Raw genomic sequence first — 71,011 nt, 5'->3', positions numbered from 1 at the left:
GAAAATCTAGCAATAAGCATAGAAAGAAAGAAAGAAATGCATAACTGGCTGCAGAAGTAGGATATTCCAGCGAAAGGGCCAGTGCATCTAAGCATACAGATTAAACATTTTCCATATACAATGCATCTCTAGAGGTAGCATGAGATTGTAATAGTAACACACTACACAGGCTCTCTCTACTACAGCCAGAGAGATCTCACCATTCTGGAGGGGAGACAACTCCTGGCTGCTCTTCTGCCGGGGGGGTGACAACAGCACAGCTGGCTGGAAGATGTGAGACGGCAAGCTTCTACCAGCTCCCACATCACCTGAAGCACCTGACCTCTGGAGAAACTTGAAAGGAAGTTCTTCCTGTGGGAATTTCAGCATACTCTCCCTGTTGCCTGTATCAGCCCTAGGCTCAAAATAGCTCAAATCAGGTTTTTCTAAAGAAAGAGACAAAGCAGACAGAGAATTAAAAAAAAAAAAAAGAAAACAAAGAAAAAAATTGTTTTTAGTACAATAGGGAAAATTCTCAATAACAACTCTTATGTTTGGGTATCTAAGAAGACAGACTAGAGTCTGTTTCACACACACAGCTAACTTCCTTCTGATCCTCAGGTACAGAACTCTTTCACTGGAACATAACACAATTTTTTACTGGCTCTAAGATCAAGAAGAGCTCTTATACGTAGCCTCACAATTTCAGGATACTAGTAAGAGATCTGTTTGTAGCCCATGCACAAGACTTACAGATGGGTATTTTCGTGAGCTGCATTTCATAATATTCCCTTGAGAAAAGCAAACCTACACACTTGTCATAATGAAGCTATATTATAAATTTGATGGCAACAATGGTGGAGTGTAAAAGAATTCAAAGCTTTTTTTTAAGCTCTCTGATGATCTTTTTATGATTTAATTCAAATCAGTGATCTCTTCAGTAAAAAATAACCACCATAGTTATTCTTCTGTATTTAACCACAACTAGCTTGTGTCTACATTGCCATCTCTTTTGAACATACCAGGGAGGCACAAAATGAATAGCATGAAATCAAAGTTGTGGCTAGCTGTGAGACCACAATAATTTTGATGTGCTTCCATCCATTGCTCTATCAGTGCTATCTTTGAATTCTCTCTTCACAGTTTTGTTCAGGACATTTGTTCCCAAAAGAGAAGTTAGTGGAAAATTAAGCAGAACATACCTGATCCCAAAATGCAAGAGAAAAAAAGCACCTTTCAAAGGCAAAGAGCTAGAAGAGGCTGTTCATGTAAGATACTGCTCGTGGTTCACACAACTGACTGAACTTAAAACCTGCCAGCCGCTATTCAATGACGGTTGCAAGAAATGAGAAACATCTTCCTGCCCTCTTTCACTGCACAGAGCTGCATTTCCAAAGCATCTTCCTCACATGCTATTTGTCACTGTGATATGGCCCCCAGTGTTCTCTCAGCCACTCTTGTCTCTCCAGAGAAGTCCTATGTTAACTTACACATGGTTTCTGTGCTAAAACTAGCAAATGTTTCACATCCAATCAGATGCCTTAAGGGTAGAAGAGATCTCCTTCTGAGGGAGGAAGAAATATTTTTGTAACTTTAGGAAGCTTTCCCCTCAGGAAGATGCCTTTTCTTGAGAAGAGATACCAAGAAAAAAAATATTTGCAAATTCTAGTTTTGCAGAACTGTTGTATAGGAAGGTAGAGTTTTTTGCTTGTTTGTTTTTGAGGGGTGCTTTTCCAATTGGGTTTTATATTTTGGGGTGGGATCTTTTATTTGTTTTACAAAGCCTGGGTAAATCGCAAAAAAAAGCACAATCTGGTATGTGGCTTCTTCCTGAGAACCCCAGAGAAACAGCCAGAAATAAAGTTTTTGACCATGAAAATGTCCATAAACCAAATATTTAACTAAGGAATACAAAAGCTCCATGGATTCTTGGGATTCACAAGGAGTTACTGACCTTGAGAGTAAAAATGATGCATTTAAGCAATCAATCGGGGAAAACAGTTGGGAGAACACTCCACAGCAAAAGAATGTAAAATTACACAGTGAAACATGTTTGTTTAGTTTGGCCATCAATACTACTGGCTTAGCATAGCCTGCGTCTATTTTATATGTCACTCAACTGGTCATTTACCTCTGATATAAAGTCACAAATATCAAGAAACTGACTTTTGCCTGGCTAGTTAATGTGCCTCAGCAGCTGCTGTTTCTGATCAGCAGCGACCTCCAGTGTCTTATGGAAGAACCAGTCTTGTACTGTCAGGCTGCTTTAGCAACAGAAAGCTGGGATCCTGATTCAGTCAGATTTGGGTTTTCTTTGAGGATCCTCAGAATAATTCTGACTTTGTAAACCATCTTAATGGCTGAAGGCTACTACTCCCCTCTTTTTGTTCGTGTTTTGGTTTGGTTTTCTTTGTTTGTTTGTTTGTTTGTTTGTTTGTTTGGAGGTTTTGTTTGTTTATTTGTTTTTAAAATGTAACAGATTATGTATCACTTAAAGCTCAAGCCCAGGACTTGGCTAAATGGTTAATCTTGAAGTCCTGATCCAGACAGAAGGATGCCAGTGAGGAAGGAATACAACCTATAATATTGTTAAAAAATAATCTGTAGCAAATTGCTTGTGCTCACAGCAGAACTCATGGCATCTGAATTTCCAGAAGTGAGATTCATGCTCGCACATGAAGTATTTATTCAAGCAGGCATCTATTAAATACTGAATTTTCCACTACAGGGATAAACTAGCCACAACTCCCATTTCATCCTTTACACATGCATGCACACACCTTGGCTGTTCACTGGACCTTTGCTTGCAATTCCAAAATGGTTTAGACTTCGATCTCTTCTGGGTTCAGCCAAAGGCAGGCCTTTAAATGCTTGTGTGAGAGAGATCAGCTGTTCATCTGTTACCATCCTGTATTCCTGAAGCTTCTTCTAAAGGATGAAGGAAAAACAAAAGATAAAGACACACAAATCTGCATTCCAGTAACAGGATTTACGTTATATATCAAAGGCAGCTCTGAGAGGAATTTGGTCTCTTAATACCACTGCATCGATTTCTTGAGATTCCAATGAAGTATTAAATACTGGTGCCTCCATGTTTCTCATTTTTTTTCTCTCCTGCCTCAAATAAATCCATTTTTCCTTTTTTCTAACTTATCACCCTACTTCCTCTCTGACACAGCTTTATCGCTTCATTCCCAGTTGTAACCATTGAACAAATCTACCTCCACTGCAAACTGAAAAAAATACAAATGTAGTATTTTATCTAGTCTACTCTGTTGCTCCTGTAGTGTTAACAGCATAGAAGCATGGAGGCAGATGCTTAAACCTTTAGATTAATAAAGCAAAGCTCAGTTTAATGGAACCAGCATTTCTCTTAGGCTTTAAAGTTAAATATCATACAGGAAGATAAAACGTTGACTTTCCAAACATTCCTCCTCTCCCCCTGCCATACCTGCTATTATCATTCTCAGACTCCTCATTCAATTTTATAATTTTCTTTCTGTTCATTGTTAAAATCTCCTGAACACATGACAATGCACCTCAGCACACAACTCAGTATTCTTTGTCATCTTGAGGCAGATGGGGGCTCAGTACCTGTATAATAGTGTTTTCTTCCCTCACTAGAAGTACTTCTGCAGTCAGAGCATCAATCAGTTCTCTATGTTCATTCAACATCTGCTCATGCTGCTGTCTCATCAGCTCTTTCTCACGCAGCTGCATTTCACTCTAAAGAGGGGTAGAAAGTTAAAAAACTACTATAAGCAACACAGATTCATATTTGGAAACAGGAACGGATCCGTATCACATCACACAGCTCTTCCTCTTTTTGCTAAACTGACTCCATTACTTTCACAACAAAATCCAGTTTTCAGGGTTTGAGAACTGTCAGGGAGATTACTGTTCCTTCTTTGTTACTCCAGACACTGTAGGAATATCCTTGTTCTTCCGCCTTTACAACTTTTACAGGCTGTAACTACAAGCATTGTCTCTATGCACAGATAGCATTTTGTAAGACACTGAATCCCCATGGAGTAATCAAATAACTCCAGGTGTGCTGATGCTTGCCATTATCTTGTGCTACTTGTGCCTATTCTTTAGTTTTCTTAATTCACTAATGAAGACAAATTTGGCTAAATAAAGTAGAAAGTAGTTGCTTTCTAACGTTTTCCCTCAGCGAGACAAAACGTTCTAGAGGGTTTCATTTATATTATTTTTTAAAGAAGACAAAAAGGTTTATTTGTGAAGTGATCTACTTGAGCATGAGGCAAAAGATCTTACTGTAAGGATCCTCTTGCCCTCAAAAGATGTAATCAATCTATTATTTTAAGTTAGACCACTGCAGTACCCAGGCTTCCTGTACAAGACACAAGAGCTGGTTCCACCTCTAATGGGTATATGGAACACACAACTGTCACTTTTTGGACCACTGTAGCTAAAAGAGTGGAAGCTACAAAGTCACATAAATGCATCAGAATTAGAAGATTAAGCTCTTCTCCAGAAGGTTGGCTGCATTTATTCAAAGGAACCCCTGAACAAGAGAACTAAATCCCATCTCCAAAACACAAGAAAGCATGAAAAGCAATTGGGGTACTCTTTTCTGCTGCACAGTCAAAATTAGAGCAGGATCTGCCCATAACATACTGTAGATTATTTTCTATTTGTATTGGGACCAGAAGTAAAAAACCACCAAGGAAGAAGTGTTAAGACACAACAGCTCTGCAGGCACATAAAGTGAATGAATAAATAATTTTGAGAATGAACCAGATACTGTCACTAGACACAAAGGCAGATACACCTCCTCTAAGCACCGAGACAAGGCATCCATTTTCTGGTTCTCTTCTGCCTAGAGAGAACAGCTTTTCTGTATTGATCAAAGTGAAGCAGGCTGGCACAGAAAATGAAAAAAAACGTATGCAGTCCTAGCTTTTTAGAAACCAAAGACAACACAAAATAAGAACTTTAACCCCAGTAGCACTCATAGAATTGTTTAGGTTGGAAAACAGCTTCAAGATCATAAAGTACAACCGTTGACCAAGCACTGCCAAGCACGAAGCCCATTGATGCTGTAGGATGGATCCAATGCTCTGGATAAGCTATTGAATCTACTAATCCTATGTTGCACTAACCTAGTCTTGGAAGAAAAGCTTTAAAGCAGATATGTGTCTTACATTTATGCATGGGGAGAGTGTCAGGATTAATATCTACATACATTCATTCCTACTATCAGGTAGGATTTGGGTCTGGTATACCCTGAAAGAAGTATCATCATTCCAGCCCATTGCCAGCTGCACTTCCAATCACGTAAGCTTTATTTTAACACTGCATCAGAACACACAGAAGCAGAGACAGAGAATGTTGCACCACAGATTAATGTAGTAGGCATATACCCTAACTTTTTGCCCTGTGAGTTTGGCAAAGAAATAGCAGAATGGGGAAAAAAAATTCTAACATTTGGTAGATGGCATTGAAAATTAATTTAGGAATCAAGTCAGGTTCATCCACTTCTCTTTAAAAATTTTATATAGCTTGGCAAACATTTCCGAAGTTTCTTTTTTCCCTTCTCTCTAGCCTCTTCTATATTCACCAGCTTCTTCTTGTAGGAGTGGATCTTTTGAATCGCTTATTGATACAACTTTCATAAAAGATTCAATAATTCAAGTTTCTCTTCCTACTTTTTATACATACTTTTGAGAATAAATTAAGCAACATCCTTTACTGTAATTCTTCTGCATTCAGCTTTTCCGCAGCAAAGCTGGAAAATATCTTTTTCTCCTCAGAAGAGGAAGGAAATCTTTCTAGAGGCTTCAAAACCTCTTAAAGACTGGTTGTTCACCTGAAATCAGAGCCTTTTAAAATATCCGCTGCAAAGTCATTTTCTTGAAATGCATTGCCAGCTATAATTCAGGCATTGGAACTTTGGTAACTCTCCCGGCAAGGCAAGACAGATGGTCCACACGAGCACTTGTTTTTTTCCTACCATCAGAGGGACCAGCTTTTAGGAAATACTCAGACCAACTGTGATTCTTCACAGCAAATTCTGAAGTCCTAATTGTAATTAAAGCAGAAAAGTCACTGAACGGTAGGGATGCACGATGTCTATCTCAAGCAACCCTGAATATGCATAACCACACTTTGTATCTTGAGCAACTTCTGCATATTTCTACTGGTGAATTTAGATAGTACATCTAAAAAAGTTGCAAACAATTCTGCAAGCAACAATCAGCTCCTGGAAGAAAGGAATGATGATACATCTATTAAAGTAAAAACAACATCATAGAGGTGCTCAGTAAAAATTTGGAATACAAATAAGAGTTAGCATGCATCTTTCAAAATAAGTAGTCTCCTTAAACACTCAGACTCCTTGGCCTCCAGTCTGAACAGAACAAAAGCTCTTAAGATACAATGAATGTTACATTCATAAAGCAGAAATTAAGAAAGAAAAAAAAAAAAAAACGACAATGAAAACCTGGAAGGGTTTCAGAGGAAGCCTGAGGGTAAAGAATAACTCATTTCTGTGGAACATACATTAAAGACAATCTAAATAGGGCTATAATCGTGATTATATTTGCAACGTTAATTTGATGCTATTAAATTGATGTTTTGCCAATAAATGGAAAATATTCTATTGGAAGTCCAGAAGATTCTTCCCTGCAACTGTAAAAGAAGCAAATTTAATACCCTGCTTTGGTATTACAACTTTAATAGAGAACATGCATTCTTAACTTCTTTTAAAACATAAAATCTTCTCAGCCAAAGTCCATCTTCTGATGCTCATGGCTTTTCACTCTTGAATTGATTATGGACCATTTGTTTCTGACACGAGTCTTAAACTAAATTTTTCCATCTAGATTAATTATAGGCTAATATTAGGAATGAAGCTGCACCTTGAATCCTGTGTTCAGTTTTGGGCCCCTCATCATAAGAAGGACGTTGAGGTGCTGGAGAGAGTTCAGAGGAGGGCGACGAAGCTGGTGAGGGGTCTGGAGCACAAGTCTGATGAGGAGCAGCTGAGTGAACTGGGGCTGTTTAGCCTGGAGGAGGCTCAGGGGAGACCTTATCGCTGTCTACAACTACCTGAAAGGAGGCTGTAGCATGGAGGGTGTTGGTCTCGTCTCCCAAGTAGCAACTGATAGGACGAGAGGAAATGGCCTCAAGTTGAGCCAGGGGATGTTTAGATTGGATATTAGGAAAAACCTCTTCACAAAAAGGGTAGTCAGGCATTGGAACAGGCTGCCCAGGGAAGTGGTGAAGTCACCATCCCTGAAGGTGTTTAAAAGGCATTTAGACAAGGTTCTTAGGGTCATGGTTTAGTGCTAGAGTTAGGTTATGGTTGCACTCGATGATTCTGATGGTCTTTTCCAACCGAAATGATTCTATTAATAATATAGCCGGACAAAACCCCCCCAAATTTTAAAATAAGTTGGTTTTTTCCTCCTTGTTCATTATATACTCTGAAAAGGAACCAAAATAGAACAGTTCCACATCCATTAGTTTTCTGTTGCCTTTGCTATGAAATGGAGCATAGGGATTTAGATAACATATTCTGCTGTATCTATTAAGAGTACAGAAACTGTCATAATCTGCTTCAAAATTTCACACAGGCCCAATGAAACTGTGAGCCACATCTACTACATCTTTAATAGCTCAGGACAAGAGATTATAAACCACACTTTTTTCCTTTTTTTTTTTTTTTTTAAAAAAAAAAAAAAAGTTATACAGGCTGTCTTGTTTATGGAATTCCACTGATCCGCAGCTGTGCACTGCAATAATGAGCACTTCAGGTCATTCTTGTAGAAGTTGAAATTGAAGTTGCTGCTATGGATAGGAATGCTAAGGAATGCCCCAAAGAAAATTTGGGATTTGGGTCCACTGCTCTAGTAACAATAGCATTGCCTTTAGAAGGCAAAGGTAGAAAATGAATTTGTAAACCAGGCTGTAGTTAATATCCTGCTACAACTCCAAACATATTTAAATTAGAAATTTCAATTGCTATTTTCTACTAATAGCCACTAAAAGACATTCACTGCAGTCAACTCTTCCCTTTTCATTAAGGATACCCATTTCTAGCAAACTAACAGCTTTAATTCTTAATTACATAAAATCCAAATAATAAAGAATGATAATCAGACTTCAAAGTAAACTGATTGGGAGCCAGGAAAGACCAATGTTCACATTTATAAAGTAACTTTATAGCCTTTTTCTCTCACTCTAAAGAAGCAATTCAAAGTCTTCTCACCTCTTTGAGATAGCGCATCAATCGACAGAGAGCATTCACCAGTGACACGGTAAACCCGCTGAGGCCTTCACTTCTCTCAGTTTTTTGAACCTCACGGCCTGTACATCGCTCGTATTCCTCCAATTCATGTTCCACTTCATGTATCATGTGGTTGAGAACATCTAGGCTGGATATGTTGCTGCTTCGAAGATCAATGGCAATTGAATTAGCTGGAGAATCATCTCTCCTCTGTCTTGCAGAGTTCTCTGCAGCTTGTTTTCTTTTCACTGAGAGGGGTGAAAAAAAAGTCATTGGAATTTCATCTTGTACAGAAAGCTTTGCAATATCAGTTAAATTATGTTGTTTATTGAAGTAAATCAAAGGAGAGGCCCTCTCTCGCCCTGAGCTAAAATGGACCATCAAAGAATAGCCCCAGACTTTCCAGTTATTTTCAGACCATCAAAACCCACATTTTCTGCCACCATTTTACTGCCTTTCAAGTATGATTGCTTGGTGCTTTTATCTTAGATACCTGTTTATGTTTTCCTATTTCTCAGTTAAAAGCATGGAAATGGTTTGCCAGTGAACAGTCCATGAAAAATATCCGTTTCTTTCAGGTCTCATATTTAGTGAGCAACTCTTTTACAACAATCCTTTCACATTAGAGTTTGTATCTAATGTCAGTTCCCACATACAAATGCGTGTAGAATATGGGGACCAAAACACCTCATGATTCTGTGCAGCATAGAATAGAAAGGTATATCAGAAATAGAAAAGCCCTGCACAGGAGAGAACTCCACGGCTAGCAAGGTAACAGGCAGCATCAAATGGACACATTTATGGTTCCCAGATTCCTACGAACTTTGCCAAGGAACATGCAGAATATAGGGGAATATACCACACAAGGGGCTATGGAATGTCCATCCTTAGAGATGCTCAAAACTTGGCTGGACAAGGCTTCCCCTAATCAAACTTTGGAGTTAGCCCTGTGATGACTTCCAAAGATCCCTTTCAACCTGCATTTTCTCACAATATTAAGGACCTTGGTCAAAGGGAGGTATGCTGTATTCAAAAATACTGAACTTTTTGCTGCGATATGCTTTTGTTTCCTTGAGTTTGGGTTCAGCACTTGTCTCACAGTGTAAGTGGAGTCTATAGTCTCTCCTTCGTCTTCATTCTGAAGTCTTGAATGGATTCTCTTGACTACATCGGTAGCATTGAGGGCTGATTTAAACACAAAACAAAATGCAAAATAAACACATGAAATATTTCAGTTATGTTCTTAATAGTAATATGTTATAAACTGATTCCATTAGAAGAGCTGGCTTTTTAGTCTGGAAATTTATCTGAGCCAAATTAGCACATCTCTGTCTCTCACCCCCACCCAGAACAGGAATTCCAGACAGGACCCTGTGAATGGCCTAACAACCCCTGAAAGGCTGTGATTTGGCAAGTCCAACCTGAACGATCCAATGATGGAGAAACAGTTGTTGGAGTCAAAGGCACATTTGATTCTTGTGATAAAGTAGTTTTTCTCATATCCTTTTCAGCCCACAACTGGGAATTCACCAAGGAATTTTCTTCTCTCAATAACCGAAGTAGCCTACATTCAAAACAAGCATAACAGTGAATTGTAATAGGATAATAGCATGATTCTAAATCAACTGTACAGTCTAGGAAGAGCATGTCAAAATATCTATAACTGCTCAGGTGAGTTCCCTGCTTGCATTCAGTTGCGATCTGAGTGTTACAACAAGGGTTTTCCCTAGAATTCTGAGGTGAGGAAAGGAGTAGGAGAACAGAAAAGGTAACTTAACTGCACTCTTGCAACACCCTTTTAACTCTATTTTCAGTATTAAGAAGGTGGAAATCTGAATGGATATATTTGTACTGACCTATCAGAATTTATGCTGGATTTGAAATGCAGAGAGTCATGGTGTCCATCTTCTGATTGATAAATTGATAATGCTTCCTCTTCTACTTCATTAAGAGCCTTTTTAGGAGACATTAAAGAAAACAAAAGGGGCTTCAGAGCACTTTCAATTTATCTTTGGAATGGAGATCAATTTTCTGAAATTGTTTCAAGAAAAAAAATCCAAAATATTTGTTTCAGTCTCTACTTCCAAAACAAAATTTAAAAAAAATACAAAGAAAGAAAGGAAGCACAACCCCCTGCGGGAACAGCTTTGGGGGGCTTTAGTGCCTAAGAAACACTAATACTGACAATTGTCTCTGAAAATAACACAGCTAGTGATTAATTCAATATCCAGTATTTCATGTGGATCATTTATATTATGTAAGAAAGACCACGCGTGCTATAGGATAAAAAAGCTTTAAAGACTCTACCAAAACAAAGATATAGCAGGCAGAAAAATTGAAAAAGCCACATAATAACAGCATTTCTAACATTTCAGCCATTTGACATCACAACCTAAACAACGTTGTAATGAGATCTGCTATACTCTGTGTGTAAAATGCAACCAGAACAAAATACAGTACTATGTACCAGATTCATAGCAAAACTTAAGCAAAAAAAAATTGAAATTAGGGCTCCTCAGGTTTATGTGCTTCTGGGTAGGCTTCACCAGATAGCCTTTGACTATGCTTTTCATAGGTACATGAGGAAAATAAAATCTCACAAAAGCTCAGCACACAACTATCAGTACACGTCTTTTAAAAATGTAAGCCTATCCTGCAGCATGCATCCAGTGATACAGCTTATAAAGACATTAGAGTTAACTCTTCACATTAAAAAAACCCAAAAAACAAATACCACATTAAAATACAAGAGCAGTACTACAACTCAAACTGCAGATATTTGTGCAAGACAGTAGGAAACAGGATTAGAGAACCATGAGAATATGACACCACTACTTTCACACCCACAGCCCTCCTGTTCTTCATCAGTGATCTGATTTCTGGGAGTATCATATTGCCTGTTCTCAAATCAAAGTGAGCATTCCTGGTACAACTCATGTTATAAAAAGAAAACAGAACACAAAGCCAATCTAACTGAAATTTTGAACAAATGTAAATTATTTTTAAACTTTTTAAACAATTCTAAATAATTTTAAAAGAATGTGAAGTACTAAAAGTTAAATTTGTACGACTAATCAAGGCCGTGGAGTTAACTGGGGGAAATTTACATGTGTGTTATAGAAATAAATTGGAGCCCAACTGGCTATGTCCCCATGTATGCAGACAAAATTAGAAAATCAGAGGCATATTTTGATATGTAGCAATTAGTTAAGTAACACAAGAGTTGTTTTCTTTGTCTGTAATTACTTTGCTCTCTTGCTGATAATTCCAGAATTTAAAAGGGAGAGCATGGTAATATGAGACCATCTATGAGACATGTTTGTTTTTCATATTCCAATGTTAAGAAACAAACAAAAAAAATAATGATTCCCAGAGTCTCACAGAACAAACTAACATACATAGAAAATGGTGTTAAATGGAGGTGATCAACATGGTATATAAAACACAAAAGACAGGTTTGTCTGCTTGGAAACTCTACCTTTGAATAATCTTACTTTGTGCAAACAAAAAAGCCACAGGATATGCATGGAACAGAACACAGACTACCTGGGAATCCATGACAGTGTCACTAAGGATTGAAAGCTGATTGGGATGATCACATTTTTGTACAATGGGTCCTTGAGAGGATTCTGGGTCACAGTTAGGAGCCACTGTTACATTAGGGAAACCTAGAGGAATTGGACAAAACATGGAAGAACAGATGACTCGGTCTGTAGTATGTTGCGAGAACTTTGTACCAAAAATGAAGTCCTTGTACTTTGCACAAAAAGGTTCACAAGAACGAACAGTGCTTTAAACAACTGCCGAAGGCCAATCATAGTTACTGCAATACATTCAGCCATGTACCAGGCTTTTGTCCTCACCTGTGTAAATACACTTGTGCAGAAGCAGCATGTAGGATGAAACAGTCATTATATACAAAACAGAACGGCAGCTTACAGAGAAAAGAACCTAAGCTTAAGATTTCACATGCAGACAGCCAGTCCTGCCCTCCAGCAGCATAAGGATCCACAAATCAGGATAAGAACAGGAGACGCCTTGTTCATGAATTGCTAATAAATTTTCAACAATATCCAAGAGCAAGCAGTCAACCCTTGTAGCAATGAGAATCAAAACCTCGAACTGGTGCTCTGTATAGGCCAGTAGCTTGGCTGTGGAAATGGTGAGTGTCAGATGTTTCACAGTAAGAGATACAAAATTCCAAAATGTACTGATACAGGAGAAAAACTGGCCAAGACTCACACTCCCCTGCCATGGGAGGTGTTATCCTCCTTTGTGTTTCATCCAACATGAACAGGGTCAATCGTACTATGTTAGACAATGAGATTAAAACAGTTGAAAAGAGTACTTTGCAAAGTGAGACTAAGAAAAGCGAGAAGATTATCTGAAATGTACTAGCACATATAAATGAGATGGTCTACCTGTTCGTGTGCGAGGAGCATTCCCAAACAAGTTTCTTGCCACAGCCATAACCTGATCAGATTGTTTCAATACATCTTGCAAATGGTATTGATCAGACAGAATCTGAAAGTATAGCGTATAAGGAAATATTTCACACCGAGCAGACCAATTTTTCCTTTGTTTTTTTGGCATTGTTCTTCAAAACAGTTAGCAAGAGAACAACCAACAAGACAATGTTTGCAAAGTTGGTACTGTGCAATTAGATCCTAATTAAGATAGATCAGAAAACCATACTTCATTCTGAGTGATTAGAATTCACCTTGTTTTTCTGAAAAATTAAACAGTTATTACTACTAGAGCCCTCATCAGCACTGACTCTTTCTTTTTGGAATCAATCCTCTCACTCCCTCCTCCTTCTCCCAGCTGGACACAAACAAGAAGCTGGGTGTTTATGATACACTCATCAAAATGAAGACATATATCTGGCAATTAAAAAAAAAAACCAGTATGCATCCTCAAATAATTTGATCTCAGTGTTGTTGAGTCAAAGAACACTTATCTATATCTGATAGACACTCAAAAACTGCACTACTTGATTAGATCCAAACCAGTTCAGGCAGACTTGTTTCATTCAGCTTGACTATTGAAAATCCTACCTAAAAATTAAGACACGTACTGTCATAAAACTTTCAACAGATATAAACACAGCTGACTACATCTGGCATCAGAAGGAATCTCCACACATTTCTCTCAAGGCACAGCTCCTGTATCCAAGGTCTTTCTCCCCCAGTATTTGAAGTCCATCCCTGGCACCATGACAGCTGCCTCCTAAGGAGAGAGGTCATGGGGTGCAAAGCAAGAGGCTTTCAGCTACTGTGAGCTGAACGGAGCTGACTGGGGACGTGGCTCCATGGGCAGAATGTATCTCAAAACTCCTCTCTGACTTGTGGCTCCATTCACAAAGCTGGAAATGGCAAACTAGTAAAATTATATCCCACAATCTGGGAGGAAGGTAGTTAAACACCTGGGAGGAGACCAGATATGTAACTGACCTCCACTTAATCATGGTTAATCAAATTTAGCCAGAAGCACTGCAAGTACTTTAGAAGATCCCACAGAAAAGACTGACTCGTGTATGCCCTCCTACTCAAAATTTGAACAATTTTTGCTTCCCCAGGAATAATAAGAGTGGTTGGTCTCTAGCAGTTTCAGAGCACTATATGGTGTTATCTCCATAGTGTTTATTTCAGTGTTCATTGAAAAGTTTGCTGGTTTATATTCAGGTTCACTGAAAATTCTACACAGTGGCATTTCACCTGTTTCCCCACGTCCCCTATTTTACTGTCCTTTGTTATACCAAAAAGTTTCCCCATATACCTAGTTTCCATGTCTTTCTAGTCTTTTGAGCCTGAATTACACTGCATTATATTATGCGTTTTCTCTTAACCAATTCAGCAAATCAGTGAATATTCATCTTTCATCTCACACATCTGCTTTTCCAAATCACTATTCAGTTTTCACACTTGACACTAACAAAATCTAGTCTTTCCATTTAGCCATCTGATGTCAAAACAATGCAGGTTTTTAGACAAAATCATGCCAGTTCTGCAGAAGGGAAAAAAAAAAAAAGTTTACCTGTCCCAAAACACAATTCCTTTCCCTAACACAATTAAAACTGAAGTGATATGTTTAATCAGACAAAAATTATTCTGATTAATTTGTTTTTATCCTCCCTACTAGATCTCTTCCAGTTTTAGCAGCTTCCTAAGATTCACCCTCCTGCTGAACATGTTACAAACATTTTTAGAGCATTGCTCCCAAAGTAGATTAGCTTGCATTTGCTTGTAATCAGTAGAAAACAAAGTGCTATCAGCTTCCAACCACTCTCGGCCCACTTACGTGCCCTCAACAAATTCACTAATTGCTGTACCTCATTCCAGTTTAGTATCACCTATGGATTATTAAAATTAATCTTCCCTCCTGTTTCAGATTGTTACTACAGATAATTAAACAGACTAATACTAAAACCTCCCCACTACGATAATTCACTCACCACCTACCCTTCAGTGCAACACATTAACATTACTTTAAAAATAAGTTGTTATAGGACCAATCAGTGTGGTACCTGCACATTCTCAATCCACAGTTACAGAGATGAACACATATTATTTTTTCATTCAGATTTTTAGGCAAACCAATCCCCAAAAGATTAAATTTTTGCTCATCCATTTTACAACTTTTGCTCTCTTTGTTTTCAACCTACAACTACAACAAGAAACACACTGGAAGCAGCATCTTCCTAGTTTTTGTTCCTGAGTATTCTGCAGTTGAGTAGGATTCAAGGGTCTTAGGAAGCTACACTCTCACAGCAGCAAAGAAGGAAAAAAGATACCAAGATAACAGAGCCTGTTAGGAAATACAGACTGTCTTAGCCTATGTCCAGACCTGATCTTATTCAATTATTGTGCAGGTACAATGGAGAGGCTTGCATAAGCACGATAGAGCGGGATTACTGTGCAAGTTGGTATACTGCTTATATAGAACTTGCTTAGCATAACTCACTTAGCGTAAGTAACTAAATTTGCTGCAGACTTAGGCTGCAAACTCTGATCTTTCAGCTAGACATGTTGATCTTTTTACCTAGTTAAGCAAAGGAGGGCCCTCAGAGTCAGTTCAAGCCACAAGAAAAAGAAGCTACAATTATCAGCAGAAGCTGCATCCCTAGAGATAAACAAAGGAACAGCATGTCTAGAGATGAGAAACAGTGAGAACTTACTGAAGTTTTTGGCTGTTGCTGTTTTCAGCTTTTCAGGGGCAGGTGCAAATAGCAGCCGAGAGGGAGAACAGACAGGCCAGCACCTAGACTGACATCCAGTCTGGTCAATGAGAGACAACCAACCACCCGCAGAGATAAGAAACAGTATGCCTGACAAAAATAAAGGTACCTAAAGAAGAACAGTGAGACTCCAAACTTAATATTACAGTTGGCCCAAATGGGGGCATGAGAGGTGGGGAACTCAGATTGTAAAGGTAGAATTGCCCAGGGATTTCTTTGTCCAGGGTACCTCTGGAGGCACCCAGCTCAAGCTGCTCTCTACCACTGTACCTTTAAAAAAAATTACTTAGTGGAATTTTTGGAATTCATGCCTGAGACTCTGTTTCGGGAAAGCCAGGGTGAAAAAACTTCTTTAAGAGCACGATACCATTAACACAAAAATTCTATTGTGATTGCAGAGAAACAAGTGTCAAATAGGAAACAAGATGGTGATCTTCAATTCTGAGTACTTTAATTTCTGTCTATGCTTGAATGTTCTCAGAGATCAGAAAAAGACTTATGAAAATTTACAACACACAAAAAAGAGAAGGGGCCTGTGATGGTTAATCCACTGCACATTTACAGGACTACTAAATCATGCTTATTTTAACTGCAAGGTGAACATTGTTCATCCTCATTCTTTACCAACAATTCTCAGTTTGTCCAAGTGCTGATGAGGCCTGAAAGCTCAGGGCTATGATTTGAGATTAGTTTTCAAAGCAAGGAGTCACCTGCCATGTGAAACAAAAGGATGTCTATCACCAAAATCCCTTTTCAGACAGTGACAGCTACTGTCTTTGTTAACTTAGGTTTGCTGCTACAGTTCAATATTCAAAAGCAAATTAAACAATATTGATATTTTCACTCAGAGTGCTTCTGAATGCCTAGAGAACAAACACTTCAATTCCCAGATGATAAGCTTGTCTGCTAGCAGCCATAGCCCCTCAACCTTTGTTGTGTCCATTTTCCTTCCAGAAAAGCTCTTAGTTACCAATTTCTTGCCTCATCCTTTCTGCCTCTATGACTCTGCATTTTCTCTGTTTAAATAAGCAATGGCAGATAAGGATGTCCCTCCCAGAAAGATAAATGTTCACACTTCCATCAAAGAAAAACATTACGCAGGAGGGGGAAAAGGCAAGACAGCAATCACAAAAAATACACATTCTTTTCATAACACACAGTGTAACTCTGCAAACAGTTCCTGTTCAGATGCAAAGAGGTCTGCAGAATTACAGAAGGCACAGCCAGGCAACAAAGGTGAAATGTGCAACTGTATAGATCGGTTAATATGTTATACAGTCTATTTCAATCATTGCACTCACTGCACATAGAGGAGGGACAGTGTACAAAGCCAAATTGTCCAACAAGAGCAAATGTTGACCTATGTGCAAAAGATGTTTTCCACTACTGCTGCAAATCATCTGCAGCAGGCTGAAAGTGCAGATTTAGCTCTCACCTCACGCATCAGACTCAATTTCCTTTTCTCCACTGAATCAGCAGCTAGTTGGTTTTGCTTCTTCCAATTTCTTTTCAGTGCTTTCTCTTGCAGTTCCAGATGTGCCAGTGCTTTGTTTTTTGATTTGTGTATTTCATGGCGACGCAGCTTCATAAATGTGAAAGAAACCATTTCAAAATCAGAGGACAATCTAAAGCAAAATTTGCAGAGTAACACTAACAAGCTCTTCTTTATTTTTTTCATTAATGCACTGAATATTATTTATGCTAACTTCATAGTAGTACAAATGACAGCCTCACAAACATCCAGAACTGCAATATGGCATAAGTACCAGCCAAATTAAAGTAGCTCAAAAGGTGAATGGGGGAAGTCTCATAGTTTCCATCTCTCCTACACACTCAGTAATAGTTTTCTCAACTGTAAAAGGAGGAAAAAGCAAACACTACCACCTATTATATGCATACAAAGACATAACGCATTTTCCTGATTTAACACGAAGGACAATCATCAGAGATATTTTCTCTCTTCTTCTAACAATGAAATGTATATATATTCAGTTTAAGTAGAAATAAAATGCGTGAGGTGCTTGCTAAAGTGTCTGGAAGCTTATCAAGCCAACCACTTATAGAATCAAGTCCCTTTCTGCTACTGTGCCCATCTGTCTTGATGAAACTGTCAAAATTTATAAGCAACAACAGTTCATGTTGCCTATTTCATCCTGGTAATCTGTACTACCAAGGAAAGTGAAATGGAAGTCACATATTTTGTAATGAACAGGTCATTCAGTATAAAGAAATGATGTTAAATTGTTCAAATGAAAATTAAGTACCTTCAGAATTGGAAAGAATCCTAAAATAAAGCAAGTCGTTCAGTCTTTCCAGCAGAGATGAGACTTAACTTCACCTGCTCCAGTGAGCTTTTATGTATTTATGTTTTTATGCTTTTATGACAGTATACACTTTACTGAAATAAAAACTATTGCTACTGCTTCCCAATGGAAACAGAAAACTGAAAAACACCAACTGGTAGAGCTGTAGATGCATGATATCATAAACAAAGAGCTAACACTAAAGAGCCAATATTTTCAGAGGCTTAAAAAGGGAAAATAAACACTGGCGGAAAATAGCCCCATAAGTACAGTAAACACTTATGCCAGGTAAACAGTTAAACCTTCTTGCTATAGGGAAGGAACAGTGATTGCTATTACACTTACAATATCCTCAGGAGTTGCGCGGTGGACTGTCAAATCATGGACTGTGCTCTGCGGACAGGAACCAGCGAACAAGTCAAAAGCCAGAACAACGGGTGAACTGGATTTTTTTCAAGTTTCATTTGAAAAACCCTCTAAACTACAACATAATTAGCATACAATTATACAATGATGCATTATCAATGGCATTGTAAAGCATGCCACCCTCAGTGAGCTGGGCAATCCGCAAAAATACCCTTATCAGGACTGTACGTGCTCTTCAGCCTAAAGCGTCGGCTGCCAGCAGGGAGGCCTGTCCTCAGGCAGGGTTATATATACATCTAACACCTATAGGTATCTAACCTAACCTCAAGCAAGGTTATATAAAAAGCTGGGAGGCCTAACCAAGGAAGTGAGAGGCGTCATGCCCACGCACACGCAACTGCCCCATACAGCACCCCCTCCTCACACAAATCCCCACACAAATGGGGTCTCTCCAAACGTGAGCCCCACAGAGAGAGCGGTGACCTCTCAAAGCTCCCCCCGGCCGGCACGTCCGTGGGCACGGGGCTCCCCGGCCCTTCCCCAGCTGGTAACAGGCCCCAGTGTCACCCAGCCGGAGCAGCCCCACCGCCGGTCCCGCCCGGCCGCCCGCAAGCCTGAGGAGGAGCGGGAAGAGCCGCCGAGGCCGGAGCAGGCCCGGCGCGGCACCGGGGAGGGGGAAGCACTTACGTCCCAGTCCCGCTTCACCGCCGACGGCTTCCTGGGGCCTTTTCTGCCGGTGCCGCGGGGCCGGGCTCCGCGCAGCAGCGACATCGCCGGGCCCGCCGCGCGGAGAGGGCGGGAAGGGCGCCCCGGCAGAGCTTCGAGCAGGCCGCGCACACCTCCGCCTGCCGTTGCCATGGGGACGAAGCTGTTTCCACACCCCCCCCCCCCCCTTTTTTTTCCCTTCCCTTTCCTTTCCTTCTTTCTCCCCGCCCTAAGGGGAGGAGCGCGGCAACGGCTCTGTCCACCCCGCGCACCCCCAAACACCGCCGCCCCCCGCGGGGAATCCTGGCTCCCCCCGCGGGGAATCCTGGCTCCCCCCGCCCGAAGCGGCGTCCCTGTTAACGTCCTCCCCAACCTCCCCTTCCATCTTCGCTAACTCGCACCTCACACCGTGTTCCCGCCGCCGGCCCCTCACGCGCGGGTGGGTGTCGCCGTTGCCTGCGGCTCCCTCTCGCGTTTTCTGTGAGGAAACAGCTTCTGGCCCTGCCCGCCCGCGGGCGACACCTCAGCGGTGCAGAAGAGCTCCCAGCCCCATGAAGTAGGGCAGTGCCTTGGCAGATACGGCTGTGTGCGAAGGGGACTTTCTGTACTCCACATGAGCCGGTCCTATCCATGTCACTCTTCCATGCCTTCCACCTCTCACCTTAATTTTTCCACACACTTGTTTAATTAATATCCCTCCTCACTGCAAATACCCTCCCAAACCATCTCTCAATGTCCCTCCCAAGAAGCCTTGCAAATTTCAGAGTTAGAAGGGACCTTGAAAGATCATCCAGTCCAATCCCCCTGCTGGAGCAGGATCACCTAGATGAGGTTACACCGGAATGTATCCAGGCAGGTTTTGAATGTCTCCAGAGAAGGAGACTCCACAACCCCCCTGGGCAGCCTGTTCCAGTGCTCTGGCACCCTCACTGTGAAGAAGTTTCTTCTCAAATTTAAGTGGAACCTCCTGTGTTCCAGTTTATACTCGTTGCCCCTTGTCCTATCATTGGTTGTCACCGAGAAGAGCCTGGCTGCATCCTCATGACACGCACCCTTTACACATTTATAAACATTAATGAGGTCACCTCTCAGTCTCCTCCAAGCTAGAGACCCAGCTCCCTCAGCCTTTCCTCATACAGGAGATGCTCCACTCCCTTCATCATCTTTGTGGCTCTGCGCTGGACTCTCTCCAGCAGTTCCCTGTCCTTCTGGAACTGAGGGGCCCAGAACTGGACACACTATTCTGGATGCAGCCTCACCAGTGCAGAGTAGAGGGGAAGGAGAACCTCTCTCGACCTATTTCCCCATGTGATAATGTATTTCAGACCCTATTACAGGTCATGAAGAGCAGAATGTCACATAAACTGTTAAATAAGGTGACACCAAATCATAGCGTGGCCCTTGAGTGTGTTTTAACAAACATCTCATTAGCAGTGCCAATGAAGAAGGTGCACCTCCCTACCCACGAAGTATTTCCAGCTTGCACGAAGCAACTGGTTGTTCTTCAATGAGTCATTTAGCTTACACACGAGTGCAATATATTTTCTCTAGATTTGTCCCACAAATATGCCACAGATCCTCCACTTCCCCGTCACATATCTGGCAACAAGATGTGAATTACTCTGAAGGGTTAGAGCTAACATTACGCTCACAATGTGAGCTTAATATTTTGTCTGTTGGAGGTAGAAAGTGAAGACATAGGGTTTATCAGCCCTTCATTCAAAACTGCTTCTTTTCTTAGAAAAATCTGCTTTCACCAAGATTTCCTGGTGCTTAAGGTCATCATCAATCTAATTCTGGCTTTACCAACATCATTATAAAAAGATTTGTGGAAGGTGCAAATGGTCATTGTTAATGTGCTGAGGGAAGGGATTGCATTGCATGTGATACAAAAACAAGATTGAAATTATGAAGGAAGAAAGAAAGTGACAGAAATACTATGAGCAATTGTCTTCACTGAATTGCTGCAAAAGCAAGTGAGTTCTTTTTATACTGGAGGCTGCGCCATATGCAACCTGAAACTGAATATCAGAGTTCAGCTTGTGGTAAAAACAATTCTTGATCCTAGGCACGTCTGCAAGTCAATGCACTGGATTCATTACTCTCTGTTTATTTGAAAATTTGGAACCCAAAAGCTTAAATTTAGGGTGCATCTGGGATTCTGTCCTAATGTAGCTTTAACTTGCCTTGAAGAACAAGATCTATAGAAGAAGAAAGTGGTACAGGTACAATTAGATGAACGTATCATTCACTTTGAAAGCTCTTAAACCTCTCTGCTATTATTAATTACAATCAAATTTAAATGTTAAATACCTAATACAAGTAAATATAATAAAAGCCAGAGACACTTCTCATTCCACCAGCCTATTCTCAAACATTTCAGCCACCTATAAGAAAATGGGGAGCATGTTCTATCGGGCATCTTAAAAGCCCGTGCACATTTCAGTTCTTGTCGTTCTTCACACTGCATTTACTGCAGAGTCTGAAAATGTTGCGCTGTCTCTGCAGAAGCCAGCTGAGCATCTACAGCATCTGTTTACTTGCAGTGGAGCTTACATAAGATGGAGACTAGATATTCAAATAGTAGTGATTTAAAACTGTTAGGTTTCCAACCAGTTTGATTTGTCACACATTTATACTCTTTCTACTTTCAGGCTAGTATGATTTGGGGAATTCCTTTATAATTAAGATCTTTTCTCTATTCTGGATGTTTTTATAGCACTAGTTACCAGGATAAATGTAATTTCTTTACTATACTTTTTGCCCCAAGAGCAAGGAGTATTTCTACTTTTGTGCTACAGCAAAAAAAAAACACCAAAACCCAAACCCACACTCTTGCGAGCCTCTGGTTCATCATCCTCCTTCCCCTGAGACACTCACAACCCTGGGCTTTGCTTATACTGGAAAAAGGGGCCATGTTATGAAACATGCCCCACACACAGACAGAGGAAAGGGTCCTGAGAGCACCATCCCACTTCCTGGAGGTCTGGCACCCTGGGCTCACTGCCCACCTAGCCATGCCTTCTCCCTGATGACCCTGGAGGCAGGGCTGACCTGCCCCTTCCCATGGGAGCTGCATTTCAGCTGAGGCTCCAGTGCTTGGCCCTGCCTGAGCTACAGCTACAGCTGTGTGACAGCCATGCCTGTATCACAGAATCACAGAATCATTTTGGTTGGAAAAGACCCTCAAGATCATTGAGTCCAACCATTAACCTAACACTGTCACTAAACCATGACACTAAGAACCTCATCTACGTGTCTTTTAAACACCCCCAGGGATGGTGAGTCCACCACTTCCCTAGGCAGCCTGTTCCAATGACTGACAACCCTTTCTGTGAACATTTTTTTCCTAATATCCAATCTAAACCTCACCTGGCGCAACATGAGGCCATTTCCTCTCGCCCTATCGCTTGCTACTTGGGAGACGAGACCAACACCCCCCATGCTACAACCTCCTTTCAGATAGTTGTAGAGAGTGACAAGGTCTCCCCTGGGCCTCCTCCAGGCTAAACAGCCCCAGTTTGCTCAGCTGCTCCTCATCAGACTTGTGCTCCAGACCCCTCACCAGCTTCATTGCCCTTCTCTGAACTCTCTCCAGCACCTCAATGTCTTTCTTGTAGTGAGGGACCCAAAACCGAATACAGGATTCAAGGTGCAGCCTCACCGGTGCCAAGTACAGGGGGTGATCCCATTGACCTGGACCTGCTGGCCAACTTCCTGGCCAGACCTCAGACCTGCCTCACTGCTATGGACCTGCCTGCTGATCAAAGGGCTGTGTCCGTCCCCAGTTGCTATCACTGGATCTGACTCACTAACTTACATGAGGCCTGACCTCAGGCCTATCCCATTGCCATGGAGTTACCATCTGGACTCTCTGTTGGCCCCATCTGCCATCTCCAGACCTGCCTTGCTCACCTTGCTCAGATCCCATGGGCTGGGACCCTGGGCAGTGAGGTCCCTACTCTGCTGGCCACGTTACAGCACTTGGCTCCCTGTCCATTAGGAAGCAGCTGGCCCTCACTGTCCCCAGAGGCCAAAGTACTGTGACATACAGGAACACCAGACCAGTTCCACTACTCCAGACCCATAGCTGTCTGGATCAGCATCTTGTCTCTTACAGGTACTAGTTCCTTCCTCCAAAATACAGTCTGCCATTCAACAGCAAGATCCAGGTGGAAGTGAAAAGGGAAAACAGGCTACCCATCTTTATCAAAGAAGCTGAATGAAGAATGATAAATCAGCCAACCGCCATTTGTTATCTGGAAAGATAATGAAACAAGCTGTTCAGCAATCAATGTGCAAGCAACTAAATAACAATAAGAGAAGCAGTAGTCAGAATGAGAAGCAGTAGTGTGCATTTGTCCAGAACAAATCATGTCAAAGTAACCTAATATATTTCTTTGCCAAGATAACGCACTTAGTAGGTGCTGAAAGGAACAGATGAAACGTATTTTGACTTCAGTAGGGCTTTTGACATTGCCTTGAACACCACTTTCATAAAGACAAATAGCTCTCAGATTATATTAACATGAGAGGAGTGCACGATTGAAAAGCAATTTCTGAACTGTAGCAGCAGATATTTTCCTGTTCATAGGAAAGTATATCAAATTAAGAGATCTAATCTGTCTGCTAGGTTTGATTATGTTAAATAGTGACTTGAATGGCAGAATTGACCTTTGACTTCAAACCTCAGCAAAAACCACTGAGTTGGGCAGTACCGCACTTTGGAGGCAAGGATTTGAACAAAGGTTTAACATCGCTAAATCACAGAAATAATAAGATGAAATTCAACAAAGACAAGATCAAGGTATTACACTTTGAAAATAAATTTGAATTCTCAAATTCAAAACAAAGAAAAAATGTAGTCTTTGGTAAGGTACCAAAACATACATCCACTCAGAGCAAGTACTTTAAGAACTGCATAATTCTGCATTGGAAAGTGTGGACTATATGAAGAGCCATTTCTTTGTTAGGAAGGCAACATGACCAGGGAGGAGCAATGCACTGATGCCACACTGATCCCCTGATTTGAAATATGCACCACACCAAATGACACAAAAATTATTGATAGCTGCCAGAGCTACCTTGGTTTGCAGAATACTGGCCTTGTGCCATCTGACACACTGTTCTGAGCAACCTGTCCCTGACGTGCTTTTGCTTTGCCATACCTAATCCTGTTGCCTGAAGCCTCTCCTCTGTGGGGGAAGATGTGCTTTCCACTCTCCTCCCTCCAGCATATGCTCAGGAGTGACCTGTGGGTCTGCTATGGGCATTGCATGAGAAGGAAGCTGTAGGGTTCAGGAGCCCTGGGCTCTACAGAGGGGAAGCCACAAGACTTTCAGTGCCACCACTACTTGAAAGTCCCCCAGGACAGGTCACACTGTGTACCAGTAAGGAGCAAGACAGAGTCACAAGGGCTCAGAAGTGACATTGCATGGGTGTCCTGGTCTGCACAGCATGATACTCCAAGCTGAAAGGCACGCTCTTTGTGTTGGAGTGTCCATCTTCCAGCAGATCTCAAGTGAGGAGTTTTTGCCGTTAATGCCACTTCTTGGGACTCTGACAAAAGGCAGGGTGAGTTAAACAGCAGCCTGCCTTGAGGCAAACATGGAAATCACTCACAATTGTTTTATTTTTCTCTTGGCAGAGATCACACAAAAGTCCGAAGATCAAAATGACAGCATAATGCACACTGACTTGTTTTGCTGAGCTTCGCAACTTTTCCTCCAAAGACAACGGGTGACCCCCAGGAAATCTCTCAATTTTGAAAACAAAACCCACAATTTGGAAAGCTTCTGTGGCCAGATGCGCCACAGTTGGAGAGAGCAGGCTGGCTTTATGAAACTGCTTCTCCTACAGGTTCATTCTCAGTCTCAAAAACCTTTCAGGTTGCTTTCTAGTAACGCTCTATCTTCTCTGACTTAAAAGTGCATCCTTCCGCCATGGCATCTGACATATTTCCCAGATGTGTTTTCAACAGAAAAATATAGAGTGTAAGCCATGAGAGAGAGACACCTGGCCCTTTCACAGCTTAACAGTATTGCTCTCACCTTGCTGAAAAGGTTGGGAGTGTCAGTAGCAGTTCCATGAACGACTCAAAGAACATAAGATGCACCAAGCCATGCTTGGATTAAGGAAATGACATTTTGCTGCAGCCCTTCACATCTTTGGACTGAACTAAAAGACAAGGGCATCAATACAAAGTTACGAGCAGCCAAAAAAGAAAAGGTTTGGGATGGCCTTATGCAAGATGCACTGCAGGTGCAAGCTGCTGCTCCAGCAAGTGAGCAAAGCCTGGGGTGAGGACGCCCCTGGCTCAGCGGGTCAGGGCTGTTGAAGTCCTGCAGATGCCGTCCCCACGTGTGTGACGATGTCGGCGGGCCCCTAAGCCCACAGCACAGCTCCCCAAGGGGAAAAGCTCCCTGACAACCGTCTGCCAAAGCTAGCTCAGATTTTGGGGCCGGGCACAGGGAGAAGACTCTCCTCCCCGGGGCCGGCCGGCTCGCCGGCCTCCCTTCCCCTCCCCTCCCCGCCGGCCGGCGGAGGGTCCTTCTCGGAGGAAAGTTGCTCGGCGCCCCCTGATCGAGGGGTGGGGGGTGTCCGAGGCTGCCTCCCCGCCTCTCCCAGCGCCCGTGCGTGTCGCCGAGCTATTTATTTAAATTGCAAATAAAGCGCTTCAGCGCCCGCCCTGCTGGGGAGAGACGGTCCGGGTGCCGCACCGGCCGGCCGGAGGGTGTGAGTGAGGCTGCCCCGCGGGACCAGCAGCGGCAGGGACGAGCCCATGGCCCGGGCGGTGGCCCCAGCTCCCGGGGCTTTGCTCTGCGCCCTGCTTTGGGCGGCAGCGGTGGCGAGCGGCCCCGGGGGCAGCCCCGCACCCAGCGCCTTCGGCCGTGTCTACCGGGGCGCCGTGAACATCAGCGCGGAGCGAGTCTACGCCTTCGCCTACAGCAGCGAGCCCGGGCAGGTAGGAGCGTCCTCCTGAGCAGCGGCTTCCCCGCGGCGGGGAAATGCACCGTGCCGCCCTCACTCTCCCTCTGCCGGTGCGGCCGGGGAGGCGGGGGCGCCGCTGCGGCTCCGGCGCTGCGCGGGAGCGGGCCGGGCTCTCCCTCCGCGACCCCGGTGCTGCCCGCATCCTCTCGCCGCTGCGGGGGCCGGGGGCCGCCGTGCACCTGCGGGCTCCTCTCGCCTTCCCGCGGGTTTTCCCGGCACGGCCAGAGCACCCCGGGGCTGTGGGGAGAGAGGGTGGCGGCGTCCTAGGGGGCGCGGGGTGGGCAGGCAGTTTGGTGCACCCCCTCAGACGGAGGTTTGGTATCCAGGTCTTGTAACAGCAAAATGGGTTTAAAGTCTAGAATGGAATTTTAGGACCTTAGTACTAGCTAAGGAAAAAAAAAAAAAAAGGTGTGTGTGGGGTGGTTTACACTTAATAAGCCTTTTAAAAATACCATTTTCCACTCTTGAGTGCTTCACTAGGATCAGGGTGCTCTCCCCTGAGAGCCGGCCGGGGAGGTGAGACAGGGCTACACAGGTGAGGTGTGATGTGAGGAGGCTGTGGGGCAGCACTGCTAAAGCCATGGCTGTTTGATGGGGGAAGGAAATCTGTCATTTATGTATGCCTAGCTATTGCGGGTTTTCCCCCTTCCCCCTTTTTAATGTGTTTATCTCAAATAGCTAAGTGGTGCCTTGGAAACTCTGCCCCCGTTGTTTGGATTGGGCGTTAATTGCTGGATAAGATGTTCTGATGTACCAAAAGATGGTGAACCGGACAAATGAATCTTCCCTCCTGTCTTCAGTTGTAGAGGAAGAGAAAAAATGGAAAACATCACTTTTTATGCACCATATTTCCAGAGCTTCAATATGAAGAGAGTTGGTAAAGATCATGATAAAAGGTGGGGGAAAACAGGGGAGGTGGCCTTAATCATCCCTTGCTCTGCTTTACTCTGGAACTCTGAAAGATCTAGACCTTTTAAGACTGGTCTTTCTTCTATTGTGTGTGTTACTGTGTAATAAAATTCACCTGGTATTTATGGGGCAGGAGTTGTGTGTTGGGGCTGTGATGCAATGGAGCACAGCATTACTTAACTGTTGGGTGTCACCATTGAACCCAAGAGGTCAAAAGTGCACTTTGGGCATGAGTCTCCTTTTAGAAACTAGTGGTGATAGTGTAAGTTAGGCTGCTTCAGGTATTGGGTGTTATAATGAGGGCCTGTTGGCAGATCAAATGTTGTTTGGGGCTTGCTGGGCTGGCTAGCAGAGACAGCATGCATACTAACTTCAGTTAAAATGAATCTAGTTACTTCAATTTAATGTGCTCTTTGAAGCCATGTATTTTGCTGGACACCTTCCACGAAAAGGTTTTCTCTCCTGGAGAACTAAGGTCATCATGGTGGAGTGGGAGGAGGCAGGGAAGGGAGTACATGGCTTTTGAGAGGTGTTTGTGGGTGTCTATGTGCGTCTTCTGCTCAATGGCTACTTTCAGTCACTAGGCCATTCCCATGGCCGTGAAAAGCCAGCCAGCTCAAATCACTGCTGCATTTGAACAGAAACTTTAGCGGACTAATCTGCACATTACTCTGTACTGGAACATGAAATCTCTGCATAGATACTGAGATTGTCAGGAGCGTATCTAAGAAGAGAAACCTGAGGTTTGAGGCTTAACATTTTTTTTATGCAGAACTCTCCAAGTACTGCCATGAACATGCTTAAAGAGGCCATACAACCAGCTTGTGCTATGAAAACTGATTTGGAAGAGAAAAAAAAAAAAAACACTTAAATAAAGGTAAACTGTTCTAGGAGGCTTTCTGATGAGGGGCGCCTCAAACAGGCCCTAAGGATAAAGGAGGTTCCAGGGAGACCTTATTGTGGCCTTATAAGAAAGAGGGAGAGATGCTTTTTACTAAGGCCTGGAGTGACAGGACAAGGGGCAACAGTTTTAAAGAGAAAGAGGGTAGATTTGGGTTGGACATAAGAGTTCTTTTTACGATGAGGGTGGTGAGACACTGGAACAGGTTGCCCAGAGTAGTTGTGGATTCCCTGTCATTGGAAATGTTCAAAGTCAGGTTGGATGAGGCTTTGAGCAACCTGATCTATTGGAAGATGTTCCTGCTTATGGCAAGAAGGTTGGACTAGATTATCTTTAAAGGTCCCTTCTGACCCAAACCATTTTACAATTCCTCACTGAGAAGTCCTGCAGAGGAACCAGCAGAAGCCTTCAAGAAGGTGTCTGGCCTATTCAGGGCAACTGGCTGTAGGTGTGTGTAGCCCTTCCCCAGCTGTGGCTCTGAAGTGATGAGAGGCAAAAATGTCTGGGTCTCTTCTGGGCAGAGCTAGAGGCTGATTTGTCCTGGTGGTCCTGCGTGTCTCTGGCGATGAGGATTGCTTGAAGTTTAGAAGCTTGGTGGTGGAAATCTTGACTTTGGTCTGAGACCATGCTCTTGTGGGCAGGTTTTTCTTGTGCAAGAGTCATGAACATACTTAGGGGCATGCTGTCTTCTGGGAAGTTGTGGGACCTTCTGAAGGAACACAAGTCCTGCAAAAACTCAGTGTGCTAGTCCTTGGCTTTCAGTGCAGTCTTTAGCTCCGAATTCTTAGTGAATAGAGTGTCAGTCAGTGTTTGCCAGTTGCCTGCTACTGGCAGGCTCTCTGCTATTCCTGGTCCTTTCGGTTTCCTCCTGTCTCTGTGCTGATGGCAGGTCTGCCAGAAGCCTCTGATACCTTGAGGCAGATACCGCATGGACCATTAACCTTAGTTATAGGAAATTTAATTTAATAAAAAGAGCATTTTCCATGTGGAAGGGCTGCAGTGGGTGAATGTAATTGCTTTCCCTCTGAAGCAAAGCCAGATCAGGAGTAGTCTGGCTCTGAAACAGCTTTTTGTTTTCCTGATGCTGTGGGTTCTGCTGTTTTCCCTTCTCTGCTGCTCTCTCGCATGAGGGCAGGCTGACAAAGCAAGGGACAACTCGGAGCCAAGGACGAGGCACAAGGAGTGGCTTGTGACCCATTAGTCCCCTGTAAATGCTGTGGTTGCTCACATCTGTGGCTGCCAGGGCACATCTGAAAATGGAGTTGAATGGAGCAATGCTTGAATGATGCATGAGAGAAGGGAGGGAATAAGACTGCTACTCCTGTCTGATTCTTTAGAGACGTTGTCTTTTGGAAGGACTCGTGTTTATCTCAAAGGATGTTCTTCGTCCACATAGTCTTCCTTAACTCCCTGGGAAACAGGAATACATGTGTGAGGGAAGGAGAAAAGCAAGTCGTATGAGATTGCTGATGTGCAGATGTATACAAGGTGAAGAAAGTCCAACCTGGGGCTCTGGAGCAGGGCTACTTTGAGACTGGCAAGCCACTTCCCTTTTGTGTAGCTCCTGGGTGTGTAAAATTAAAATAAAGGTACTTAAATGCTGACCAAGTCACCTAGCTGAAACTCTTACACACGTGTACATTGCCAGGTCTCTTCTCTGTGTGTGTGAAAAAAAACCTCCTGTGTGCCATGCAGAAATACTTCACCTTGTTCCTTGAAGCGAGAGAGCTGTCAGGCTTTTTGTACTTGGCAACTAAGATTCAGGCCTTAATTTCTGAGGTGGAGCTGTTAAACTAAAGCACAGCTACCTCTTCTGCAAGGGGCTTCTGGAGTTGACCTGTGAGCAGATGGAAGTGTCAAACTCCTCCTCATGGTGGAAAGTCTTCATTTGTTGTGGGGTCATGTTATTGCTTTTCTGGTTCCCTTTCCCTCGTCCTAGCTGCACTTTTAAATTTTCCCCTCTGCACAAGTGTTTGTTTAATGTTTAACTGTGAGTGTAAAAAATACAATAATAAAAGCAGGTGTTGCACCTGTCACTGCACACCCATGCTCTAACAGCAAAGGCAGGTGTGCACTATTAGAAGTCCGGTGAACAATTAATTGGGCAAACAGGATTATTTTATTTTAGGATTGCTTAAACTGGAGGCATCCAGGATGGGGAAAAAAATGAGCACACTCATGAGCATGTCCAATTCCACATATTCAACATGTCCTTACTTGGTAGGGAGGATGGAAGGAGAACTGGCTGGCTGGAGCTGCCTGTGCAGTGTGTTCCTACCCAGAAGACTGAATGAGAGTTGCAAAATATTTCTGCTGGATTTACAATTGACTAGAAAAGGTTTTATGTGACAAGTGAGAGAATCTGCTTAATTCCATGATTGCAATAATACAGAGCCTTCCAAAAAGAAACAAAAGTGTGCGTGGGAGTATTGAGGGAATTCAGAGTGGATGACTCTGTTCACCACTGTAAGTTCTGGCAGTTGCTAATGGTTAATTTGCTGAAAAACAAATGCTACTAGTACTGTGCTTGTGGATATTTCCTGTACAAAGTCCTGGGTAGTGCAAGAGAGTATCATGAGGAAGAAGACTGTTGAGGACAACAAAAGTTCTTCCTAATCAGAGCTCAGCTCAGCTGAATGTCGGATTTGGAGGGCAGATGGACTATATTTGGAAAACCAAGTTATCTCTCAGGAGAACAAGTTTTCAACTTTCCAGTTGTAGGCAAAGCTGCTGCAATACCGACACAGCTCTTCAGTGTTCATACAGTGCATCTTCGCTGTGATGAGCCCAAAAGCTGAGCAGTGGGCTGCACCTATTTTAGGAGAAAGAGTGGGTAATATTTTCTACCTCCTCTTCCTCCCTTGCCAGGACTTGCAACAGAGGCCCAATCTTGGTTCCCATATGGCCCAGCCTTACTGTAAGCTGTGATTGGCAGTAGATTAAGCTGTGGCTTCTCTGCTGAGCAGTTTTGCCATGTGAGGATGTGTAGCCCTGGAGAGACTGTTTCCTATGTGGAGTCTATCTGAGGGGGGATCAGTAAAAAATTACCCTCAGCGAATGAGTGAGAGAGGCTGTGTACCACCACGGAGGCTTCCTAATGTCATTATCCTTCCTTCTTTCATGATTGCACATGGGAAAAAGTTGGCTGACCTAAGGGAAGAGGGGAAATTACACTTGCAAGAAGAACAGAAATCTTTCAATTAGATGCCTTAAACCAGGAGTGTCCAACTCGTTTTCACCAGGGGCCACATCAGCCTCGTGGTTGCCTTCAAAGGGCTGAATGCAATTAACTACTCCTACATTTATACAGTCCTAAAATTACATTCAGGCCCCTGGTGAAAATAAATTGGACACCTCTGCCTTAAACTTTGTGACCCTCTAGTAGAGAACAAATGCCTTTTCCAGCCCAAATAAAGTGATGCCTTTGTGCTCCTCTGTCCCTGAGTGAATGGGTCTCCTATAGGCTGGCTGTGGATGGCAGTTGCACTTGCTTTGCTCTAGGCAAGGAGCCAGAACTGGAATTCACCCATACCTTCCTTTGGGATTGTGTGGTGAGTCACTTGCTCAGACCAAAGCCATCTGTTGTAGCTGCAGGGAAACTCCTTGATCTGCTACACAGGGCAACCTGGTTTAATAAGTGGCAGTGATCAAACCTGTGATTACTGTTCTCTGCTGTTTCACATGCGAATATAGGTCCCACTGCAGCAGCAACCACATCGGCTATGGCAGCTCTAGGAGGAAATTTTTCATCTCTTGCTTCTGAGCTGGTTTGGGGCTTCATGTGTAGGACTCTTCAGGCTGGAACTAAACTATCCCCAAGTATTCCCTTGTTCTCCTGCACATCGTCTTCATACTGTAAATCTTGGCTCCAGCTCAAGTTTCAGCCCACAGCTATGGCATGCATGCAGTAAAACTTTAGTCTCCTGTTTGGAGATGGAGCTATAATGAGGAGAACAAGGTAGGTTCTGTATTTCCTTAATGCTGAGTGGAAACCCACCATTTTAGCCACAAAGACGCAGGTAGGAAAACAAATAAATTGGGGAGACTACAAGTGTTTGAAGGTCTGTAGAGCTCCTGTTATTGTAGGATCTCCAGGGCCTGAACCCTGTTGTTTTATGGTTGCTGGCTCTAGTCTGTTTACCACAGGACTCTGAAAGGGCCTCAATACACCATTTCTGGAGCCTAATATTAATGCCTTGTGAGGCAGAAATGTAGGCAGAAAAATTGATGCAGCTCATAGTACATGATGTCTGTAGCCAAGCAAGGTTCAACAGAATCCCTTTGGAATAACTTTTGTAAATGTAATTTATCTCTTTTAAAGAAAACAACCAACCCCAGGAAGTGACAGCATAGGCAGTGTAGAGGACAATGAGGAGAGACTGAGAGAGCTGGGTCTGTTCAGCCTGGAGAAGAGAAGGCTGAGAGGGGATCTCATCAATGTTTATAAATATCTCAAGGGTGGGTGTCAAGAGGATGGGACCAGACTCCTTTCAGTGGTGCCCAGCAATAGGATGAGGGGCAACAGGCACAGACTGAAGCCCAGGAGGTTCCATCTGAATATGAGGAGAAACTTCTTTACTTTGAGGGTGCCAGATCCCTGGAAGAGGCTGCCCAGAGAGGTTGTGGAGTCTCCTTCTCTGGAGACATTAAAGACCCACCTGGACTCATTCCTGTGTGATCTGCTCTGGGTGAACCTGCTTTAGCAGGTGGGTTGTATGAGATGATCTCCAGAGGTCCCTTCCGAACCCAACCATTCTGTGATTCTGTGACACAGCACCTGGAATGCTCTTGCTGCTTGGGTCTCTTAGCCACTCCTCACCCTGCCCAGAATCACACCCAAAGCTCTTGCTTACAGGACAAACCAAAAATAAACTGTGAGAAATGACATGGGGATCCGCTAAAAACATGCGCTTGACTGTTGTATTCTGCAGCAGAAAATATAATTTTGAAGGCTTTGGCTCTGGCAAAGACTGGATGTTCTCAGTGAAAGGAATGGTGTGGGAGGTGGATTTGCTTTGAGTTGGGGATGGGATCATGTGTGTCTGCCTGAGATTCCTTCATACTTTGGCTTTCTGAGATTTTGTTTGTTGTGGGTTTCCCTACCTAAAGTAGCAAAAGGGAGTACACCTTGAGGGAAGCTATCAGTTTGCAGGCTCTAGGACAAAAGCTTGAGAGGTCTGCTCTGGTTTCTTGCAGGGTGGTCTGCAGATTTCAGATGGTGACTTCGGTGCTGGCAAGCATTTTGTTTTTCTTTCTAATGTGTAAGCTAATGCTGTTAAGCCCGATAACTTGTCATTGAACTAAAGAATCTCATTTGAATTTGGATGTTGTTCTAAATCTTAAAATTACTCTCTTCTTGTTGGGCTCTTGTTTAAAATCAAAACTGATCAGGTTTAGTTGTTCCCCTGCTACCGCTTTCCCGCCTCCCCAAAATGTTTAGATTGAAAAAGAAGAAATGTTCTGAATAACAGTAACTTAATCAAAATGTCTCTCCTCAGTTTGAACCCTTTCCAAGAACAGTGCAGCAATTTATAATACAAACATTTACATTGTAAGTAGAGGCTGAAGTGTCCTTAAATAACTTGTGCAGGAGTTGTTGGGTAGGAAGGTATACTTTTCCTATACAGACCTCATCTGCTATTTCAGGGGATATTCAGGGAATGAAAGTGCAGTCTGTAAAGCTGTAGTGCAAGGGTGTGCCATCTGCTCAGTTTTAGAATATGATTTAGGATGTTTGCATAAGCAAACATTATTTCCTGCTGTGAATACTTAGAGAAACACAGAGGATTTCAGAAACAGCCTTCCTTACGTTCTTTATGGTGATGTTTTCCTTTGTGCATAGCAATAGCTACTTCGGTGTGATTTCATACAAATGAACAATGTTAAAAAAAAAGGAAGAACACATTCAGGATACATAATTCAGTCCACATCTGAAGTGTTACTGAAGTGAAGAACTTGGGAGCCAAGAAATAACCAGATATTTGTTGTGTTATGGTAATCCCCAGAGTTATTGCCATGAGCTTGGGGTGGCAGCAAATTTTGAAAGGTCATAAACCCTTTTGTTTCAAGGGTTGCCCTAGCCCAGAGTTCCAGCTGCTGTGGGTTAGGAAGACAGTATTTATTAGAGTGTAGTTTGTTCCTTAACTGGCTGTTTAAAAATGGATTTATTTGTTTACTTTAATGTCTTCCTGAAGTCTGAGGGTGGTCAAAAACAGGTACCTATTTCATCCAGTATGGCAACTCCTAGTTTTTCTTTCTGGCTGTCCTAGAGACTCCCTAATGACATTGGGTAGAGGACAAAATTTCAAAAAGGAACAAGATAAATATTAACATGCTTTGTATTTGTCTTACTTCCATTTATGCTACACAGACACTGTTGCAAACAAGTGAACTCACGGGACTGTCCATAGCAGAGTGTAAGTCCACACAGCATATTTGCACAAAGTTGAACTTTTAAAGGAAAAATATTAATCCTGGAACAATTACATTAATGTGACTGAGATTGTGCTTGACATACCCAGAGTGTGTCATTTAGTTTATGATGCTTTGGATATTTAATACTCCTGGCAGAAATGTTGGAAGAATACTGTGGACCGTGGTTATTTGACAGACTCCTTCTGGCAATCAAGACTTATTGACATTAGGACACAAAGACAGAGAAAGGCTGAAAGAGATTGCTCCTCTGGGCTCTTGCCTTTTTTGTTGTCTGACAGGAGTGATGCTCATTTCATGAGAGGGCAGGAAAGAGGTTCTGTAACACCTGTCACTCTGTTTACCTATTTTCCTTCAGGATCCCGGCTTCCCCCTGTTATGTTGGCAGTGGGAAGTGCAACTGAGTTTGTCACTGACTGATATGTGCTTCATTCACTCAATTGCTCTAGCCCATCCAGCTGAATCTTACTTAACTTAATTTCAGGGTTTATATAAAAATGCAGCACCTCTTCCTCGTGCAGCAGCAGACAGCAGCAATTTGGTGGCTTTTGTAGATGTCTCCTGCACTGAGGCCTTCCATTGTAACTAGGAGCCTGTGTGTTTGCTGGCTGGATGTGTTCCCTGCCCACAGGTTTGGCTTGGTGCCTCGTCAGGCCCACGACCAAAGCGCTGTTGCAACGTAGATCGATAATCCCCATCGGTCTCACAAGGAGTGGCTTGTGTGTGGGTGCAGTGGAGAACGTCGCAAAGCCCTGGTGTGATTTGAAGGTTTTGCTTAGCATGAGATGGTGGAAAGGAATCCATAGTAATGATCTTGAAAACCTTTGCTTGCAGCAGAAACTGTTGTTGCAACCTCCTGCTTGCCCGTAAATTCACATCCCCACAGTCTTAAGTTGATGTGTAATCTCTGTGGGAAATGCAGACCTAATAATCAGTCCAAGGACTCTTTTGTGTCAACAAGAGCCTGGTTTATTTTGCTTAATATTTGCAGCCATGTTGATCCTGTTCAGCTGCGTGAATTTGCGACCAGCTCCTTCTGCCTGTTCCCAACTTGAGGATGGAATTCAGATATGGTGGGTTTTTTTGGTTTTTTTTTTTTTTTTTTAGTTTCTTTCCCTTTTTTTTCTCCCCCTATCTCCAGGGTGGTGATAGAACTGAAGTACAAATATTTGTCTTTCCTGGTCAAACGTGTTGTAACATAGTTCTGAGAGCTCTCTCTTTATTCAGCTGTCTAACTGCTCTGTCCACATTGAAATACAGAAAAAAGCTCAAGGTCAGTCAAATGAGAAACAACTGTCATGAGCTTGGCTGGTGAATAGAGGTGCATATGGCAGAGTTTTGGCAATGGGAAGGAATGTAAGGATTATTATTTTAAATAAAAACTGTCCTTTTTAGCAGGAGTTCCTCTCACCTCTACATGCAACATAGGTAGGATCTTATTTCTGTGTTGGTAGGGAAGGGTCTATGTGATGGGAGCAGTGGTTCTGTAGCTGGGAGGGGCTCATGTGTCAGAACTACTTGTTCTTAAAATGAAATAATCTTTGGAAAGGTGTGTGGGGAGAATGATGTTTGAACTAAATAAATCACCTTTTTTTCCCTTTGCCTCCTGCTTTTTTACCACTATTTTAGAAATATTTTGCTGTAGATAATGCCCTTGAGACAAATACCAAATGCTGACTGTCAAAAGGAAAGATGGCACTACTAGTATTGGCTCAGTGGTGAATTCATTAAATCTATTGCATGAAAATATGTATGTAGTCTATATCAAGACAATAGAATCTAGAAGCAAAACATAGATGAAAAGTTTAATGTGGGTTAATTGGAAGAAGGCCTGAAAAAGCACAAACTTTGGTTCATGGGTGCTACACTGTTATCCCTTTCCCTTGTGATGCTTCTGCTAGGCAGTTCACCCTGCCAAGCAACGTCTTTCTCCAAGACACCAATTTAGGGTTCCTTCCACTCTTACACAAAATAAAGAGAGTTATTGACAGCAAATGAGAGAAGCCCTGCTTGCAGTTAAATATTAATCCTTTCTCTGCTTTCCAAAGCTTCCTCAGAGTTGCACCTAGATTCTGCTGAACTTGGTTGCTCTGATACCCCCAAGCTCATTTGCAAGCAGTGGGGAGGACCTGGAGGGAGTTAGTTGGGAGCTTCTTGTGTAGGTTTGGCCCACAGGCAAATCCCACCTGTTTTATTGCCGTGTTTTGGAGGAATAGCTATTAGGTCAGGCAGAGGCCCATCAAGCAGAGCTTTGTGCTACTGGGAGCTGCTGCTGTATTCCTGAGACCTGTGATGTGGAGAGTGGAGCTGCATCCTGGGACTGGGGTCTGGCCCTTCCACTGGAAGGGTAAGATCTGCCCATAAAAGACCCTGTGTTACTGTGGTGATTGATGGTGGCAGGGTAAATAACTAGATGGACTGGAGCCTCAGTCACCATCTGTCCAACTTCTCAATCACTCTGTTTATTTCCTGGGCTTTTATTAGAAAGTTTTTGATAGGGTGAGGTGGTGTGATGCTGCTGATTGATCTTGGCTATATGCAAACAAAGGAAGAGCAAAGGTATTCACTGCAAGAGAATTGTTAATATATAGAGGTGAAATTTAAAGTACACTCTGGTCTTCTTAACGAGCCACTCTGTAAACGTTGTTTGTGACTTTCTGATGTTCCTCTCTGTCTGAAATACCTTATCTGAGTGTGGCTTGGGAAGCAGTTTTGCCTGTGGAGTGTGCAGAAAGGTGAGAGGAATGAAAGAAGTGGGATGGAATCACACCTGTGAGCCCATACTTAGGGCAGAGGTGGTCACGCCTCAATGCAGCTGGATGCTGCCTCCAGGTATTTTCAGACCTAAGAGAATTCAAGGCACCTGAATGTGGGCTTCTATGGGAATGGGGCAACAGAGCTCTAACCAGCTGTTATAGGGAGCAAATGCAGAGTGCTAAACACAGGGAAGGTGGAAAGAGGTTCTGTATGGTAGTAATATAGCATATACCAGTTTTCCTGTTGGTAAGAAATGAGAGTAAGTGCTTAGATTTTATAGAATATTGAGTCTTGAAAATCTTGCCTCTTTCCTCCTGATAATCTTATTTCTTACTACTGTTACACTAGCAATATTATAAGATAATGGAAGTGGCAGCAAAGCTGAGTAAATGTTGTAGAGACTGTACGGTCAGCTTAGTTTTGTGAACAGAGGAAAACCAAATGAGGGTTCTAACTGTTGGATCAGAGCAGAGGGGAAGTGACCTTCCTTCCCCTCTCAGGCTTCTCCATATCAAAGTGTTAATCACCAAAGCTGTTGTTTCCCTTCCCTTGACCTTCTCTGGGATAGACGGGGCACATTTTTTTTTTTAGTTGCTATGAGGGTGGTCAAACACCATAACAGGTAGCCCAGAGAGGTTGTGGAGTCTCCACCAATGGAGTTATCCAAAACCCAACTGGGCACCTGGCTCTAGGTGACCCTGCTTGAGCAGCGAGGTTGGACTAGATGATCTCCAGAGATCCCTTCCAACTTCAACCACTGGGGGATTCTGTGATTTATATTTGAGAGGCACTATATAGGGTTGAGTCTTATTCCATGGTAGGCACCAAACATGTAAGTGTCCCACACCTTTACCTTTGTGGTGATGAGGTGCCACAGGGACAGCAATTAAACCTTTCTTGTAGTAGGGTGTGGACTGGCAGGATTTGCCCCCTAACACTGGCCTAAGATGCAGAGCAGAAATCTTAGTCCTGAATGTTTGCTCTGTGGCAGCTGCTGCTCTTGATTACTCCCATGGAAATGCTGCATCCCTTCCCTGGCATATGGGTACAAGAGGCACAGGTAAGCCATGTGCTTAGTATCCTCCAAGACTCATCTTGCACAAGCTTTGGTCATTGGGATCAAAGATGAGGCTAGATGGAGGTGTCATCCTGGGGAGGACAGTTCTGCTAATTTTATAATAACATTTGGATCAGTAATTCATGTAATTGCGTGAACAAAATTGTTTTGAGGTCTGTTTGCAAAGACTGAAACTTTGAGAAACACGAGGATTTGAAAAGCATGCTGGGGTCTCCAGGTGAGATATTAGCGGAGCATCAAAGAGGAGGAGAGAGGGATGCTTAAGGGCTGCCAAGAAGAGAAGCTGTAGATCTGCCATCTGGGAAGCAGAGGCATTGTTGGGCAACTGCTTGAAATAGTCAGAGGGATGCGACTTGGAGGGGGGAAAGGGAAATGCACCCCAAGTACTGCAAATGAGGCCACTTCTTGGCCATTCAGTACTGCAGCAGGAGGGTGGCAGAGCTGTGTGTGGTGAGCTGCAGGCTTTATAACACCGTCCCTCTCAACCTGGTGTTTCTGAGGGCCAGGCAGTAGAAACTATACAAGGAGCAGCTCTCAGGCTTTGAATGTCTCAGTCAGTGTTCCCAATGAAGCTCTGAACACATTGCTTGTGGCTGTCTGCCTCTTTTTGCACTCTTGAGTCTCAGCATCTGTAAAATGGAGATGATTACTGCTGCAGACACGTAGTATGTCACTGCAAAATCAAGAGGCCTTTCAGTAGTTGTACATTAACTATATGGGGGAGAAGCTAAATCTCAGAAAAGTTTTTGGCTACCTGAGAAGACCCTGCAGGCATCTGGAGTGGCACTAGCCATGGCAGCAGGGCTGCCTGAAAATAGATGATCAGTCCTTAACAGAATGAATTAATCTTGGTGTTGCTTGTTGGCAAGCTGGCAGTTAAGTAAACACCTAATAGCCTTGGATTCATAGGCAGGTCTTTTTTTTTCCTGCCACCTCCTGCCTTTTTTTTCTTTTTTCTCTTCCTTAAAGGAAACTTGGCTGCTCTTAGGCTAGTAAACGATCTAATCTGGAAGAGCCTTGAGATCTTAAAAAAGATATGCTCATTGCATTCACCTGTAGGTTAGGAAGAGAAGCAAGTATCCGCGTTGGCAGCAAAGAGGAGGCAATTTGTAACCCTGTGCACATAAGGGCAATGCTCCTGCTCAGGAACATCCCAGTCACCCTGGGAGTGGAGCAGCAGGAGAGCTCAAACTGGGATGTGCAGCAGTAGCAGGAAGCCTGTGCTGAGTACGGCTTTCACTGGGTCCAGCCTGCATAATTTTTCAGCTGCATTATTGCACCTGCAGCCATGGTCTTAATTAGCTTTCCCTTCACAGGAAACAAAAATGCTAAATCTTTTGGCTAGATTCAGCAATGGCATTAAGGCCAGCAGGAGGGTGTCAGGGTGAAAATGTGTGTGAATGGAGCACTAATGAGTCATTATATGAGAAGTTAACTGTTGGGCTTGTCCAGGAAGTTCTTACAGAGGTGGCTTTGTTTTGTAAAAGATGGGGGATTAATGCTCTACAAATTTGCCTTGGGCAGTTAGAAAGCTGCAAAGCTTTCACACCTGGACTACCTTGTCCAGTTCTGGTCTCCACAGTACAAGAAAAGTACAGTCCAGTACAGGGCCTACAAAGATGATGAACATGGAGCATCTCTCCTATTAGGAGAGGCTGAGAGGGCTGGGACTGTTCAGCCTGAAGCAGAGAATGCTCAGGGGGTTCTCATAAATGTGTATAAATACCTGATGGGAGAGCATGAAGAAGGAAGAGCTGAGTTCTTCTCAGTGGGTGCCTGGGTGAGAGTGACAGTATCAGAGGCAGTGGGCCCAAGCTGAAACCCTGGATATTCCATCTGAACACTTTTTTTTTTTCTTTCTAACTGTGGGACAGTCAAATACTGGAACAGGCTGCTCAAGAGGTTGTGGAGTCTCCATCTGTGGAAATATCCAGAACCTGACAGAGCCCTGAGCAAATTTGCCCAGAGAAAATATGGTAGGGATACAAAGGGTAAGGATGGGATGCTTATGTCCTGTTAGACACTGCGAGTTACTGTTCCATGCAAGGGCAGGAACTGCCATTTCAAATTGGATTCTTAATAGAGGCTGCCAAGGGAAATAGACTCCAAGACTTGCATGTCCTCTTGGGATTTAAGGGCCTGCCTCATCCAGCAGCCAGCTATGCTGTGTGGATACTTGCTGCTCCCAGGTTCTGGGCTGCATCAGCAGAACACAATGTAAGAGTCAAGGCCAAGATGGAGTCATAGCACAGTTACAAAGTCTTGTTCTCTGCTGGGATTTATAGTGCATGAGGTGGAGTCTGGGTATGACTCCTTCAGCTGTTGCCCTGCTCCCTTTCTCCAGTATGGTTTAGTGGGAAGGGAAATCAAGTTAATAGTGCTGCAGCATTTGCAGCATGGGTACACCTGTAAGCCAACCTAATTCCAGCCACAAGCTCCCAGCTGCTGTCCCCATAAGCAGCCTTGTTGGCTGGGTGATCTTGTTCACCCAAAGGTGTGCTTGGGATTACATCTCCACAAGGCTCTGGCCCTTACTGCAGTGTACTCCCAACTCCTGAAGTAGGCGAGGGCTGTTTTCTCATCTTTCAGTTTGGGTATGAGCTGTGGGAAAGGGATAGGTGCTGATCATTCTCATCTGCACACGCGATGCTTTGCTTGTTTGTGAAGCAGCGTCTGTTCCCCATATCTGATGCAGGGCTTCACAAGGCAGGCAAGGGTCTTGCAAAGCTCCTTTAATGGTAAGGATGCAATGTCAGACCTCAATACCTTGCAGACTTCACTGGGGGAGAAGATCCTTCTCTTTTGGACAGGACTTGGAGAGCTCTGCTTTGTCTGGTGGATATTAAGAAAACACTTCCTTGCATCATATGTAGAAGTGTTTAGGGATATGAACTTGTTGTGGTATTGTTCTCTCTTCATCTAAAGTCTAGAAATTCCACAAATTTGCCCAATAGACATTTAAGATCACATAAAATGTCTAGTTAAGATCTCGGACTATGAAATACTAGTATTAAAAATAGTTCTTCAGCCTTGTGTTGGTAGTGTTGTGCTTGCCTGCTTGTGAAACAGTATTTGATTAAATGGCCATGGCTCCTCAAATAATACACTGGTGAATGCAGGTAGCATGTATTCTTACCTGTATAAGCCAAACACGATGAGAAACTAATAAAGCTAAGTAGTACACTGTGCCGCTGGGGATAAATGACTTGCTGCATATACACCATAATGCAATAGTGGGAAGAACTGGGATTTCCAAGGGACATTAAGACTAAATCATAGAATTATCCCTAGTGTATCTTAATAGATATGAAAACCTGTATTTTTTTTATTACAGAAAGATAGACCTCTCTCATGTGTTTTGTAGGATACTTCAGAGCAGGTTTTTTCTTCTGGCTAACTTTTTCTGAACACTCTCTGAATTTCTGTTTGTTTTTTTCCTCTTAGAATCAATATTGAAAATACTTAGTTTGCTGAAAGGAAAGATTTGAAGTGGGAAGAAGCAGCATTCTCAGTTGTATATAACTTTCACTTCTGTGTCCAAAGCCTGGGCAAACTATAAAAATAGTACTTTTAAAAATTTTTTTTGTTTGTTTTTCTTTTTAATACCACTCAGCATTAGCATATACTTTAAACATCCATTAGGTTTCTTAAGTTGAGAATTTAGAAATAGAGAGGCAACTTTGAGTCTTCCAATGAATACAAATGATTCTACTCATTTAAAGTAAACCTGACTCTGCAACATGTGCGTAACTCATGTAGTTTCTGTATTCATGAATTCAGTGCAGAAGAGAATTTCCCAATGTCCAGCTTGCATTTATGCATCGTTGAGGGTGCATAACCCAGTAGTACCGTTTGCTGTGGATCTCATGTGAGCTCCTCATTGGACTGTGCTGATGCACCCAGCCCTGAAGGGTTCACAGACAGGTGTCCAACCAGAAGCAGTGTAAATCACCTTGTCTGTGGAGGTGGGCTTGCTTTAACTGTTCCATACACAAAAAGCTGCTGGACAGGTAGCTGGAATGTGTCCTTCCTGCAGTGACACTTGGTTTCCCATGGATGGAAAATGGCTCACTGAGCTTGCAGGACTCTAGCTCGACCATCGTGTCTTTGTGCTCCTTAGATTTGTTTTCTTGTTCCGTTCCAACACTGCTTTGTTTGGGTCCCCGTACCTTGTCACAGTGACTACAGCAAACACCTACAAACAAGCAGCAGCTTATTCAGCCCAGTCCCTGTGTTTCCCAGTTATACCAGCATGTGCTGGCTTGGGATCCCCAGCCTAGCAGGGCAGCAGCAGATACTGAGGAAGCGGCAGAGTGACCTTCCAGTGCTGGCTGCTGATGGTGTCAGACTGCTGTGATGCCCTTCAGATGTTACCTGTCAATCTTGCTTTTTATGATGGTGTTTTTCTTAACTTGGTTTTACCTCCCTACTGTGAAATTTACTTGGAAACAGAATTGCTTATGTAGTTTTTGTGGTCAGAATGAAAAGCTGGAAGGCACCTCAAAAGAGTATCGCAAAAGTTTAGAGACCAGAAGGCAACGGAAAAAGATTTCAGTGTTTGCCCTTCTATCTCAAAGGAGTTTTAATTAAATTATTTATGATTTTTTTAATTGAAGACATTATTTTTTAGGAGTTGGTGACTGTAGCCTCTTCATTATGGTGATGATGGCAGAGAAGTTGGTAATGATTATAGCTTTTAATAAGGTGTTTTGTTCTAGTAAACCAAACTCCCATGTAATGCTAGAATCACTAAACAGGAATACCTCGGAATTTTTCTTTTTGACTTGTGATTGCGGATGCAAGACCTTTTCTGAACCTGCTGTCCTCAGTGTAAGCATAAGCTGCCATCTCAGGTAGTTGCCCTTCTGCTATCTTGCTAAGTCCGTATGTTTTTTTCAGAAGGTAGCACCCCTTTCTTTCTACCTTTACTCTTCTTGGAAGGTAAATCAAAATTGATATATCAATGAAAAGCCTTTCACTGATCTGGTGAGAGCTCATTCTAATCTTTCAAGATGTGGTGGATTTAAAACGGATTTATCTTATCTACCTAATATGATTTAAATTAACAGCCGTTAATCAAGATGTACCAACTCTTCTGGTGAGTTGTGCATTCTCATACCCTGTTTTCTTGAGCAATGTCTGCAGCTCTGGAGAGCGAGCTGAAGAGATGTTACTTTCAAATGGAAATGTGCCATTTCCTTTTGATGCAGACAAACTGCTTCCTTTTGCTTCTCAAAGCAAAAAGTAAACTGAGGGCCTTCTATTTCACAGCTGTCTTACCACCGCAATTGTGTGGTGGCCAGGTAATGTAAGGAGAAATTTCAGTTGCTGGTGCAGTGGGCTGCATTAAAACCCTTGCTCACAAAGCAAAGCAACCTTCCTTGGCAGGTGGAGGGCAGACAGCAGTGTATTCCTCTTTTATTAGGTGGGGTGTGTATACATTGTGGTCATCTTGGTATCATTTACAGCAGATTTGGGTGCAAGCTGTTAACCCGCTTTTTCACCCCTAACTATTAATGTAATCTTCAGTGATCTTTGTGACTTTCTCAGTAATGTTGATTAAGTTGGGTATATAGGGGTCCAAGCAAGAAAATTCTATGTTTTGTGTGTGTGTTTGCTTAATTTTATAACAGAAGTTATTCAGCTTGTTGCCCACTGGTAAGTAGAAGCTACTGAACTTTATTCCTCTTACATCTGCTGCATTTGTCCACTGTGTCTTGTCTGACAGTCACCCCCGACCTGGGGACAGAGTTGTGATTCTAGATTAGAGCAGCAGCAAGGAGGCACCTTCTGTAAATGACCTCTGGATCTGAATAACCAGTCTAGTCACAAACACTGCTGATGTCCTTGTGGATATTGCCATATTGGTCAGACTGAAGAAGTCGGACAGGTTTCTCCCACCTAGATTTGGAGCTGTCTTGTTCTTTGCCTTTGGCTAATGCCTATCTGTACTTTCCTTCTACTTCCTACAGGTAGATGCAGTGCGGGTGAACGTGAACAGCAGCTCTGAGAACCTCCAATATCCTGTCTTGTTTGTAGTTCGCCAGCAGAAGGGAGTGCTGTCATGGCAGGTCCCACTAATTTTTCGAGGCCTGTAAGTACTGGAGTCTCTTCCTTGTAACACACTGGTCTGCCAGCTGTATCTGGCATCAGCCTTTCTCAAATGCTGGATCTTCCTACTTGTGTGGACCCCAGGGCTTGGTTACAAAGCACACTTGCTTATTGTTAGCTGAACACAGGAAGACCAAGATTTGGTAGGTAACCTCTCACTTGGCAGCCCGCTCTCGTCTCTTAGTTTCTCAAATATGTACATGGAGTACTAGAAGGTTTCTCTGCTGGGGATCTTCGCCTGTCACTAGTCAGTTAATCTACCAAATGGCACTGTTATAATTTCCACAGTTGCTTACAGTGCTTGCAAGTAGTTATTTGACTCTAGTTTGGAGCAGGGTTTGAACAAGCTCTTGAAAGAGCATCCTAACTGCTGTGTTACAGTGCATTTGAGGAATAAAGGTTCTCATGTTTCTCACCCCAGGTGCACCTGCATTGAATCTATTCTGGAGGGTAGGTGGTTGTTTTAGGGGTGTTTTATGTGTGAAAGGTATGCTGCTGTGTAGCTTTAGCAATGTCAGAGCTAGTTAGGCTGCAAGTGCTGAGACTTTGCTGACACTTCAGACCAGGCATAGGAGTAGTTACATTTATACAGTCCTAGAATTACATTTGGCCCTTTGAAGGCAACCATGAGATTGATGTGGCCCCCAGTGAAAATGAGTTTGAAACCCCTGCTTTAGACCATCTGAGATGTGAAGCTTCATCCTGTGACTGAAATCCTGACAACAGGCAGCAAATACCCTGCAGTGTCTTGCCTGATGCAGGGGATGGTTACAGCAGCAGCTGTTCTGGGCTATCATTGCTCTCTCTGCCTCTACCGAAAGGCAGATGTGCTAGATCTGCAGATGGCACAGGCAGCCTCTAGGGAAGTGAAATGCTGGGGCTGGCCAATCCCTTGTGCAGACCACAAGAGGCAACTGAGGTAGAGTTTGAGCTCTGGGTGAAAGACTGAATTGTCCTGGCTTTTCAGATTAATATTTCGGTTATGCAACCGGGAAAAATAGTGTCATTCTTAGACCTGCAGAACAACTTTTTAACTGCTGTCTCTCTCTCTTTCTCCTTCAATCCAATTTTGCTTCTCCCTTTCCCTTGGCTGTTGTAGCTATCAGAGAACCTACAATTACCAAGAAGTGAGTCGGACCCTCTGTCCCTCAGAGCCAACACCTGAGACAAGACCTTCTGACCAGACTATATTTGTGGAGGTCTCTTCCATGGCACCATTTAATATCGCATATGAACTTCTAGTCACCAGGCTCGAGAACTTCCAACTTGAGTAAGCTGGGATGTGAGAATACAAATTTTATTTCTTCATGTGTCTGTAATAAAAGGAGTTGTTTTTTTTTCTGCCTACTCTTCCCTTGTTTTTCCTTCCCAGAAAAAAAAAAAAATCTTTTGCTTAATCTGAAGGTATTCTGTGTGTATTCCAGATCTGAAGGTATTCTGTGTGTATTCCAACTCTGAAAGTTTTAGAATTAAACATGCTGGCATTTCTTTTCTAGGACCAACAAAGCCTTTAACTTCACTGCCAGTCCTTCCCAGCCCCAGGTAAGAAGCAGTCCTGTGTGGCATTGCTTGTACATCTTACCACATCCAAATGGTTGATGTGATCTTTTGTTAGAGATGCCAAAAGCCTTATGTGACTAGGTCACTTCCCTCTTAGGATGCAGGGAAGCTTCCTTAGTGTTGAATTTTCTGCAGATACAGTGAGGAGGTAGCAGTGCCTCAGCCCCTCTAGGGGCACAATTGAGTCCTCTTGCAAAGCAAATAAGTGAACCAAAAACCATGACCCAGAGCAAATGAATGTCATCTGCAGTTCAGGAAATTCCAGAAATGTACAGAAGTCCAGAGATCATTGGGCTGCTACACTTCATGGGATTTAAGACAGTGTGCACCAGTGTCTTGTTCCAGCCAACACTGGTTCAATTACCCTAGTGTGACTAGCCAAGATTCAGTCTTTACTGGCGAAAAATAAATACATAAATAGGTAAGCTGTAAAGGTGCAACAGAACTCAGACTGCTATTCCTTGCTCAGGCAGCAAGCCAAGTTCTGAAGTGATAAATGAAGTGCCTCATAAGTCTGGTTATTCAGAAGACAGCATACATGTACAGCACATCCAGCTGAGCAGCCTTGTTTAGAGCCCAACAGATACAATAAGTCCTCTCTTGACTGAAAATGCTGTTGGCAGTAACTATAGTGATAGCTTGTAGACCTGGGAGAGTATGTAATTTACCCAGGCTGTTTGGTACTTCATTTTTGTTGTTGCTGTCATTGTTGGTAACACCACTTAATTTTAGGTTTCCTATTACCAGGTATCCCAGCTAATCTTCTTTTGCTGTCAAATGTCTTAAGCTGGTTTGTGCACACATGCCCTATTTTCTGTTACGGAAACATAGGGAATGGTAGTGGTTCTTTATAAAACCTCATTACTTAGGATCTTGTAATTTGAATGTAGACTATTTAGGATCTGGCCTGGAATTAACTTTGTGACTTTTGTTACAATTAATGTGAGATTCACTTTTAATTATAGGCCAGATGTACGATCTAGAAGATATGTGCTTCTTCATTGGTCCAATGCTGAGGTTTTTGTAAATCTAAGTATTAAGAAGTTTGTAGGGAGAAGAGTTTAAAAAAAAAAAAAAAGGCAATTCAAAAAATTCAAAATCTAGGTAAGTGTTGGAATAGCCTTAAGACTGGAAAAAGACAAGCATAACAGCCGTAGAAGTTGTTGTCCAGAACTCAGATCAAGCCTGAGGGCAGAAGGAGAAATTAAATATGCTCATATAGGTGAGGAGTGTTGTCTGGGTCTGTTTATACCACTCACAGTCTGTGCAGGAGAGAAATGCAGGTCTTAATGCCCCTTGTCTGATATAAGTGTGGCTTAAAAAGAAAATTACAGAAGCGTCCTCATGAGTGACTTCCTGAAGGACCTAAAGCTTTCCAAAGGTAGTGCACCTGGGAAAAAAGGAGCTCAGACCACCAATGTTCTTACTTGGTGGAGAGATATAATGTGCTCGGCTGAAGAAGCTGGCTTGGTGAGTTTTGAGTTTGTAAGGACTTGTGGTTGAAGCCAGCACTCCCTCAGCAGTGAAGGGACCCTGCTTGGAGGGGGGTGATGTGAATAAGTGCTTTAGTAGAAATGGGCAAACTTGGAAAAAAGCCTGGGTGATTTCTTACTTATCACTGCCTTTTCAGTTGGGGGCCCTCCTTCCTGGGAAGGAGATGGGGGAAAGCAAATCTGAAAGGGCTGGCCCTTGCTCTGCCCTAAGATTTATGTGGCATAAAGAATGTCTCAGGTTAACGATTTTGGAGCAAGAGCTTCAGTAGTTTCCCTCCCCAGTGCAGGTGACTCTAAAGAAGGGAGGAAGGTAACTGGTGTCTGTCCTCAGCCTTGTGTCCCCTCTGAGGTGGGGTGAGGTGCCCATCAGCCCCTTATGGTAGCTCTGACTATGAACCTGAGCTCTCAGGGTCTGGTCTCCAAGCAGGACGGATGGAGCCCTTGCAACAAGCCTGCCTGCTGGGGCAGGCACAGAAACCCTACTTCTGCAGCAGCTGGCTGGTGTAGTACATCAAACTTTTAATGGAAAAATGTGCAAATGATGTTGTCTGGAGCATCTTTTTGCCCAAATCTGAAAAGACCCTTGCAGGGTAACAGGGAAGGGTATCTCCTGACCCCACAGAGTGTCCTGTGGGCCCACTCAGAGAATGGAAACAAAAGAAACATCATTCCTTGCACACAGAGTAAAGGTAGGAATACTGACAGATGTTAGTCTTTCCCAAATTTTTTCAGAGCTATAGCTGAAATATTTTCAAAGCTGAAGTGAGAAGTGAAAACTACCTTTACCCCTTGCCCTCAAAACCAAAGAAAACATAAAAACCTGAATCCTACAACTAATATCAGGCATTTATTTCTGAAACTCTTCACAGTTTCAACCATTTGACTTAACACTTTCCACAATACTTTGTCTTTGAGGCAACTTTTCTGAGATAAACTCTGTGATATATTCCATATATAAAGTACAGCCAGCAGTGTGGAAACACTTGGAAATTACTCATAGCAACATAAAATGGAGTAGAGTATGCAATAAAGTCACTTTAGCTTGATCACATGTCAAAAAGCTTAAGAGGAGCAGAGGCTATACTGTATCTTGCATGTTGAAGATGTCTGTGTGCTGTGCAAGGGGGAGAGTTGTCTGTATGTATTTAATCTGCTTTTCTATACTATAAGATCCTAATATTTGAAGTCTGGATTTTTGTGAAAGCCCTGCATATCCAAACCCAAAGCCCAGCTTGGTCTGTGCAGGTATCTTAGTGGGGTCAGAAGTTACTGGCAGGGGTGATTTCTGGGCTGTAACTCTCAGTACTCTGCTTTCTCCTCAGTATTTTCTGTACAAGTTTCCTCAGGATGTCGATTCAGTTATTATTAAAGTGGTGTCTGATGCAGTCTACCCGTGCTCAGTTGTCTCCGTCCAGGATATTGTGGTAAGTCTGAGCGGAGAAGGGTAAGGAGCTGCCTGCTAGAGCTCTGTGTCTTCCTGTGAAGGGCTCTCTGCCCCAGCAGAGGGAAAAGCCCTAGGAAGGGCTTCACCCTAGTGTGGTGGTGGTGAAGAGAGCCCCTGAAAGAGAAAATAAAATCTTGTAGGAAGGAGGCAAGGAAGTTGTGGAGTTCAGGCAACTCATAGAAAGATTTTTATTGCCAATAGGTGAACAAGCTGTTCCTCTCCAGCCTGTCCATAGGGCATTTGTGAGGTTTAATACCCTGCTGCCTTGTGACATGGGTCTGTCTCTCTGCAGAGTGGTATTGGGTGGGATACTGGTGGCTCAGGGAGGGGACAGTGCTGTCCCCTTGTCTTTTCCCTTGCTCAAGGCATCATGGGGAACTTCTGATTTCCAGACATAAAGTCTCTCCTCCTTTCCAATTTGATTTGCTCTCCATGCAATTACTCATTCCCTTTCCTGGGAAGGGGAGAACAGCTGTTCCCTGCCATGGAGGTTTGCTGTTGCTTGCAGCTGGGAAATAGTCTGGTATTTATCCTCATTTCCCACGTCCCTGAATGATGCAAGGACCTGCAGTGTAGGAGCAGCAAGATGTTGACAGAGTTGCAAGATGCCTTGGCTGCTGCCTCTGAAGTCCTGGCAGACGCCTTTAATACCTGGGGTGGGGAGATAAATGGGTAACATTAACTCCTACCTGCATCCCCATGTTTGAATGGTAGAAGGGCAGGAGGGGAGACTGACACGTCATTTTCAACCAGCCAGGTACTAAGAGTAGTAGAAAAGAGTAAGGTGTCTGAATCCTCTTCAGGGATTAAATTGCAGCCCTCTTGTGAGAATGTCAACATTGTGAGTGCAGCTGCAACTGGTGTCTTCAGAGAGGCTTTTCTGACTTCTGAATGGATCCTGATTGTTTTGTTCCCTTTGTCAACCCAAGCGGGGCCTTTTTCTGCTGCTCTGCACTGTCTGTTCTCCTGCTGACTCCCTAAAAAATCAGTTTGGATTTTGTACCTGGTTTAATCCTTAGTTGTGTCTGTTTCAGTGCCCAGTTTATGACCTGGACCATAATGTGGAGTTCAATGGTGTTTACCAGTCTATGACCAAGCAGGCAGCTATAACAGTGCAGGTGAGACACTGATATTTTTTTTTTTTTTTTTTTTCCCATTGGTGTGTAGATTGGAGTTTTTTGGTATTTGTTTGTTTGTTCCTGCCCCCACCCATCACTGGCTTGTCTTGTGCATCCTTAGTTTTATTTTGTTGATTCTGGTGTGGCTGCAATCCTTTATTTTTATTAGATCAGCTGATATAAGTAGACGAAGAGATGTAACCTTTTACTACAAAACCTTGCTTACATTTACGTAGGTAGGCATGTTATGCCTTAGGTGCTGAGGCTCTAGATCAGAGTGGCTGCAGCCAGGTGTCTTCTGTTCAAGCCTTGGCTCTTCCACCACTGAGTGGTGGTAGTGGGGCCTTATAATGAGCAAAGCTTAGGTAGATGGTTTGCGCTAATCAAAATAAATAAACACATTAGCATTGGTTTGCTTGTACTGGGGCACTGCTGTACTGCATACTGGTGAAATCAATCAGCTTATTGCCAGCTAGACAGAAGCCAAGCTTTGTCCAGAACAGGCAGGTCTCTGTAAGTCTGGTGCCTGTGTAGCAACTAAAACCTGATCTCTGGCCCTGTGGAGATCACCTCTGCTTTGTACTGGAGGGAGAGGCTTCTCTTCTCATAGATTCTGTTGTCTTCTGTCCTCCCATGCAGAGAAAGGACTTCCCAGGTGAGCAGTTCTTCGTTGTGTTTGTCATAAAGCCAGAGGATTATGCCTGTGGGGGTTCTGTGCCTTCCTCCATCCATGGTAAGTTGTGCTGGGAGGCAGATTTAGTTGCTTCATCCAGGTGGTGGAGCAGCAGAGTCCTTGGGGGGCCTTCCTGTGGGATGACACAAGGATGGTCATATAGTTATGTCTTATCCAGGTAGCTGTGAGGAAGACGGAAGTCCTTCCAGGTGTTTTTCCCTTATCCAGAAGCTGTCAGCGGAGCTGTACTGGCAGGGTGTGCTAAGCCCTGCTGAAAAATAACAAGTTGCTAGCATGGCATCCTGCACAGTAGTGTTTTGCCAGTAGAAGTTTGGGCAAAGGCAAAAATGGTGTCCCAGGATTTGTGGTGACAGAAACTGCCCTTTGGGGACTAGATGAATAGGAGATGAGGTGCCTGTGGGATTCAGGCATCCACACTTGAGCAATATATGGAAGACTCAAGCAGGGATTTCTAGTCTGAAAAACAGGCTGTGGGTAGAGGCGAGCTGAGGGAAGCACATGGAAAAGGCTGTACATTTAGAAATCTGGGAAAGGTTTAAAGCAAAACCACACACATATTTTAGTGAAAAGCCAGACCTTGGTGTTTTTGCAGGTGCCAAGAAGTGAGATAAGGGCCAGAGATTGTTAATGTTTGATTTTTTTTACATTTGGTGTACACTTTGTATCTCACAGGGAATGTCAACCGTACCTGGAACTTGCAGCGGACAAAGAACCTTCAAGTGACAATTGTGCCCTCTATTAAAAGTCAGTGTCTTTGTGCTATATGCAGCTTTGTGGGGGGACTTGGTGGTTCTGTGTAGGAGGGTCTGGCTGGGACAGCAGCCCTCTGATGGGATGGAGCAGAAAGCACCAGCAGAGGAGTCAAAGCTGTTGCAGCCCTGGTCCCTTCCAGGAGGTGGTGTGTGGCACACCAGCTGGCAATGGGGGTGAAGAAATGGTGGGAGACCTTGCAACATGTGCTGGTGATTTGTCTTGAAGGACTGTTTGGGGCTTGGCATTGGCACCAGGTGGTATTGGGAATAGCAAGACAGGAGCACTGGCTCCAGGAAGGGCTATCTCTGCTCTGTGAGCTGACTGATGCTTTCTCTTCCCTCAGAGTCCGTTTATGTCCAGGCCATGTTCTTCAGCTTCCTGAGTTTCCTCTCCTTTTACTTGGGATCAGTGGTGGTTGCTTTTGTGCACTACATCAGGTGAGTTGAGGAGTTTTACAATAACAGCCTTTCTGTTTCTCTTCCTGCAGTGAATTCAGGGCAAGTGGGGCAGCAAGCATCTGAACAGAGCAGTGAAACAAGCTCATGACTACTCAGTGGGCTCCTGCTGACCAAAGTGTGTGTGTGTGTGCGTGCTCTTTCTTGATGTTATTTTTAATTTGTTGTGAGCATATGTACTGCTTAGCACCTGCATTGAAAGAGGTGGTATTGCCTCTAGCTCCTTCTGTGCTTTCAGTAGATTCTATGTGCTTGGTCCCCTGAGTAGGGGAGTTTGGTTTGGGAAGGTGTTCTGAGAGTCTCTCCCAACACAGAGTGCACGATGGGACAGTCATGTAACTGGTTGTCCTGGCTCTGGTGGATAATTGAGGGGGTAAAAAAACCCTCTGTTGCTTTGGAAATCCGAGAGGTAGACAGCAAACAGTCATGGCTGAGCCATGCCTAGTCCAAACAGTATTTTGTTTACTTGTTTTTTTTAGAGCTTGCACAGTGTTTGACTGTTGGTGTCCTGGATAATCCTGCCATGGCTGGCAGGTGGTGGGCCTTATTTGCTATCTCATGAGAACTGCCTGTTCTTTTTCAGGGTTCGGAGGAAGGCTTCAGCTGGGAGATTGAGTCCTGAGGATGGTAAGGTTTCTCTTCTGTTGTGGGACAGCTTTAAGTGGACAGCATAGGTCCCAGACCAGACAAGAGACTGTTAGTCAAGTACCTTCTGTCCCTTCAAACTTTCTTCCCTGTACATGTACCACATAGTCTCTGCTGCTGAAAGATGTTAGAGCTTTTTCTTTGCCCTCACAAGAGAGGGCATTTGAAGCAGGCTCTCCTGAACCTGGTCCTGACCTCTGCCCTGAGGCACTGGCTTTTAGACGGGTGGAGGGAAGGGCAAGCCTTCACTAGACCTGGCTACAGGCTAATGTTACTGCTGCCAGGTCTATTAATTTTGAAACAAGGCACTTTGAGCTTGTCAGCTCTTATGCTTTGATTTCCTCTGCCTGGTTTAAGCATGGTGTCTATTTTTTAAATTTAAATTTTAATTTGCTTTTAGCTAGGACTTGCAAATAACCAAGTGAATGAATGACTAATGCAGTTAGGTAGTTAGAAGTGTTTCTGTTATTTACTTTGGCATTGGATTAAGTTTACTTCATGCTGCACCCACATTTTGACATACTGCAGATTTCTGCATTAAAAAAACATAGCTGCATCTAAGAGGCTACCAGTGAAAGATAGAAATTTTTGTCATGTGGATGGGGGGCTATGGGGACTTTCTGCTTTCTGGAGAAGTGAGAGAAGCTGGCCATCTCATTTTGTTTAAATATTAGTGTCTGCAAAGTAGTTCAAAGCATTGGTCTGAGGATGAAGGCATCATCATTTGTACCTCCCTCCTGGGGAAATGGAGGATATTATGTTTTGGTAGCATTGAAAGGTTCTTGGTGTGTTCCCTTTTTTTAATCCCCAGTTTATTCAGTCTCTCCAGTCTGCTATGTACCACCAGATAAGCATACTAGTATAACTAAGCTGTGCTTAAAGGATCAGCAGTGGAACTTCACTCTGACCTGACATTACTTGAGTTAATATTTCTACCAAGTGCCTGGGGGCATTTAGCTTCTCAGGAGTGGCTTCTTTAGCCACTGAGATCCACATAGACATCCCTGTGTGTGGAATGTGAGTAAAAGGTTTTCTTCACAACCAAATGATCAGGGGACTGTAAAAATGTGCTTACAATATTCTAATTTTAAGTCATTTGGGATGTATCCTGCTGTGAGACAACAGCATGTCTTAGAGCACTGGAGAAATGGGAAGGGCCTGTGTGGAGTTTGGGGAAGCTGAAGGGACCCGACCGAGGCCCTGGAAGAGCTCCAGGATGCTGAGACAAGGGGTCACTGTCTAAGGCAAGGAAGCACAGTCTCAGCTGGGTGAGACCAGCAGCCCCAGGGAGTGCTGCTGGTTCTGCAGCTGAGGGTTCAAGTACTGAAGCCAGATTAGAAGCTGCTTTCCAAGCTGCCCTGGTAAGAGGTGGAAGTTAAATTCTGATGCTTGTGGAAGTTCCCAAAGAAGCTGCAGGGCACAGATGCTGTGCTTAGCATTGATCTGGAGGACAGACAACTGGTTTCCTGGAAAGGGAGGACTGTTGAACAGTATTCCTGTGAAAGGATGGAGGACCACAGTTCCTTCAGAGTTTGCAGGTTTCCTTCCAGAGCCACATGCTCTGTGGCTGTCTTCTCTGTGACCTGTCTTCTCCCACTACGTTCATAGAGCACTTTCCTCCAGGAAGAAACCATGTCCTATCCTCGTGCTGTTTCTTTTTCTATTGTGTCTCTTCAGGGTGTGTGCCTGTCTGACTGATGTCTATAAAATGGTAACTAGCATCTTCCCTGTCAAGGAGTAGTTTGAGTTGGAAGAGACCTTCAAAGGTCATCTAGTCCAACCCCCTTGCAATGAGCAGAAACATCTTCAACTAGACCAGGTTGCTCAGAGCCCTGTCCAGGCCTTGAATATCTCCCGAGATTGGGGCATCTACCACCTCTCTGGGCAACTTGTGCCAGTGTTTCACCACCCTCATAGTAAAAAATTTCTCCCTTATATCTAGTCAGAATCTCCCTTCCTTTAGTTAAAACCATTAGCCCTTGTCCTATTGTTACAGGCCTTACTAAAACGTCTGTCCCCATCTTTTTTATAAGCTCCCTTTAAGTACTGAAAGACTGCAGTAAGGTTTCCTTGTAGCCTTCTCCAGGCTGAACAACCTCAAATCTTTTAGCCTTTCTCCATAGGAGGTGTGTTCCTTCTGTTCTCCAGACCACCCAGGGCACACTAGCTTTCTCTTGACTTTTTTTCCCCCTTCTTCCCACCCACTGGAGTTTGTCTTCCTCCAAAGTACCCCTGGGCCTCCCCTTCTCTTTCCCCACCAAGAAAATGTGGATGGAGGTGCAGAGCAATCTGTCTCTGCCTGTTGTCTTTGAATATCCTGCAATTCCATGTGTGCCTTTGCTCTTGTCACCCATCTTGTGCCTGGCTTCTATGGTTAACTTCTTTTTAATCCTGTGGGACACCTTCCATTCCACATCATCACTGTCTGGTAGAGGCAGTAGCTGGAGGAACCACACCTAGTGCGGTACATTTACTTTGCTGACTCACACATGGGGAAGTGGGACTGAAATTAGTAGGTGAGCTGGATCTGAAGCAGATGTTAGAGAGAGGGCAGAGTGCCTTTTCTCCTTGGCCTCCCTGCTTTGTCTAGATTTAAATCTTCCCATGGTTAATTGGGGAGAGAAGGTTGACAAGTCACTTGAGAGCATAAAGCCTGGTAAAAAAAGGAGGGAGCATCAGTGTGGAACAGGATTAATGGGAGAAGGAAGGGTGCATGTGCCTTGGTGTCATGAACATGGGGAAATTATTTTCTCTCCATCTTCCCAGTGATCTGGACTTCCAAATGACTTTAAAGCAACAGGAAAAACTGCCATGAGAGAAGGGAGGGTTGCATAGCAGGTGAAGAGTAGAAGGTCGATCTTGTTCCTGCAGCAGCCTGCAAAAACAACCTGCTAATCTCAGCTCAGGGCTAAAGGGGTGTCATGTGGGGGGCTGTGGTGTGCCAGAGCCTTCCATCTGGTGCTCAGTCCATGCCATGTTGTCCTTTTCAGATGTTCCTCTAAGCTGTTTGTTGTCCGGTCAGAGGGATGGAGCAGGAGGGTAGGGAAGCTGAAATGGAGACCAATTCTTAGCCCACAGCCCACCAAGCATAGTGGGTGTGTCAAAGGAAAGCAGTAGTTTGGACTTGAAACATCAAATGTCATTGTTGAATGGGTGCTGCCCTGCATAGGAGTTGGGCTCAGGCAGGGAACAGTTTTGGAACTCTTTACATATGTGGCTAATGGTAATGGTATAAAAACTCACACAAAGTGTTACAAAAGTGCCCTGAATTGCTAGCTGTGAAGAGGAGTCTGCCTGTACCTGTCAGTCTGGGACAGATCAGGTGCTGGGAAGCCAGAGGTGCAGGTTGGGAAGACAGAACACGGCCAGTCTGCAGTAAGACTGCTTGGCTTTAACTGCTATCCTGTGTCCTATGTCCTTTGCTGCTGACTGGCCACATGATATTGTTAGGAGGGTGAAGCTTTACAAGCAGCTGGGCCTGTCTCGCTGTTTTTCACCACTGAAAGATGTGGTCCTGCTCCTTCTGCTCTTTTTCCCTCCCTTCTGGGGATATGGGTGTTTGACCCCTCATTGAGGGGTTTCAGCTGACTGTGTTTACTGATGTATTTGATGCCAGTTCAGCAGCTGCGCCCAACCACAGGGGGATCAAACAGGTATCAGGCAAAAAGAGAGACTGAAGCCAGATGGTGAAGGTCCCAGTGCAACCTGATTGGGAGATGCAGCCCTCCTTGCTTCAGGTGTGTGGACAGGAGGCAGGGACGTCACAGTCCCCAAAGGTTTGCCCCTCTTGTCATCAGCACAAGATCATGACTGCTTTTTTGCATGGAGCAGTTTTGCTTTCTCCTTGCTTGATTAAAACTACGTAGCAGCAGTCTTGCCAAGGGCTGTCTACAACTCTTCCAGGGACAACTGGAGGCAGCAATATTTGAATAGATCAATGTGTGAGGAGGAGAAAGAGAAGAAGTTCATAAGGGTGCTCTGAATATCGTGAGACTTGCTCTAGAATTTGCCAAATCTTGCAGCCCCATAATGTGATTTCTGCAAAGTGCTGGAGGGAGGCTCATGTTTTGTGAGCTGAACTGGCAGCCTGTGTGTGGAGGCTGAAGGGAACGGGTTTGCTTCAGGTTGCAAAGCAAAGGTTTCCCTTTTGCACAGTGTTCTCTAGGGGGAGACTGCCATCTGTTTTGGAGGAATGCCGTTTTTCCCAAGCCCCTACAGCTCTTCAAGCTGTTTGTGTTCACCTCAGAGATGTTTTGCAGCACTGTCGTGAAACTAATTGTCCCTTTTGGATCTATTTCCACAGGATCTGGGATTATGACATCTTCACACCCCATCACAACCAGCACCCCTGAGGGAAGCAGCTATGGTGCTATTGGTACAGTATCTTCCAGAACTTGGGGCACAGGGAAGCATCTGCCTGGGGCAGGAGAAAGCACTTTAAAGTGCTTTAAAGCCAGAAAGAATAAAGCTGCAATCTGGTTTAGGAGCAGCTTGCAGCTACTTGGGAAAAAAAAAAATACAGCTTGGGAAGTTCAGGTTGCAATTTAAGGCAAAACATCTACATCAAAAAGGTGGCAAATCTTTGGAAGAGGTGCCCAGAGATCCTCTGTCATTGGAAATGTTCATCTCAACTAGACAAAGCCACAGTCACCTGATAAGTGTTGGTGACAATGCTGCTTAAGGCAGGTGTCACCCAGCTGTTGGGCTGTGAAGGTGTGATATCTCTGGACACCTGACAAAGAAACACGGAACTGATATTTCATGAGGTCTGGGGAAAAAAGTCAGGAGGATTTAAGTCCTGGAATAGCACCACTCTACCCCCCTCCCCAGTTCCCAAGGTAGTGCTTTAAAAGCATTTGGGAAATGAAACCTGTGTTCTCCTTAGGCCAGTATGGGCAGAGGGCTGTCTGGGAGCTTGGCCAACCTGTGGGAAGTGCAGGCAGGTCCTGCTGACCTGCAGGTGACCAATACTGTGCACGCAATGGGAGTAAAGCTGATGCTTTCCTTGCTTTGAAAAATTGTCTTTCTCCCTCTTTATCTTTTGTTCTACAATATTTTTAGGAAAGCGTATCTATAAAGCTCATATAAAATCTGGAGATTAACTAGGTCAGCCTTTTTCTGACCCCTGAGCAGTATGCTTCTTTTCCTAGAGCTTTCTGGCTTGTCTCAGGCTTCCAGATTTCAGAGTCCGGGTTAGTAAGGGTAGAAAATATTATAGGTGAAAAGTAATAGAATAAAGGATGGGGAAAAACAAAAATGCTGCAGAGCAGGGAAGATGGTCCTTGAAAATGCTTTTAGCTGATATCCGAGACTTTTAGGAAGGTTTGTGATCATGGAGAAACTTGATCCCTGAGGTGGCCATATCAGCTTGTCCCAGCAAATTGTGGCTGATGTTTAGGGCAGCTTTCTTGTTGCTGTGCATAGAGGGATTAAACCTTTACCCTGCCTGTTTCCTTCTCCGTGCTCTGCTCCAGACGAGTCAAGCTCCAGTGGTGGACATCAGTTGTCTTCCCCTGAGCGCAGGCCACCAGCTGGTTCTGACACAGACAGCTCTGTGGAGGAGGAGAGTGACTTCGACACCATGCCAGAAATTGAAAGTGATAAGAACGTCATCCGCACTAAGGTACAGCTGGCATTACAGCTGTGGCTGTGATGCTGGGCCATGGAGACATCTTGGGCCAGGACCAACACTAGTCACTTGCCAGGGTTTTTAAGCTGCTTCCCTTTCAGGGGATTTAATCTAATAAAGCTGAATGTGCTTTTTAGTGCTCTTTCAGAGCCTAGAAAGTTTTTCTGCTGTGTGAAGTGTGCTGCTGAAATGAGTGTTTTAATATGGAAAATCAGAATGTATTGGGGACTTTTAAGAAAGGAAGAAGAAGCCCAGAGTGTCCCAGAAAGTCCAAGGAGGTGAGACAGCATAGGGAGAAAATAGTGTGCAACAGCAGATAGTTATCTGATACGAGTAGTGTGACTACAGTGGATGTACAGAGGGACTTTAAACTGGCAGCTCTCAAACTGCCTCTTTTTGTCATCCTGCACTGCTCTTTGTGGTCAAAACCATTCCTGGAGGTCAGAGGGTTTTGCAGACCTAAAATTGTCATTACCCACAGAATCAAGGGATACAATGATCTCACTGTGTAAAAGAAAAAAAAAAAGGTCCAAATAGCACCAAATTGTATGTTGTCCAAATACTTCAAGATCTTCTACTGGCTTCTGTAGTCTTTCATTAGTTCTTTTCTCTTTTCTTTCTACTTTCCCCACCCATTAATGTTTTAGGTGTTCCTCTATCTATCAGACTTGTCCAGGAAAGACCGAAGGATTGTCAGCAAAAAATACAAGATCTATTTCTGGTAAGGAGAATACAAACTGGTAAGGCCCAAGCTATGAGCCCAGTCTCTAGTTGTGGAATCTGTCCATACGCCCTACTTCTGAACCACACTTTAGACCTGAGGAAATTCTTTGAGCAGTCCTGTTACACATTTTGACCCTGTTCCAACCAGTAACTGCAGATCCATGTACCTCAAATAAGGATATTTATGGACCAGTACACACGTGATCCTGGTAATGGGTTTTGGTTTGCATAATTGCTTTGAAGTACGGTAACAACGATTGTGCTGAGACATACTGGGGAAGGGGATAAATTGGCACTCAAATACAGCTTGTGGTCTGCATCCTGGATTTTCTCGTGCCCTCAGCATTTACCTCCTCCTTGCATTTGCTCTTCTGCTTCAGGAGATCACAACCAGAAGCATAAAGCTCCAGCTGGGAGAGCAGGGTCGGTGCCCTTCCGAGGTGTACTGATTCCTCTGCAAGCACCATGGGGCTCTGTCCTGGGTGTACACCGATTGTTTTGGTGTGTATAACTGCTGCCACTGTCTCCTCTCTGCAGGAACATCATCACCATTGCAGTGTTTTATGCCCTGCCAGTCATCCAGCTCGTCATCACTTATCAGACGGTGCGTTGGGCTCTGTGTGGCTGTCCTCTATGCTTGGGTACTCTTGCCTTTAAAATTGTTCTGTGATTTCGTGGCCTAAGGATGGTGTAACCAAGATCACCCAGGAATCCCGCTCTGTCTGGGCAGCAGTTTACCTGAGCTGATCTCTCTGCACCATGTGTTGGGTGTTGATACTGGCTTGGCTCACTGAGCTTGCGGTTCTGCTATTTTTGCTTGGGAAGCGGGAGTGCAGCTGTTTTTCTGCTCATCCGATGTCTCATTTGGGGCCTGTTTCATTTTAGAGGCAGGAGGAATCTGCTGTTACCTCTGAAAGCAAGTAGGGTTTGCTGTGATATGAGTGATTTTTCCTCCCTTCTCCCCAGTCTGCCCTTGCTATCCTGCTGTTATTCAGGTATCTGCAGGCAGATCTATTAGGGGTGGGGTTGAGAGCATGCAGTATGTTTCCTCTGAAGACTGTTGTCAGGTTTGTGGCCTGTGGCAACATCTTGTCCACCTCTAAAAGCTTCACCTGCAGATGTCAGTACTCCCCTGTGTCAGTGCTAGCATCTAGTCTTTGTCCTGGTACACCTTGTGTACATGCAGTATTTGCACAAAACAAATCCCCCAGAGCAGGGAGGATTTGCTAATATCAGGTCTCCCACCTCCTCTCTGTCTAGGTAGTGAACGTGACAGGCAATCAGGACATCTGCTACTACAACTTTCTGTGTGCTCATCCCCTTGGGGTGCTGAGGTGAGTGAGCCCTGTGGTCACTGCGTTATTATCCTGTGCCTCCTGAGTGTTTGTGCTGTGCCCAGGTTAGGATTTTATCCTTGCCAGGCTCACATTAACTGTGTTGATAAGACTACTGAGAGTTTAGGACTCTGAGCTTTCTGTTTTGCTCAGCTGTAGCTCTGTCGCAGTGAGACACATACACCCAGGAACGTATGGCACCTGGGTGCCCCTAGCAAACCTACGGCACAGCAATTAGGTGCTCCTGTGCTCTTTTGGACACTGTCACTTGTATCCAAGGAGCAGCAGCTCTGCAAAGAAGTTCAGATCCATCCTTTCAGTGCAGCATTTCTCTGAACTAATGCAGGAGTGCAAAGAAAGCCCAGAACTGGGAATCTTACAGAGGAAGTGTTAACTCCACTGGGGCAGGTGACCTATGCAACCTAAAATTGTCATCCAGGCTGTAAAACTGGCAGGTGTTTGGCAGCTGCTGAGGTGGAGGATGGTGGGAGGAGAGCAAAATGGATTGATCTTATCATGGCCCAGGGTTCAGCTTTCTGCTGCTGTGCTGCTGTCTTATACCTTCTTTTTCCTTGTAGTGCCTTCAACAACATCCTCAGCAATGTGGGCCACATGCTGCTGGGCTTTCTCTTCCTCCTCATTGTGTTGCGCAGGGACATTCTCCACCGTCGGGCCATGGAAATGAAGGATGTCTATACCCTGGTAGGAAGCACAGTTGCATGGGGCTGAGTGGAGGGATGAAGGACAGGGGGAACTTGAAAAGCAGAGCGATGGTGGGTTTCCATTTGCCTTTCTTGCTGGGGGGTTGAATCCTCCTCTTTTCCTCCCCTGAAAAAGGTTCTTGCTGGGACCGCTTATGTTGTTGTGCACTTCAGTACTCTGCTGCTTACAGTATGTACATACTGCTGTGGTGACCCAGCCTGGGTTTGTGAAGACAAGGAGATGACTAGAGGGACGAGTCCCATGGCTGTAGCTTTTCCTCCATCACTCACTGTGCAGGAACTGGGACAGTAGGAGCGTCCCAAAATCCTTTTGTTTATAGTGAGGTTTGATTTGTCTTATACAATCAAGAGTTCCTTCTTGGCTCTCTTGCTAGCAAGAGGGAATAGAGCTGCCTATAATAACCTAGAAGAAGTTGGCTGCCTCTAGCTCTGAAGCAGAGCTGCTCATAGCCAGAGCTCCTGCAGTATCTTTTAGGAGAGGATGGAAAAATCTACAGCCCTGTGGTCAGTGGTGCCAATGATTTCAGGTGAGAGACGGCTCTATTTTCACTGGTGTGGTAGCAAGCAAAGGTGTTACCAGTTTTAAGGGTCTGCTGCTTGTGGTTTTCAGGTGAGATCTCAGTCAGATTGTGATAGGGATGCCTTCTCACCTGGGCTGATGGGCTCTGCTCCTCAGATGCTTTAACCCATGTGACCACAAGAGCAAGGCTGCTACTCTGGATCCTCAGTGCCCTCTCAATTTTGGGCAGGAGGTAGCGTGGCACAAGGTACAGGGCAGAGATCTTTAGTCTCAAGATGTCAGTACCAAGACATCGAGGTCTGCAGGCCAGAAGTTTCTGTGCGATTAGCTTGAGATTGCTGCCTGTGGATTCACCTGGCTGTGCAGTGTGGCTAAATGCATAGCCTATGGTTGCACAGAGCACACTGTGCTGCACTGGTGACTGAAGGACATGTGTAGGGATTAGGAGGGATGAAGTGATGGAAAGTGAAAGCTTGCTTGTCATCAGGACAGTGAGAGTACGTAATAGCTCTTATCTCTTCCAGGACTATGGGATCCCAAAGCATTTTGGTCTCTTTTATGCTATGGGCATCGCTCTGATGATGGAAGGAGTGCTCAGTGCCTGTTATCACGTCTGCCCTAATTACTCCAATTTCCAGTTTGGTAAGATGAATTTCCTTTCTCCTTCTGAGCTGGAGGTGGGATTTGCCATGCTCTGCCCTTGCTGAGTTGCTGGCATTTCCCATCCCTCTACCCTTGCAAGCTGCCCTGGAGTCTCCTTGTTCCAGGGTTCAGTCAGGAAGCAGTGATGCTTTGGATGCTGGGGACTAACACGTCAGCCTCCTCTCCAGACCTTGGGACTCTGGTAGTGCACTGCTGGCAAGAGCTCCCTTTGCTTTTGCAGTTCAGTATTTGAAGATAGTAAGTGCACAGCCTGAGTGGCAGAGTGCTCAAGCTTAGGAAGCCTCTGTCTGTCATCTCAGTGGCAACTTTCCTCTGTCGGCTCCTTCACCTTCCTGGGGAAGAGAAGACTTAGGCAGGATCTTGTCTGTGTCTGTAAATACCTGATGAGAGGGAATGAAGATCAGTGTGCCTAGTGACAGAACAAGAGGCAATGGACACAAATGAAAATACAGGAAACTCCATCTGAACACAGGGGGAAAAAAAATATATATATATATTTTCCCCTTTGAGGGTGTCAAAGGCTGAACAGATTGCCCAGAGAGACTGTGAAGTCTTCTATGGAGATATTCAAAGCCTGACTGGACACTGCTCTGGACAAACCTCATAGCTGACCCTGCTTGAGCAGGGAGTATTGGACCAGACAACCTGCAGAGGTCCCTTCTAACCTCAACCATTCTGTGATTCCCTACCTGTTTCTGTACTGCACTGTGGGCACTTATTTTCTGAGACTGTTTAGATTTTGTTGATGCGGAGTATGATAGATGTGCTGCAAGACAGCAAAGCACAACATTCCCTACAATGTAGTGGAGCATCAGGGATTTGTACCTGCCAGCCTTGGGCTTGGTCCTGCTGCTGCACTTCTTTAGATGCACTCAAAGCAGCTTTTCAGCCTACTGACAATACCTGTTTTGACTGATCTTGTTGTGCTCCCTCCACAGACACCTCCTTCATGTATATGATCGCAGGACTGTGCATGCTCAAGCTCTACCAGACTCGCCACCCAGACATCAATGCCAGTGCCTACTCTGCCTATGCCTCATTTGCTGTGGTCATCTGCCTGGCCGTCCTTGGAGTGGTATGGCTCCCCCTCACCTACCTACTTCTCTGGGGAGGAGATGGTGTGTCTGGGAACATAGCTTAAGTGGGAAAATGGCTGGAGAGAGCTGTAGGGTGGGATAAGAGTGTGTTAAGTGGCTGCTAGCATTTGAATTCCCAGTCCTCTTGGGTTTACCTTTTCCCTTCCCCTGGGCTTGCAGAGAGGGGAAGAGCAGAGCAGTTTTCTCTAGGTGGGCTCTTTTTTGGGCTTTGCTCACCACATGCCCTCAAGAGAAGAAATGGATGCATTCAGGTGTCTGATCAAGCATGCAGCTGTTCTCCTGCAGGGTGGCTCACCTTGGAGGAGTGAGGTGAGGCTGGCTGAGCTTCCAAGACAAGTGTCCTCTACCTAATTTCCTGTGCCTCTTTCTCCCCTTTGGAAAACACTGTGCTGCTGGGTACAACTCCTGCAGTTGGCCTTGCTGTCTTTGGAGAGGTGCAGGGTTAGGATAGTGGCTGGGGGCCTCCCAGGAAACTTTCTGGAGTGCCCTGTAGAAGGGCACTGGAGCAAAAGGGATCACAAGAGAGTTGGTCTTGGGCACCAGTACTTGCTGACAGGTCAGGCTGATCCAGGACTTTGCACATTTGCTCACAGCGTTGTAGATATTGACCTGGGCTTGCCTGAATCCCTATCCTGTGGCTTACCTTCGAGGTCTTTGCTGCTTTTTTTTTTTGGAGGACTCTCTTTCATTTGGCAGTAACCAGGCATAGTTCATTGGACTCTTGCTCTGAACTAGCAGCTAGATCCCAGTGGGCTGCCAGCCCCTCACTACCACATATAACGCAGAACACCAGTTGGTCGTGCGAAGGTCTCTGGGTAGGAGGCTGGCTGTGGGAGAGGGCATGCAGAAGCAGCTGGTGAACTTGGAACTTTCCAAGCATCTCTTTATACCTGTGGTAGACCTGCACATCCTGGTTCAAAATGCTGGGATTTTATTATGGAATGCTATTTCTTTTCTTGTGAGATGCTTTGAAGCTCATTTCCACAGAGGAAATGTTCAGGCAAGTGCTGTGCCCCTGGGGAGGGTAGTACATGGTCACAGCCTGATGACAGAGACAGACCATAGTTTCTGGACTCCTTAATGTGTAACTGAAGAAATTAAAGTTTTAATATAGCATTAACCTGAATTTGTAGTTCACTTCCAGTCCTTAAATAGAATGAACATGTACAATAGGTGCAATTGCCTGCTGAGCAGCTTTGTCCTTTCTGGTCTACTATAGTGTACTTGTTAAAGTAACAGTTGGTTCCCTGACAACCTTTTTAAAAATCCAGCTTCTGGCTGCAGAGCTGCTGCCCACCTCAACAGGGAGAGCTTGCTTCTCCTGGGAGTCCTGCATTTCTGCTCCCTGGGCCAGCTGCAGTCCTTCCAAGCTGTCATCTTTTTCTCAAGGGACATTCAGAAAGAACGGTCTCCTCTCCAGAAGTGCTGAGCTCCCCTTGCTTCTCTGAACTTTATTTTGATTTATAGATCTGGTTTTGGGTTGGAAGATTGGGGAGTTTCTCTTCCACATTCAGTGAGGTTCTCTAATGACCCGTGGTGATATAGGAAAGAAAAGGATCAGTCTGCTGGTAACACGGCTCAGTTTACTTTTAATGTGTCTGCTTTCAGGTGTTTGGGAAAAATGATGTGTGGTTTTGGGTCATTTTCTCAATGATCCATGTTCTGGCCTCACTGGCTCTCAGCACCCAGATCTACTACATGGGCCGCTTCAAGATCGGTAAGGGCTGTGACTGAACCGTCTTGCTCTAGGGCATTCAGGTGCCTCCTGTCCTCACCTGTGGGAGTTGCCTATGCAGCACACGTGTGAGCACGGTCCTGTGGCCTGTGCTTGTGTTCTGGGTTATCCTGTCCTTTCCTCCATCTGGTGCTCTTTGTGGCCTCTCAAATGCTTGTGCTGCTGCTTCCCAGACCCATGGGAGTTAGCACGACCATTCTGCTCTGTGGTGGCAGGAAAGCTGAGCTCTGAGGGAGCCTGCACTTCAGCTACAGCTCTCCCTAGTGCTGTGCTCAGAGCTGTGGGCTATAGAAAACCTCATAATGGGGTAGGGGGGTAGAGGGTCTGGTGGGGAACCTGGCTCTTGTGCTCTGCTTACAAATGTATTTCTCTTTCCTCTTCTGTTCCTATCTGCTTCAGACGGCCCTGACTCAGGTAACTGTCAGCAGCTCTTTTTTTCCCCTCTGAGCTGATTGAGCAGCGACAGAGCAGCTGGGGATGCGTGGATGTGTGTGGGGAGGCAGGCTCGTGTGCCACCTGGGGTCAGCTCTTGAGAAGCGAAGGCAGTTTGCCAGCAGCACTGCCAGTCCTGTTCCTTGGCAGGAAGGGGGTGATACAGCAAAGGAAAGCTCCCATCTTGGCACAGGAGACTTTTCAAGCTCTACATTTGTTGCTGAAGCAGGGGCAAGGGTGTGCTTGCATGTCTGTCTATCCCCACTGCCACTGATGGCTCTCCAGTGAAGCTTCTGCAATGATTTTGAGAGCAGAGGTGTCTCCAGTGTGCTCTACCCCTCTAAGGACTGTGGAATGAGTTTCTGCTGTTTCCCTGCTCTGGCAGCTTGTTCTGTGGAAGGTGCTTTTCACCTTCCTGCACCATATCTCTCCTGCAGAGATGTAGTTGCTAAACCAGCCTGTTTATACATACAGTCAGGGCCTATTTGACTTCTGGGCAGTGCCAGTGGCAAAGGGATTTTTCTTTCTCTTTTTTTTTTTAACCTCTCACTCTGGCCAAATGCCATCCACATCCCACGGTGACTGCCCTTCTGCTCAGCACAGACTGCTCCCAAAGGGCAAGAAAACAATCTGTGGACACCCTGACTCTCTGCAGGCTGAGTCCTCTCTTATCAGCCCATGGGTGTCCACGTCTTTTCCCCATAGGCATTTTGGAGCTCACTCTGCTGGCAGTTCTGGCTTTTTATCCTCTTCTTTGGCAGACTTGGGGATATTCCGACGGGCAGCGATGGTGCTGTACACGGACTGTATCCAGCAGTGCAGTCGACCAATGTACATGGTAGGTAATTTCTCATCTCAGCAGTTGCTCAATTTGTAGGCAATGTGCAGGGGAAAGAGTTGTGGCTATTTGAAAAAGCGATGCTGTCCTATTCCCACTCCATGCAAATGTTCAGATATGTGTAGTTGTCTGCTGGAGCAGTTTAACTCCCACTTTCAGGCCTTTCCTGAGCTAAGGCTTGGTGAATAAAACATCAGAGCAAAGGTGAGACAGGCATGGTAGGATTTGCCTTTGCTCTTGCCTTATGGGAGCATCCATTCAAGGAATGGGCATGAGGCTTTGTGCAGCGCGGCCTTTCTGGGGAAGGTAGTGACTGTTTTGGCTCTGTAACTTAAGGAACAGCTATTGCTATCTCTACAGCACCTCAGGGCAGACAGCAAAAAAGTGAGAAACAGTAGCTCTTACCTTGTGTCCCACTGATTACATTCTTCTTGGCATGGGGTGCTCATTAGGCTTGAAGCCAAATGAAGTTTTTATCCATGAGCATCCTTATTATTATTATTAATTATTATTTTAATTTATTCTCCCATCTGTGAATAAGCATCAGACTGAGTTGCAAGCAAACTCAGTGCACGTAGGCATAAAATAAGTCTGGCCAGTCTGAAATAGGTGCATCTTGAGAGCAGCTGTAAGCATAAATGCACACACCCCATAGATGTAGCCCTTCTGCCTGCTGTAGTTACAGCACTTCCCTGGCTAATGGTGAGGTGGGTGAAAAAGGGCTCTGTCAATATGTGCAGGATCCAAGGCTTCCCCTGCTGCCTATTTCAAGCATGTCCTTGCTCTGTGCAACTTTTTTTTGCTGTAAAATGGTGGCAAAGAAGGAATCTAACTAGAAAAACATCAGTACTAGTTGAAGGACTTGCAGAACATCCTGAGGCTGATCCTTAAGTGCTGGGGTTGTCTTTTTTTTTGATATTTAGTCTCCTTGCAATGCTTTCCTCAAATTTTTGAGGGCCAGAGCAGTTTCCGTCTGGCAGAAGCTCCTGCAGAACAAACTTCAGACCCAGGTGCATGTGTGTTTGCAGGAACCAGACTCCAAATCCTCACACAATGCTATCCTGAATTTCTGAGGCAAAGGCCTCTTTTTGAATTTCTTTCTGCTTTTATGTGATCATCGGTGTCTTCTCTGCAGGACAGGATGGTGCTGCTCGTTGTTGGAAACCTGGTCAACTGGTCCTTGTAAGTAGTGGGGTGTGAGTGTCTTGTGTACTTGTGCACGTGAGCAGCAAGATTCAGTACTGACACACAGCTGGTGTGAAGTGATGGGGACATGCAGCAGTGTCTGTGCCATAGTCCTGTGCTGGGGCCTTTCTGATGCATTTTGGCAAGGAGCTGGATCCGTTGAGCAGGCAGATCCATAGGATGCAGTGCAGCACTGCAGAGCTACGCGAGGCGTCCCTGAGCGTTTCAGCTGGTGCTGCCTTGTGGCTTGCGTCTGAGCGAGCTTGTGTAGGGCTGGCCTGATACCACAGTGCTATGTTGTGCTGTACATGCTTTTCCCACATAGCTGGGAGGTGTCTGGCGCAGCCAAGGGGCAGGAGACTTGACAGATGCTCGTTAGTCACAATCTGACTCAGGAGACTGTGACTGAGAGTCAGAGCCTGGCTCAGCAGCAGCTGCCTGGATGGAGGGATTGGCTCTTGGATGAGACCTAAAATCATTGCTCCGGGCTTCTGCTTTTCACTAGACCTGCCTTGTGTAAAATGTACAGATCTGGGGCCAACTCCTACCAAATGAGATGCATTTAGCCATGAGTTGGAAGCAACCCAGGGCCCCTTGCCTGTCCTCTGGGGTCTTTGTTTGCTCTCAGCAGCTGACCATGGCTGAGTTTGCTCTGCTTTGCTTCTCAGCAGGGAGCGGAGGTGAACAGTGCATTTCCTCCAGAGAACTGGGAGACTGTGGCAGTGTTGCTCTGTCCTGAGGTCTGGGTGGGTGCAGTGGGTGGTGGTCAGTTTGGGGATGTCCCTTGTCCCCAGTGAAAGAGGCCATCTAACATCCCTCCTCTCTCTCTCAGTGCTATCTTTGGGTTGGTGTATCGGCCCAGAGACTTTGCCTCCTACATACTGGGGATCTTTATCTGTAACCTGTTGCTGTATCTGGCTTTCTACATCATCATGAAGGTAAGAGAGGCAGCTGTAGCTGTCACTGGCATGTCTGTCTCCAAAGGGGAAAGGATAGGACTCTTTTTTTGGCTGTAGTCTGAGTTCCTGTGGTGCTGCAGAAGGAGGGGGCATTGTGGGGCTCAGGGTAGGACAAGGTGTTGTTGCTGGGTAGCCATCTCTGGGTGGCTGGGCTGTGCCTCCCTGAGGTGGGCAGCCCTTTGCAGATGGTCCAGGCTTGCATATCAGTCCTATGCATGGCTCCAACCTCTAGGAAGAACTCTGAGCGTGTTGTGAGGTTTTGTCCCTGTCTGCAGCTCCGCAGCTCTGAGAAGCTCCTGCCCATTCCCTTGTTCTGCATCGTGGCCACAGCAGTGGTGTGGGCGGCCGCCCTATACTTCTTCTTCCAGACCCTCAGCAGCTGGGAGGTAAAGTTCCCCTTTCACTGTCCTTTTGTCCATCTACATTTCTTGTCATCTTTCCTTCCTGTTGTTTGTTTTACACAAAAAACACTCTGCGGAAGAGTCTTGGGCTGCTCATGGAGAACTGAAAGGGTTTAACTCCTTCAGCAGACTGGGAAGGGAGTGTGGGAAGCTGTGTTGAGCCAAAAATTACTATATGCATGGAGCTGTGGTGAGACCAGCTTGACCATTTGTGACCCAGGTGATCCAGAGGTCACTGGTCCTCACCATGAGACAGAGGAGGAGCTGGGGGTCTGAAAGCAAAATTGAACAAATGCTGACCAGTGCTGGATGGAAGACTTCTCCCTGGAGCAGATGGCAAATGGGGAATAACCTGCCTGGGGTTGTGGGAGCTCTCCGTGGCCTGGGAGGCTCTTAAATCTGGATTGGATGCCCCAACAAGGTACTGCATCCATCTCCATGGAAGTGAGTGGCTTGCCGCAGGGTGGTTTGGTGGAGGCTGTGCAGCTTGTGCTATGCAGGACCTCAGATATGGAGACCAGAGGGGCCCTCCCAGGTGTGAGTTGTGGCCCCAGTTCCATCTCAAGGTCTAAGTAAACATTGTGCTTCTGCCCTGCTCTTACCACATGCCCAGCCAGCACAGCACTTCTCTCTGGCTCCTGCATGGAGACTTAAGACAGGGTGATCTCCAGAGGGTCCAACATGGCCAGCCAGGAACCTGTGTGAGTAGATACTGGGTCCTGACACCCTGCCTGCTCCCCTAGGAGACTCCAGCAGAATCCCGGGAAAAGAACCGGCCATGCATCCTGCTGGGCTTCTTCGATGACCATGATGTCTGGCACTTCCTCTCTGCGGCTGCCTTGTTCTTCTCCTTTCTGGTGAGTTCTGCTCAGCCTCTCACTCTGCTGTATGCTCTCTCTCTCCCCTTCCTCCTTGTCCTTCTCTATCCACACAGAGCTGTGGCTGCCCCAGGACCCCACAGAATTGCCCCAAGTCCTCTGCTTGGCTCTGCCTCCAGACATCCCTCACAGTGGGATCCTCCTTGTCAGTGGGATCAGGGATCAGACTTTCTCCTTTGGCTTGTTGCTCCCTGTGCCTCAAATTCCCTCTGGGGCTATGGGTCACATAGCTGTTGTGGGGAAGCTGAGGGGCTGCTGGTGTGACCAGCCCTCTCTTGAGTTTGTGAGGACCTCCCAGGGACACTACTTCCTTGGACCCAGGTAGTAGGATCACTGGTGTGGAGATTAGTTCATTACTGGGCTTTCCCTCACTTCCATATTCAACTCCTGTGCTCCTCTACTTGGTACTTCTTTTCAGACCTACGTGGTGGCAAAGGCAGAGGCATCCTATGGAACAGGGTCACAGCATAGTGTTCTGGGCAAGTGGAGTGGGAGACTTTAACCTTAGCTGTGCAAGGTGCAAGCTGTTAGTGAAGGAGCTGCCTGGCCACATGCTATATTTGAGCTGTGGTCAAGCAATTCCCATCCTCCTGTCTCCTGGATGCCTCTTCAGAGGCTGGTGATAAGGAACCAGTTTACAAACAGCGTCTCCATCGTGGCTGGGGCAGGATTACCTCCTCAGGTCCTTGTGGCACTTGCAGGCAGAGCTACCTGTCAGCTGTGCTGCCAGAGTGGCTTGCTGGAAGTGTTACAGAAACAAAGTTAGTGTGGTACACAGGTTGCTGTCATGACTCCTGTACATGCTGGAGTTGTGGCCTAGGTGGAGTCCCCCTATGATAAGACTTCCTCGGGAGCTGGTCATTCTCTCCAGCTGTAGGCTGGCCAGTGAGACCTGAAGCTGCCTCACAGAATGTTCGGGATTGGAAGGGGCCTCAAAAGATCATCCAGTCCAATCCCCCTGCCGGAGCAGGAACACCCAGATGGGGTTACACAGGAATGTGTCCAGGCGGGTTTTGAATGTCTCCAGACAAGGAGACTCCACAACCCCCCTGGGCAGCCTGTTCCAGTGCTCCATCACCCTCACCTCAGTGTTCTGTTAGCCTTGCCTCGTGCTTTCCTCCTCAGGTCCTGCTGACCCTGGATGATGACCTGGACACGGTGCGCAGGGACAAAATCCCGGTGTTCTGAGTCCCCAGGGGACAGAGGCGCAGGCGTGTCCTAAACTGCTCAGCCGAAGGCACCGGGCCACCATCATCTGTGGGGAATGAGCCTGCTTCCGTGGCCAACAACCCCATGGGAGCAGGGGAGCCGAATCCCACCGCAAGCATGAAGGGGTGCTGCTGTAACTGAGGTGGGACCGGGAGAGAAGACAATGTTTGCTCCTCTCCCACTGCACACTCTGGAGCAGGCATGACCCAGCAGCTGAGGCCAGCATGCAGCGGGTGCTGGAGCCAGTGAAGAGGGGAGGAAACAGGGTGTTTTTTGAGACCTTTGCTTCCCTTCCTCCCTGCTGATGTGCTCCACTTCCTCTTGGGTGAGCCGGCTGGAGAAGCACAGTGCAGCTGCTCCCACGTTGGCAGCTGGTGCCTGTACCACACAGGCCACGGGGAGTCCCTTTGGCAGCACCAGGGAGAGAGTTTGGTTCCTGACCTGCAGCCGCCAAGTGAGCCCTGGACTCCCAGCTGAGGTGGCCGTGGGGGACTGTGTTCTT

At 44.8% G+C, this 71,011-nt stretch overlaps 2 protein-coding genes across 2 annotated transcripts in view; one reads left to right on the top strand and one right to left on the bottom strand.

The window, feature by feature from the left end:
- SPICE1 (spindle and centriole associated protein 1) overlaps positions 1-18,910 on the bottom strand; it is a gene marked incomplete at its 5' end in the record, with an annotated part of 25,315 nt that extends 6,405 nt beyond the window's left edge. The window contains 12 exons of the mRNA XM_080363421.1: positions 201-425; positions 2,760-2,907; positions 3,574-3,705; positions 8,216-8,481; positions 9,278-9,418; positions 9,655-9,797; positions 10,090-10,187; positions 11,780-11,901; positions 12,655-12,757; positions 16,906-17,052; positions 18,119-18,166; positions 18,827-18,910. Of these exons, the coding sequence (XP_080219547.1) occupies positions 201-425; positions 2,760-2,907; positions 3,574-3,705; positions 8,216-8,481; positions 9,278-9,418; positions 9,655-9,797; positions 10,090-10,187; positions 11,780-11,901; positions 12,655-12,757; positions 16,906-17,052; positions 18,119-18,166; positions 18,827-18,910 (1,657 nt within the window). The remainder of the gene's footprint in view (positions 1-200; positions 426-2,759; positions 2,908-3,573; positions 3,706-8,215; positions 8,482-9,277; positions 9,419-9,654; positions 9,798-10,089; positions 10,188-11,779; positions 11,902-12,654; positions 12,758-16,905; positions 17,053-18,118; positions 18,167-18,826) is intronic.
- A 6,715-nt stretch (positions 18,911-25,625) lies between these two features.
- SIDT1 (SID1 transmembrane family member 1) lies at positions 25,626-70,488 on the top strand (the record flags this gene model as incomplete). Its single annotated transcript, XM_080363694.1, has 25 exons — positions 25,626-25,808; positions 43,884-44,005; positions 45,122-45,292; positions 45,519-45,564; positions 48,398-48,499; positions 49,554-49,637; positions 50,277-50,370; positions 51,004-51,075; positions 51,428-51,521; positions 52,123-52,166; positions 56,488-56,559; positions 57,659-57,807; positions 58,461-58,534; positions 59,074-59,140; positions 59,797-59,870; positions 60,449-60,572; positions 61,637-61,754; positions 62,714-62,850; positions 64,481-64,589; positions 65,801-65,877; positions 67,013-67,059; positions 67,895-68,000; positions 68,297-68,407; positions 69,166-69,279; positions 70,426-70,488. 25 exons carry the CDS (start codon positions 25,626-25,628, stop codon positions 70,486-70,488), a joined length of 2,454 nt encoding a protein of 817 aa, XP_080219820.1.
- Positions 70,489-71,011: the final 523 nt, after the last annotated feature.

The sequence above is a fragment of the Nesoenas mayeri genome (genome assembly GCF_963082525.1).
Source record: "Nesoenas mayeri genome assembly, chromosome: 1".
Classification (NCBI taxonomy): domain Eukaryota; kingdom Metazoa; phylum Chordata; class Aves; order Columbiformes; family Columbidae; genus Nesoenas; species Nesoenas mayeri.
This window is presented reverse-complemented; position numbering and strand designations above follow the sequence as displayed.